The following is a 71,279-nucleotide window of genomic DNA, read 5'->3' as shown; positions in this document are numbered from 1 at the left end:
AGCCCCCAGCTTGATCAATCTTGGCAATGCGAGAGTCATATCTTTAAGCTTACATTCAATTCCCCACTGTGCATGCACCTCACTTACTACCTTTGCAATTGCTTCCATGATTCGAGGGCGTCCCCTCCGCTGCACAAGGCCAGCTGTGCAGCCGCCATCCTCTCTCCAGGCGAATCCCCGTTCCCCGGGCGCTGGTTCAATCCCAGGTTTCAGGCACCAGTTGTTGCCTTCTGATGCAAGGCAAGGCGACCTGGCTCTGAGGAAACGGCACGGCAACCCAAACTCTCCAGGGTCACTCAGGCCAAGAACACACACTAACAACAACATGGTGGACAGTTCAAAGGCCTTTATTGTCCCGTCTCGTCGGGTTTTATACTCGGGAAAGTTTTTTATCTACGTCAGGGGGTCTTACCTTACTGTAATTGGTCAGTAAGGAGTCGAAAGTTACTAATGTTAGGGGGGACTACATTCTTGGGTGATCCCTTATCACTAGGCATTAGGGGGAGAGGAATCCTGCTGCTTTCCGTGACATCGCGAGATTTTCTGAGCGCCTGACCCTATCTACAACATTGGATTGGAGATTCAAAACCAGGAATTAATTTATTTTCATGAATCAATTGCAGGCAGCCAGCTTTGTGAATATTTTCCAGGAGTTGGTCGGGGGTACCGACCAAAGGGTCTCTCCTTTCCAAGGGGTTAAGCCCCCCTGCCCAATGAGCAGTGTGCTGAGTTAGGGACCATGGGATGCGTCTGTCTGCTGTTATTAGGAACACGCCATGTCCTCAGCACCCACCGGCTTCTTGTTCTGACAAAAGAATCTGATCTCCCCCAGTGAGAGACACTTGACAAATGTGTTCTGTTTCAGATTTTTGGGGGAGAAGCCCGTACTGCTTTGCAAGTTTTGTAAATTCAGTAGCAGTGTACGGGATTTCTTTAGTGGTTTTGTGCAGGCTAAGATTTTCATTATTGATATAGTTGCATTCTGTTTTAATTAGAGGTTTCATGTTATTACAGCAGCATTTCCTGCAATTTTTCATCAGGGCTAATTCTTTTTGAAGGCAATTTTGATTAATGTGAGGAGTTTCTTTCTCTTCTGTTTCTTTTGAGGAATCAGAGTTCTGTGAATTTTTAACATGTTCCTCTCTCAGGGAAGCCCGTAATAAGTTATTTACATTTCTTTCTTCATCCAATTGCTTTTGCAAAACTTCAACTAGGTTTTGAAGGGAGTCTATGATAGCATTTTCCTCACTTTTTCACTTAAAGTGAGTTTCTATGGCTGCTGTGAGGCAGGCACCCAAGACTGAGCAGAGGACGGTTTTATTTGTGCCCAGTTTGAATTTTGATTCATGTTGCATAGAAGATATTCTATCAATAACACTTTCTAAGTTAAAGCAATTGCAGCTTGCCCATTCTTCTCCCCCTGGAGAAGGTGTGGCATTGTACTTAGCAAGCAGAGCATAAAATTCAGCTTTACCTTTTGCACTGAAGTTTTTAGTTATTTTGTGAGGGGACCAAAGCTACACCAGGGAGTTAACTTAAGTTACACAAATCACACAGCCTTTCCACTGTCCCCTGGCTTCCCTGGGTAGTTGAAGAGATAGAATCAGTCTGGGAGACCCTGTGAGGTTGCTTCAAATTTGTCTCTTCCTTCCCAGACAATACAGATACGCACTCACATGAACACACACACACAAATGTTTTCTTTGTGAGGGGACCAGAAACCTAGAACAGGGAAAAAGCCACTCAGCCTTTGCCAGGCCGCCCCTCGCTCCCTGTGTAGGTGAAGGGACAATATCTGTCTAAAAGGCACAGCTTAATTTCTTCAGGTCTGTCCCTTCCCTTTTTAGACAGTCCAGGTACACAAAATACAACAGTAAAAAGAGTAACAGTTTTAAATTCAGCTCAAATACAACAGTAACAGGTTCAGATTCAACTCAAATACAACAACAACAGTATCAATATCAATATCAGTAACAGCATCAATACCAGGATCAGGAGAAGTATCAGTGTCGGTGTCAGTGTCTGTATCAGAGTCAGCAACAGTAGTGACAGTAACAGTTTCCCCTGTTTTGCACTGAGAGATCTTTTGTGCCAATTCCGGAGACAGAGCACTCAATTTAGCACGGCATTTGCCTGCAAATCCCTCTGCCTACTGGAATCCTGTCCGTGACGCCAATTTAAGGTCAGGGTCCATCCTAGTGGACAGATGACCTGATGGTTCGTAGGAATGATCTCAGAGTGCAAAACACCAACACGGTACAAGGGGGTTTGCAGTGATAATCAAAACAAATGCAGTTTTATTGAAATAACCACAGCAAAAATGCGATAGAGGGATTAAGGGAGAGAGAAAGAGAGAGAAAGAGAGAGAAAGAGAGAGAAAGAGAGAGAAAGAGAGAGAGAGAGGGGATATAGCTACCAACGCAGAGACGAAGTCCTTTGGTGCAGTCCAGCCGAGGGTCCGCCTGCTACGCTGGGGAGATCTCGAAGGCTCTAGTTAACTCAGAGGTTTTTATTACTGAAAATTGCGAGGGGGGGGAAACAGCTACAATAGGGAACAGATGTAACAGGTAGTCCATGTTCTCAGCAGTAAATGAGCTTGATAGATGTAACAGGTAGTCTAGGTTCTTAGCAGTAAGCGAGACCCATCGTATTTTCGGTCCAGTGGTCACAATCTGCAGGCAAACATCTCACTTCGGTCAGCTTGCCTCCCCACACACCTCCCCCGGGCTGGGGGTTTCAGTCCCAGTCCTTGGAAGGAGCAGAGGGGCCTGTTAGGAGTTTCATGTCTCAGTCCTTGATGGAGAATCTTCTTACATCTCAGTCTGTCTGTCACGGTGGTTGTAAAACAGGCGAGGGTCTTCTGTGGGAGACCACCTGAAACTCAGGAGAAGTCCTGCTAGGCCGAGAGGTGGGACAGCTTCCAGAGCTGCTATTGTTGCAAACAGGGCATGGTGCCCTCTTCTTAGCACACAGCAAACACACTTGTGTAAACAGTAGCTCAACACTGAGCTTTCAGGTCTGAGGGCCCTTGGCATGTGACTTTTCTCCTTCAGAGCCAGATGTAGATGGGGGAAGGGGGTCTTCTCTTCAGTGGTCTCCCAAGGACGATCGTGAGGCAGATGAGGGAAAATTAGGACAGACTCTCACACCAGAACAGCCCCTGTAATCCAGGAGGAAGCAGTTGGTGATCTGCTGAGCCACTCAACTGCTCACAGGTGTGTGGGATCAGATGGGATCCATCCTAGGGGTATGAGGGAGCAGGTGGATGAGCTCCCCAAGCTGCTCTCCAACATTCACCATCAGTGCTGGCTCAGCAGGGAAGGCCCAGAGCACTGGAGGTGCCAGTGTGAGCCCATCCCCAAGAAGGGCTGGAAGGAGGAGCTGGGGAACTCCAGGCCTGTCAGCCTGACCTGGGTGCCCAGCAAGGTTATGGAACAGATCACCCTGAGTGCCATCACAGGGCACCCACAGGATGGCCGAGGGGTCAGAGCCAGGAAGCGTGGATTCCAATATCTGCATGAAATGGTCTGGATGAGGGGATTGTGTCCAACATCAGCAAATCTGCAGATGACACCAAACTGGGTACGAGTTTGGATCTGCTGGAGGATGGAGGTAGGAGGGCTCTGCAGAGGACCCTGGACAGGCTGGATCCAGGGCCCAAATCCAAGAAGGTGAGGTTGAACAAGACCAAGTGCCAGGTCCTGCACTTTGGCCACAACAACCGCTGCAGCAGTACAGGCTGGGGACAAGTGGCTGGAGAGCAGACAGGGAGAAAGGGACCTGCAGAGACTGATGGACAGCAGGCTGGGCATGAGCCAGCAGAGTGCCCAGGTGGGCAAGAAGGCCAATGGCTCCTGGCCTGGCTCAGGAATGGTGTGGCCAGCAGGAGCAGGGCAGGGATTCTTCCCCTGTGCTCAGCACTGCTTGGGCAGCACCTCGAGTGCTGTTTGCAGTTCTGGGCCCCCAATTTAGGAAGGACATGGAGGGGCTGGAGTGTGTCCAGAGAAGGGCAACAAGGCTGGGGAGGGGTCTGGTACACAAGTCCTGTGAGGAGTGGCTGAGAAGCTGGGGTTGTTTATCTTGGAGAAGAGGAGGCTAAGGGAGACAAAGCAGTGTCAGGGCAGAGGTTGGACTCGATCATCTCCAAGGCCTTTTCCACCCTTGCTGATTCTGGGATTCTCTGGAACCACCCTTGGAGCAGTCACAGGATGAGCCCAGGGCCTCCTCTTCAGAAGCTCCAGCAGCCCAGGTCCCTCAGCTTCTCCTGCCAGCCGCAAAGCCCATCCTGTCAGTCCAGCAGAGCCTCTGCAGCTCCTCCTCACTGCCCAGAACAGGGAGCCCCAGAGGCAGACACAGCAGCCCAGATGTGCCCCCCTGGCCTGGGGTGCCTCTGGAAAGGGAGCAGCACGAGGCACTGCAGGAGCCTGCAGACAATTCCTGCAGCACTTGTCGGATGATCCTGCTGCCCAAGGGACGTTCCCATGGTGCCAAGTCAGGAACTGCAATGGGGAGTGGGGCCAGAGAGGAAAGGGCAAACAGGGATGGGCTGTTTGCAGGGCAGGGAACAGGGGTCAGAAACAAGTAGAAATGTGTAGCAGGAAGCGTAAAGAAAGAAAAGAAATTTGTAGCAGGAAGAGTAAAGAAAGCAAAGAGTAAAGAAAGTAAAGGAAAGTGAAGCCAAGGAAATGCTCAGGGCAGTTTGGAGGTGGCTGCCAGGCAGCCCTGGCTCTGAGCAACAGAGTCTCCAGTGGGACAGGAAACTCCCAGCTGATGGGAACAAACTTTCTGGCTGAGTGCAGAGGCCCGGACAAAGCTGAGTGGTTTCCCTGGTGTCCCCAAGCCCTTGCTGGCCCCAGGGGCTGATGGCATTTGTGCTCCCTCAGGTTCATGTCCCCACACCAACAGCATGGGGGTGCTCCCCCTGTTGTGTGCAATGCAAACAGGGGCTGCTGAGCCGGTGCTGCTGTGTCTGTGCCTGCAAGGATGGGGCACCTGTGTGAGCTGGGGGAGACGCCAGGGCTGCAGAGCGGGGATGTTGTTGGCAGCTCCATGAGGACGCCCTGGTACGCTGCCCTGAGCTGTGCAGCGCACTGGGGATGGATCAGCCCCTGCTTTGCTGCTCCTTCCCATCTGCCCCAGGGCCCTTGCAGAGCCCCAGCCATGCTGTTTGCCCCCAGCCTGCCCACGGCCAGCCTGGGGCTGCTCATGGGGCTTTTCTGTGCTGAGCATTGGCCTGGCTGTGTTCTTGAGAGAGCCTGGGCAAGGAGCCTGGAGCCCCCAGGCCCTGGGCTGAGGTGTCAGCACTGCCCCAGCAGTGCCCATGGCCTGTCCCTGCTGCAGCCCCGGCACTGCAACCCCCAGGGCTGTGCCGGGCCCCGAGAGCACTCAGGCCCTGCAGCAACACCAGGGCCACCAGGGCAGCGGGGCAGGGCCACAGCAGCAGCACTGGCAACACCAAGTTGGCACAAACAGTGACATCACTTTGTAGAAAATATTTAAAATTTTAAACAAGGACAAAGAACCTCCAAATTGAAAATAACAAGAAGTATTAAAGGTTACTTTTATTACAAGTGATTTGCAAATACTGGCCAGCAGTTTAATGTTCTAGAAACCATCCAGTCCTCAGTCTCCACACTGCAGCCTTGAGCTCCCGGTTCCTCAGGCTGTATATGAGGGGGTTCAGGGCTGGAGGCACCACCGAGTACAGAACTGTCACTGCCACATCCAGGGATGCGGAGGACATGGAGGGGGGCTTCAGGTAGGCAAATGTGCCAGTGCTGAGAAACAGGGAGAGCACGGCCAGGTGAGGGAGGCAGGTGGAAAAGGCTTTGTGCCGTCCCTGCTCAGAGGGGATTCTCAGCACAGCCCTGAAGATCTGCACATAGGAGAAAACAATGAACATAAAACAACCAAATGATAAACAGGCACTAACAGCAAGCAGCCCAAATTCCCTAAGGTAGGATTTGGAGCAGGAGAGTTTGAGGATCTGAGGGATTTCACAGAAGAACTGGCCCAGGGCATTGCCATGGCACAGGGCCAGGGAAAGTGCATTGGCTGTGTGCATGAGAGCAGTGAGAAAGGCACTGGCCCAGGCAGCTGCTGCCATGTGGGCACAAGCTCTGCTGCCCAGGAGGGTCCCGTAGTGCAGGGGTTTGCAGATGGACACGTAGCGGTCGTAGCACATGACGGTCAGTAGATAAAATTCTGCTCCAATGAAGAACATAAAGAAAAAGAGCTGAGCAGCACATCCTGTGTAAGAGATGTTCCTGGTGTCCCAGAGGGAATTATGCATGGCTTTGGGGACAGTGGTGCAGATGGAGCCCAGGTCGCTGAGGGCCAGGTTGAGCAGGAAGAAGAACATGGGCGTGTGCAGGTGGTGGCTGCAGGCTACGGCGCTGATGATGAGGCCGTTGCCCAGGAGGGCAGCCAGGGAGATGCCCAGCAAGAGGCAGAAGTGCAGGAGCTGCAGCTGCCGCGTGTCTGCCAATGCCAGCAGGAGGAAGTGCCTGATGGAGCTGCTGTTGGACATTTTCTGTGTCTTGGCATGGGGATCTGTAAGAAAAGTAATCATGGAATACTTGGGTTTGGAGAGCACTTTAAATATCCCAGCACAGCCTGGGGGCACTTTCCCCCCACTGCCTGCTCAGGGCGCTGCTGCCTGGAGCTGTCCCTGCCAGCAGCTGCTTCCCTGTGCCCAGGGCTGGGCCCTGCCAGTGCTGCCAAAGCCCAGCACAGCCCTGGGCACTCAGCTCTGCCCTGCAGAGCTTCCTAGCTCTGGCACTGCCCAGTGGCAGCTCTGGCTCTCCAGGCTCTGATGGCTCTGTCAGAGCAACCCTGAGGAGGCTGAAAAAGCAAAACTGATGCAGCGTCTAGGGGGCCCTGTGCAGGTTTCTGTCACTGCCTGGCTTAGTACGATCTGAGAAAAAGCTATTTTCTTTTTTTAAAGTTTGACTGAGAGATGAATATCAATGTGCAATTTTTCATCCTGGCAACAGAAAGCATTAGATAAAAAAAGCAAGATTTTCCAATTTATGAAGCCCCAGCCTTGCTGTGCTCCCTGTATAACCTACTTGGAAATATTCTATAGTTAAATGTCATGCTGGGAGCAGTCCTGAACAATGCAGAATCCTCACCACACAAAGAAAACACTTCCAAGACTGACCAGCTTTCTCCTCCCACCCAGATCTTGTCCCCCAGCACTGGGATCAGCTGCCAGGGCTGGCTGAGAGCTGTCCCTGGCAGGCAGCAGAGTCCCTGCCCCAGCAAAGCGCCCTGGGCTGCACGACCATGCTCTGCAGGACAGCCCTGGCCACCCCTGGCTGCTCTGCACAAGAGACAATCAGAGAATGTACTCACAGGGTCTGCAGGCAATGGGATGTTCCAGGTGCAGGAGATGGCTCCAGGAGCTGCAGCTGCATTGTCCTGCAGCCAGAGGTTCCTGTGCCAAGGGCTGGCAGTGATTCTGTTCCAGGAACTTCTCAGCACCTTCCCAGCCCTGACTGATTGAAGCTCTCTGTGCCTCTGTGCTGTGCCCAGGTGGCTGCAGGCAGTGCCCCAGCCCTGCTGGGCTGGCAGAAGAGCTGCTCATTGAGAGAAATGTGCTTTTGAAGCTCCTCTTCGTTACCAGGAGCTGCCTTTGTGCCAGGAGCCCAGCCCAACTCAGCAGCACAGTCACAGCACAAGGACATTAATGAGCCCCTGGGGCTTTGTGCTCAGGCCCTGAACATCATTCCCTGAGAGGGAGCTGAAGAAACCTCTCCAGAACTCCAAGTCAGAATCCAACTCCAAAGTTTCTTGGACTTTTAATGGGTCCCACTGAGTGACACGACAGAGAAAGTGTCCCCAGGCCCCAGGCAGAGCAGAAAACTGGAGGCAATGATGACAGGTGGGGACAAAGAGAAGCCGAGTCTTGGTGCCCTGGGGCACAGTAGGGTCTGTGCCACCAAGGGCTGGGAGGAGACACCTTGTCCTGAGGCCCTGGGGCCTCCTGGCACAGCCTCAGCCAGGCTGGGCACTGTCAGCCCCTTGTCCTGCCCTCTGCATCCCCCCTAGCCGACATCCCAGTGGCCTCAAGGATCTGCTGGAAGGAGTCCCTGGGGAGCCTTGCTCAGCAATGGCCCTGGGGGCTCCTTAATGCTCCCTGTAGGGACTGCAGGTTTTTCAAAGGACTTTGGGTTTTGCTTTTGCCTTGGAGTCTCTGAGAGGTTTGTGCAATCATGGCCTCCAATTATCTGCAGTAATTATTCCCTGGAGAGGCTTTCTCAGTAACAACACTCAGTGAGGCTCATTAATACTACAGGGTACTTCAGTTATTTTAAGGTACTTGGTTTTTCCCTTTTGATACAGACTCTGTGAGAGGTTTTACAATCATGGCCCCAATTATCTGCTTTAATGAGTCCCTGGGTGGCTTTGTACTGACACTCAGTGGAGCTCGTTAATACTTTAGGATACTCAAGGTTTTTAAAGTACTTTGTATTTTCCTTTCCACACTGAATCTCTTAGAAGTTTTTGTGCCATCCTGGCCTCCAGTTCTCTTCTCCAAGGAGTCCATGAGGAGCCTGTGTAGCAGATGGACCTCAGTGGGACACATCCATGATTTGAGACACTTTGGGTTTTTTTTCTGACTTGGACTCCTGGAAAGGTTTGTGCACTCTCCTCTCAGGCCCTAAGGTTCCAGGGCTCAGCTCCAAATGCACCACGTGGCTCATTAGGATCAAACAAGTCCTGACAAACCATGGCTCTGCCTTGATTTCCCTCTGCTCTAGTTCAGTTCATCAGAAATATTTCTGTAGTGGTTTTCGTTCACCTGTTTGAGATTTCTTGGAGAATGCAGCATTTATTGTTGTGGGTCCAGTGTGGGCTAATTACCAGTGCACTCACTAGAATATACTTACTCATTTCCTCCTGTGTGATAAGATTAGGAGAACAGCAAAGCAGGCTCAAAACTTTAAGAGGATATAAGGAAAAGTTCATTAAGAGCAACTAAAAGAAAGTGTAATAAGAACAAAACTTTCAGAACACTTCTCCTCTCCCTAAAACCTTTTCTTCCTTACTGACAAAATAAAGAGACAAACCTAGAATTTTCAGTCAGTTTAACCCTACTGGAATAGTCTTTCTTGAGTTCACTTAGGGAGAGGAGTCTCTCTTTCATGCTATGGAGACTTCTCCAGAAGAAACACTTCTGTTGTGGCTCTCAATTTCCATGAATAGCAACTGCCCAGAAAAATCTGCAATTGTGACATCCCTCCCAGTTGTTCAAAGCTCTTTTACAGTTGTGTTTGTGGGCCATGTCAACTTATGGGGTATTAGTTTAAAGATGAGCTGTTTAAGAGCAAAGGTTCTCATCATCTATTTCTGAAATCATCTTCATCTCTGAGAACAGAGATCTTTTTCTTCTCCCTCAGAAAGCACAGGATCTCATCACTCTTCACTTTTTCAGTGTTTTAACTTCTCATGGGATCACAGCTACTTCAACATTTGCTTACTTTAGCACGGAGGCCTTTGCTGAACAAATCATTTCCTCGTACTTTTCAATGTGATACGGGGAAAAAGAGAGTCTGATGTATCAGTTACATCCTTCTCCATAGCTTTGCAAGAGGATTTCAGCCCCAAGATCAAGGCATCTGCTCATCCCTCCCATCTGGGACTCAACTTCCTCTTCACTGACCTCGGTGTCTTCATGTTGCTCCTCTATGTGCCTACACTTTGTCCTTTTCTCTCACTCGAGGGAGGATGGAAGCACTGAAAGAGTTCATATCTCACCTGGGGCCTGCAGATTGTTCCGTGACCCCGGCCGGGCTCAGTGCTTGCAGCCAGACCTGCTCCCTGTTCCCTCGGTTCCATGGGGCCCCACAGTGTCCCAGTGGTCCCTTGCTTCCATGAGGACCTGAGGTGTCATAATGCCTCCTTGGTGACATGAGGCCCTGAAGGGTCACAATGGTCTCCATGGTTCCATCAGGCCCCACAGAGTGATAATGGTCTCTGGGTTCCATGAAGCCCTGCTGTGTTACAATGGCCCCTTGGTTCCATGGGCTCCAGTGGTGCCACAATGATCCCCTTGGTTCCATGGGCTCCAGTGGTGCCACAATGATCCCCTTGATTCCATGGGCTCCAGTGGTGCCACAATGATCTCCTTGGTTCCATGGGCTCCAGTGGTGCCACAATGATCTCCTTGGTTCCATGGGCTCCAGTGGTGCCACAATGATCCCCTTGGTTCCATGGGCTCCAGTGGTGCCACAAGGATCCCTTTGGTTCCATGAGTTCCCCACAGTGTCCCAGGGATCTCCATGGGAAGGAAGGAACCCAACCCCAGTGTTGCAGGGGCATTTACCAGAGGCCAAGGCCAGCCAGACTGACAGATTTACCTGGGAGCAACCCTTGGATATACAGAATTTTGGAGTTAGAATCCTGTGGAGAGTTTTGCAAAGAGTGGCTCAAGGAGAGGGGACACAGCTGAATCAGTTTGGTAAAGATGTCCTAACTAGGGCAGAGGCCCTTTCACAGGCAGGGTGTCTTTGTTCACAAAGAAGATGCTGAAGTTATACAAGAACGGGATGTGGAATGCAGAAGTTGCTATTCTTGCTAACCACAAGAATGTAGCTAAAGGCTAAATTAGGTGGGGTTGACATGTAGCTAAATAGCCAACCCTGAGCTCAGCTTTTGCAATATGTATGAGGCTCATTATGTACTGTATTTAGGTTGCCAAATCAATCAATAAATTAGACCTGTTGATGACCATCTGGTGTCCTGGTCTCCTTCTTTCGACATCTGCCTCCGTGTCTTGCTGAAAAAGAAAACGGGGGAGGACACGCCACGGTCGAGGGAAGTTGGAGATGGGTCCTGATCGCAGCCGGAACGGTGCCGGAATTTTGAAGCACCCTCAAAGTTCACATCGGTGACTCGGGCCATACGTGCCTGCCGGAGCCTGGATAGCCTCAACAGCGCTGACGTATACGAATAGGTATGGATAGGCAAGCAGCATATGATCTTTTCGCCGCGTATTTAGAAAGGCGAGGAGTAAAGGGGATAGATCTAAAAAAGGAGCTACCAGGTTTGTTAGCCTACAGCTATGCTAAGGGGGTTTTCCTTAACCCATATACGGTCCATGGGCTCGCGGAATGGATAAAATTTGGAGATATACTGTGGGAAGCGGTGTTAGAAGATGATAAGACAGCAAAGAAATTGGGCAAGCCATGGTGGGTGGTGCACAATACACTGCTTCAACATGTCTCTGAGCAAGGCAGCAGAAAGGGTGACAGAAGCTCCTAAGAGGAATATAGGGTATGGTCGTGAGGACGATCCTCTTGCGCCTTCAGTAAACAAGGTGTTAATTCCAAAGGGTTCACAACAGTGTGGTATGGAGGATCTTGTTACAGGCACAGGGGGGCCATCTGCACGGAGGAGAAGGACGAGTTGGAGGACAGCAGAGAGAGCGAGCTAAGCCCGCCGCCCCCCCACAGAGAGAGTGAGCTAAGCCCGCCGCCTCCCCGCAGAGAGGGCGAGCTGATCCTGCCGCCTCCCCCACCCAAATGGCCTGCGCAGAAGTGCTAACAGCACAGAACTCTCAGAGAGTCAGATCCTATCCTGGGGCACTCAGTGACCTGTGGGAGGAGATGGCTAAACAGAGGAGAGAGGCTTGGGCTGCTCTGGCAAAAGAGGCAATGCAAGTGGGGGATGGTGAGGCAATGGAGGCCGCTTCTGCTCTTGCCTGTCCGGTTACATACACGCCACAGTAGGATGCTCAGGGGAACCACACACAGGATCTGGCAGAGTATACCCCTTTAAACTGGAAGTTGTTATCCCAGTTGCGGTCCACAGTTTGTCAGTTTGGTGTAAAAAGCAAACCTGTTAGGCAGATGCTGGATTATCTCTTTAATACGCAGATTTTGTGCCCAAATGATTTGAGGGGAATAGTACTTTTAATATTTACTCAGCATCAGCAATTGTTGTTTAATGTGCATTGGCAAGCCTTGGTTAATGAGTCGGTTGCGACACAGCGAGCTCAGGGGAATCCGCTGCGTGGAGTGATGATAGATGAGCTCATGGGCTTAGGGGCATATTTGCGCACGGAGGCACAGATGATATCAGGAGCAGATAAGCTTAGAGAAGACATGCGGTTGGTATGTGCTGCCATAGAGAGGGTTAAAGAGCCAGGAGGGCTGCCGGCGTACATGGGCATAAAACACGGTAGAGAGGAATCATTTGGGAGTTTTATTGACAAAGCAGCTGCGGCCATAGACCGGACGGGAGTCGCAGAATAAATGAAGGGGGCACTATTAAAGCAGTGCACCTTACAAAATAGCAATCTGGCCATGCAAAGGGTGCTAGCCACTCTGGGAGCAAATTGGACCATTGAGGAAGCACTAGAGCAAATGGCATTACAGCCAGCAGGCTCACAGGCATTTTTAATAGATGCCTTAAAGGAATTAGGAGTAGGGCTGCAAAAGCAAGCAGAATCCACTCAAAATCAGGTGTTAGCTGCCCTTGCTCCTCTCCGAAACAGCTCAATGGCAGTCACGCAGGGAGGCTCGAGATCACACCTCAAATGCTACTGATGCGGCAGTGGGGGACACATGCGCCGAGAATGCAGAGCGACGGGCTTGTGGTGCCAAAGCTGCCAATCCAGCTCCCACAACACCACGGCTTGTCAGCGCCGATCGCCGGCCGCGCCCAGACACAAGTTGCCGCCGCGACATCAGCGCCACCTCCTGTCTGCAGCCAGCAACAGCAGGGAGCCTCGGCTTGGACATAGCAGCAGCAGTAGATGTCACATTAATGACAAACCGGCCTGAAAGGATACCAGCTAGAGTAAACGTTCCTCTCTCACTACAAGGACAAAAATGTGGAGCAATATTACTAGGACGCTCCTCGACATCCATGCTGGGACTATTTGTATTGCCAGGGGTCATAGATGCAGACTATACAGGAGAAATACAAATCATGGCTTACACCCCTTATTCCCCGCTAAAGATAACATAAGGTCAATGCGTTGCGCAATTGGTACCGTTACCGCAGATGACATCGGGTATTCCATCGCTTACTGGACAGAAGCGTGATGGAAAGGGTTTTGACTCCACCGGCATTAGAGTCCTGACTGTAGATCTACAGGAGAGGCCAAAACAGAGAGTTGAGATCACCCATGGACATCAGAGTATAACCCTTTATGGACCATTGGATACAGGAGCAGACACCAGCATTATATCTCCAGAAGCATGGCCACAGCATTGGCCCCTGCTCCCATCAACAAACATGCTCACAGGAGTAGGAGGACTTACCTTGGCAAGCAGAACACCGCCTGTGTTAGTGCACATTGATGGGCAACAGGTATCTGTTGTGTTTTCAGTTGTTCAGTTGCCCCCTACAGTCTCTTCCCTGATTGGCAGGGACATTTTAACACAGCTGGGGGTGGCGTTGACCAATCACCACCCTTTGGGGTAATTGCCATTGCTTGGACTTTCCCCATTCCACTCACCTGGAAAACAGATACACCGGTGTTGGTTAAGCAATGGCCCTTGAAAGGGGAGAGTCTTATGCACGCCCATGAATTGGTGAAGGAACAATACACGCAAGGACATTTGCGACTCTCAACGAGTCCGTGGAACACGCTTTTTTTGTGATTAAGAAGAAGTCAGGAAAATACCGCCTGGTACATGATCTACGAGCTGTGAATGACCAGATGGAACCGATGGGGGCCTTGCAGCCTGGTCTTCCGAATCCAGCCATGATCCCACAAGATTGGCCACTTCAATTCATCGACCTAAAGGATTGTTTTTTCATTATTGGGCTGCATCCCGATGACATGAAGAGGTTCGCCTTTACCCTACCAGCAATAAATCGTGGAGAACCAGACAAAAAATTTGAGTGGACGTCATTGCCGTAGGGGATGCGCAATTCCCCCATGTTGTGCCAGCTTTATGTTGATGCTGCATTACAGCCATTGCGTCAGCAGTGGCCAGCTACCATAATATATCATTACATGGATGATATTTTGTTTGCGCGGCAACAACCATTTTCCCCTTTGCAGGCTGACAGCATCAGAGACACTCTTGCAGCATCTTCACTTGTTATTGCCACAGAGAAAATTCAGACCACGAAACCATGGAAGTATTTGGGATTGACTCTAATGGACCAAACAGTGGTACCCCAAAAATTAGAACTGCACTTGGACATGAAGACTTTACATGATGCTCAAAAGTTGCTAGGAGACTTGCAGTGGCTAAAACCCATTGTGGGAATACCAAATCACTTGTTGGAGACCCTACGACCCTTGTTAAAGGGCACTGACCCCACTACCCCTGTGTGCCTCACCAAGGAACAGCATACCGCCCTACAGCAAATCAGTAATTGTGTACAACAAGGATATGTGTCCTGTCGACAGCTAGATTGCCCTACTGACCTCACCGCTTGGAATAGTCCTTGTCACCTACTTGGCGCTCTCTCCCAATGCGAGAACAAAACGGGGGAGATACGGGTATTGGAATGGCTGTCACCACCGCTACAACATAAAAGAACAATATTCTCAAAAATCAAACAATTGGCTGTGTTGATCAAAAAAGGCCGTCTCAGAATTACTGAAGTGAACGGTTGAGAGCCTGCCACCATTAGGCTTCCCATGGAAAAAGTACCATGGGACTACCATGGACTGGTACCTGGTTAATTCAGTGGACTTACAGGAAGCATTATTGACATCGTCTGCAAAGGTGGAGACAAGCAAGTCAGTGCCCAGGGTCCTGCAATGGATGACAGAATGGGACTGGATCACTCGGCCGCTGAGAAGAGAGCGCCCCATAGAAGGAGCCAAAAATATTCAAAATTATCCTAAAGTCTCCAAAATCCGCCCTAAAATATCCTTAATCCTTCCTAAAATATTTTCAAAATATCCTTAAAATGTCCCAAATGATCCTAAAATGTCTCAAATCCATCTTAAATTATCCGAAATCCATCCTAAAATATCCCTAAAATATCCCAAAATAACCTAAAATATCCCAAATCCATCCTAAAATATCCCCAAATCCCCAAGTTTGTTCCCAAATTCAGCCCCAAAATTGGCCCCAAAATTGGCCCCAAAATCCCCAAGTTTGGCCCCAAATTTGACCCCAAAATTGGCTCTCAAATCCCCAAATTTGGCCCCAAAATCCGGTCCCAAAATCCCCAAAATTTGGCCACAAATTCTCCAGGTTTAGCCCTAAAATCAGCCCCAAAATCGGCTCTAAAATCCCAAAATAAGCCCCAAAATCGGCTCCAGAGTCCCTGAATTCAGCCCCAAATCCCCTTTTTTAGGTTTATTTCTATTTGATTTTAGGGTGTTTTTGAGGTTTTTGGGGGTTTTTTAGTTTTTTTTAGGATTTTTAGGGTTTTTTTAGGGTTTTTTTTCAGTTTCTTTTTTTTTTTTTTTTAGGATTTTTTGTGGGGTTTGGTGTTTTTTTAGTTTTTTAAGGTTTTTTTGAGGCGTTTTTGGGGTTGTTTTAAGGCCGATTTTTGGCGTTTCTTAGTGTTCTTTTCCGTTTGTTTTTAGGGGTTTTTTTAGGGTTTTTTTTTGTGGGTTTTTTTTAAGACTCTTTCAAGGTGGTTTTTAGAGTTTTTTTCCGTTGTTTTTTTAGGAGTTTTTGGGGGTTTTTCAGGGATTTTTGTGGAGTTTTTTAGGAATTTTTTAGGCATTTTTAGGGGCTTTTTCCGTTTATTTTTTAGGTTTTTTTGAGGTTTTTGGTGGTTTTTTTGGTTTCTTTTTAGGGTTTTTGTGGGTTTTTTAGGACTTTTTCAGGTGTTTTATAGGGGTTTTTTGTTTCTTTTTTAGAATTTTTTTTGAGGTTTTGGGGTCGTTTTGGGGGTTTTCTTGGCTTTTTAAAGGCCTTTTAAAGGTGTTTTTCAGGAGCTTTTAGGTTTTGTTTTCTGTTTTAGGGTGTTTTTTTGAGGTCTTTTTAGGGTTTTTTTTTGAGGGGGCTTTGGGCTCTTTGGGGTTTTCTTTATTTTTTTTTTTTTTTTTTTTTTCTGGACTGTTTTAGGGGATTTTTTGTATTTTTGGGGTTTTTTTTGAGTTTTTGGAGGAGTTTTTTGGGCATTTTTCGTGGGTTTTGGGCGTTTTTTGTTTGGTTGTATTGAGGATTTTTTGGGTATTTTGTGGGTTTTGTGAGAATGTTTTGATTTTTAAATTCTTAATTTTCTGGGAATTTTGGGGAACTTTTCAGGGTTAATTTTTAAATTTTTTTTTGTAATTTTTGGGGTTTTCAGGGGAATTTTTCTGGATTTATAATGGGAGTTGGAGCCCAAAATTTTTGTGAAATTTGTTGGATTTTTTTCAGGATTTTGGGGGAATTTTTTGAGGGATTTTTGAGAAATTTTTAGGATTTTTTGGGGGGATTTTTTGGGGGGATTGTTTTTAATTTCCCAGGAATTTCGGGGGATTTTTTGTGGCTTTTTTGGGGGATTTTTTCCAGATTTTTTTTTTTTTAGTATTTTGGGGAATTTTTTGGCGAATTTTTGAGGGGATTTTTTGGGATTTTTTTTTTTTTTTTTGGGGGGGGAGATTTTTAAAGAACTTTTGGCTTATTTTCTGGGATTCTTTTGAGGTTTTGGGGGGGATTTTAAAGGTTATTTTTTGGAATTTTGAGGGGAATTTTGGGGAATTTTTTAGGGTTTTTTTTATTTTTTGGGGATATTTTTTGGGATTTTTTCGGATTGTTTTTTGGATTTTTTAACACATTTTGGGGAATTTTTTGGGGTTAATTTTCCCATTTTTGGGGGATATTTGATATTAATTTTTTGGGACTTTTTAGGAGATTTTGGGGTATTTTTTTTCCTTTTTTTGGGGGGGGGTTTTTAGACTTTCTGGGCTATTTTTTGAGATTTTTTTGGTTATATTTCCCAATTTTTTAAGGGGATTAAAAAAAAAAATCTGGGGAATTTTTAGGATATTTTGGGGTATTTTTTTTCGATTTTTTTGGGTTTTTTTAGATTTTTCTGGGTTTTTTTTTTGATATTTTTTTCGTTATATTTTCCGATTTTTTGGGGTTATAATTTCGCTTTTTTGAGGGATATTTTATTTTAATTTTTTGGGGATTTTTTAGGATATTTTGGGGTATTTTTGCAATATTTTTTAATACTTTTCTGGGTTATTTTTGGGGGGATTTTTTGGGTTATATTTTCCAAATTTTTAGGGGACTTCAAAACATTTTTGGGGTCCTTTTGGGATATTCTGGGGTATTTTTCTCGATTTTTTGGGGGTTTTTTTGAGATTTTTCTGGGTTATTTTTTGGGGATTTTTTAGGTTATATTTTCCGATTTTTTGGGGGGTTATAGTTTCGTATTTTTGGGGGATATTTTTTAAAATTTTGGGGATTTTTTCGCATATTTTGGGGTATTCTGGCCATTGTTTTGATCTTTTTTTTACTTTTTTTTGAGATTTTTTGGGTTATTTTTTGGGTTATATTTTCCAATTTTTTGGGGCATATTTTTTAAACTTTGTGACCCCGAAATCCCCAAATCTCTCAGATTTGGGACCCCCCCAAAACTCCCCTGGGACCCCCCAAAATTCCCAAATTTGAGACCCAAAAATCCCAAAATTCCCCCAATTTGGGACCCCTCCCCCACCCCGTTACCCCAAAATTGGGCCCCCAAATCCTCCCCAGGACCCCCCAAAATCGCCAAATATTGGACTCCCCAAAACCCCCCCAGGACCCCCCAAAATCCCCCAAATTTGGGACCCTGCAAAACCCAAAAATCCCCCAAATTTGGGCCCCGAAATCCCAAAATCTCCAAAATTCGGGATCCCAAAACCCAAAAATCCCATAAAATTGGGACCCCCGAAACCTCCTCGGGACCCTTAAAATCCCCCAAATTTGGGATCCCAAAACCTCTCCTTGAACCCCAAATTTGGGAGTCCAAAACCCCAAAATCCCCAAAATTTGGGACACCAAAATCCCCTAAAATTGGGAACTCCCAAACCTCCCCGGGACCCCCAAAATCCTCAAATTTGGGACCCCTCAAAAACCTCAAAATCCGCAAATTTGGGAGCCCCCAAAAACCCAAAATCCACCAAAATTGGGACCCCCAAAACCCCCCCGGGACCCCCCAAAACCCCTCAAATTTGAGACCCCAAAATCCCCAAAAACCCCCAAATTTGAAACCCCAAAACCCTCCTGGGACCCCCAAATCCCCCAAATTTGGGAGCCCTGAAAACCCCAAAATCCCCAAAAATTGGGACCCCTCCAAAACCGCCCTGGGACTCCCCAAAATCCCCAAATTTGGGACCCTAAAACTCAAAAATTCCCCCAAATTTTGGACCCCCCAAAACCCCAAAATCCCCCAAATTTCGGACCCCAAAATTCCCCAAAATTGGGACCCCAAAACCCCAAATCCCCCCAAATCTTGGACCCCAAATCCCCTCTCTGAACCCCAAATTTGGGACCCCAAAATCCCCCATATTTGGAATCCCCCAAAAATCCAAAATGCCCCAAATTTGGGATCCCCCAAATCCTCCCCGGGTTCCCCCAAAATCCCCAAATTTGGGCCCCCAAAAACTCCAAAAATCCCCAAAATTGGGACCCCCCCAAAACCCTCCTGGGACCCCCAAATTCCTCCAAATTTGGGACCCTGAAACCCCAAAAATCCCCCAAATTTGGCACCCAAAATTTCCCCACATTTGGATCCCCCCAAATCCCCAGAACTTGGGACCCCAAAACCCCTAAATCCCAAATTTTGGATCGCCCCAAAAAGCAAAAGTCCCCAAATTTGGGACCACAAAACACCCCCAGGACCCCCCAAAATCCCCCCTTGAACCCCAAATAAGGGCACCCCAAAATCCCCAAAAATGCCCCAAATTTGGGAATCCCAAAGCCCCCAAAATCCCCAAATTTGGGACTCCAAATCCCCCACAGGAACCCCAAAAATCCTCAAATTTGGGAGCCCCAAATCCCCTGGGGACCCCCCATAATTGCCCAAATTTGGGACCCCAAAATCCCCTAAAATTGGGAACTCCCAAATTTCCCCAAAACCCCCCAAATCCCCCAAATTTGTGGCTTTAAATCCCCCCAGAACCCTCAAAAATGCCCCAAAATTAGAAATTCCCCAAACTCTCCTGGGACCCCCCAAATTCCCCAAAATTGGGACCCTAAAACCTCTCCTTCAACCCCAAATTTGGGACCCCAAAACCCCCAAATTTAGGGCCCAAATCCTCCCCGGGACCCCCTAAAGATTCCCCAAATTTGGGACCCCCAAAACTCAAAAATTCTCCCAAATTTGGGAACCCCCAAAACCCTAAAATTCCCCAAATTTCAGACCCCCAAATCCCCTAAATTTGGGACCCCAAAATCCCATTTGGGCCCCCCTAAAATCCCCGAATTTGGGACCACCAAAACCACCCCGGGACCCCCCAAAATCCCCCAAATTTTGGACCTCAAAACCCCCAAAATTTCACCAATTTGGGAACCCCCAAAACCCCAAAATCCCCTAAATTTCGGGCCCCAAAAACTCAAAAATTCCCCCAAAATTTAGGACCCCAAAATCCCCTGAAATTGGGAATTCCAAGCCCCCCCGGGACCCCAAAAATCCCCCAGATTTGGGACTTCCTAAACGCCCCCAAAATCCCCCCAAAATCGAGACCCCCCCCACCCCAAAATCCCCCAAATTTGAACCCCCAAAATCCCCAAATTTGAGACCACAAAACCCCAAAATCCCCCAAATTCAGGACCCGCTGGGAACCCCAAAAACCCCAAAATCTGAGAGCCCAAATCCCCCTTTGGGACACCCCAAAACCCCCAAATTTGGAACCCCCCAAAACCACCCTGAACCCCAAATTTGGCATCCCCCGGACCCCCCAAAATCGCCCCAAAATTGGGACCCCAAAACCCCAAATACCCCCAAAATCCCCCGGCAAAATCTGCCCTGGAACCCCAAATATGGGACCCCAAAATCCTCCTGGGACCCCCAAAATTCCCCAAAATTGGAAACCCCCAAGCCTCCCCGGGACCCTCCAAAATTCCCCAATTTGGGACTCCCCAAAAACCCAAAATCGCCCAAATTTAAGGTGCCAAAATCCAAAAATTCCCCCAAATTTGGCATCTCCCAAAACCCCAAAATTCCCCAAAATCGGGACCCCAAAATCCCCCCTTGAACCCCAAATTTGGGACCCCAAACCCCCCCGGGACCCCCAATGGTTCCTTCCAGCCCCACCCCAATGATGTCAACCCTATGGCCCCGCCCCCTTCACAGCCTGAGAGCAACTGGAACCAGTTTGGACCAGTTTGGACTAATTTGATCCCAGTTTAAACCAGTTTAGACCAGTGTGGTCCAGTTTGATCCTGGTTTAATCCCAGTTTGGTCCAGTTTGGTCCTGGTTTAGTTCCAGTTTGGACCAGTTTGGTCCCAGTTCCTCCCAGTTCCCCTCCCATTTTTCCCAATTTTCCCAATTTTCCCATTTTCCCCCAAATTAAAAAAATTCCCCAAATTTCCCTCTCAAATTCCCCAAAAATCCCCAAATTTCCCCCATTTCTCCCCCAAATTTCCTAAACTTCATAAATTTTCCCCCTTTCCCTCCAAATTTCCCCCATTCTTCCCCAAAATTCCCCCATTTCTCCCCCAAATTCCCCCAAAATTCCACCCAAAAGTTCCAAATTTTTCCGTTTTCCCCAAAATTTCCCCAAAATTCCCAAATTTTTCCCATTTCCCTCCAAATTCTCCCAATTTTCCCTCAATTTCTGCCCAAAATTCATCCAAAATTCCCAAATTTTCCCAAATTCCTCCCAATTTTCCCATTTCCCTCCAAATTCTCCCAAAATTCTCCAATTTTTTGCCCAAAATTCCCCCAATTTTCCCATTTCCCCCAAAATCCATCAATTTTCCCACTTTACTCCAAATTGCCCCAAATTCCTCAAAATTCCCCCAAATTTCTTCAAATTTCTCAAATTCCTCAAATTCCTCCTTTTCAAAAAAAAATTCCCCCAAATTCCCCCCAATTTTTTCCATTTTCCCAATTTTGCCCCTAAAAATCCCAAAAATTTCCCCCAAAATCCCCCAAATTTCCCCCCAAATTTCCCCCACAAATTCCCCATTTTCTTCCCAAAATTCCCCTAAATTTCCCCAAAATTCCCATTTCCTCCCCAAATTTCCTCAAGATTTCCCATTTTCTCCCTGATTCCCTTCAAATTCCTCCAAAATCTCCCAAATTCCCTGAAAATTTTCCCCAATTTCCCCTATTTTGCCCTAAATTCTCCCAAATTTCCCTCAAATTTTCCTCCCCAAAAATCCCCAATTTTATCTCCCCAAAATCCCCCAAATTTCCCATTTTCCTACAAAATTCCCCATTTTCTCACCAAATTTCCCTCAAAATTTCCCTAATTTTCCCATTTTCTCCCAAATTCCCAATTTTTCCTCAATTTTCATCCAAAATTCCCCAATTTCCCCAGGTTTTGCCCCATTCCAGCTCCCTGATCCGAATTTCACCCTGAAATTTACCCCAAAATGTCCCAAAAAGTCCCAAATTCACCCCAAAATCCAACCCAAAAATGGCCCAACTTTACCCCAAAATCCACCCCAAAATCCCAAAATTACCCCCAAAGTTACCACAAAATATCCCAAATTGACCCTGAAATTACCCCAAAAAGTCCCAAATTCCCCCCAAAATTATCTCCAAAAAATCCCAACATTCACCCCAAGATTTACCCCAAAATTCCCAAGTTCACCTCCCGATGCTGACCCTGCTGTGAGTGACCAAAAACCCCAAAATTCACCCCAAAATATCCCCAAAGCCCTCAAAATTTCCCCAAAAATTCACCCCAAGATTCACCCCAAAAATCCCAAATTTACCCTGAAATTCACCCCAAAATTACCCCCCAAAAATCCGAATTTCACCGCAAAATTTACCCCAAAATTATCTCCAAAAATCCCAAATTCACCCAAAAATTCACCCCAAAATATCCCGAATTCACCCCAAAATTCACCCCAAAAATCCCAAATTCACCCCAAATTCACCTCCCAGCGCTGACCGTGCTGAGAGTGACCCAAAAACCCCCAAATTCACCCCAAAACCCCCCAAATTTATCCCAAAATGTCCTAAATTCATCCCCATAAAACCCCAAAATTTACCCAAAAATTCACCCCAAAAATGTCATAAAGCATCCCAAAATTCACCCCAAAATATCTGAAAATTCACCCCAAAATTTACCCCAAAATTTCCCAAATTCACCCCAAACTCCCCCCCGATGCTGAACCCAAAAATGTCCCCAAATGACCCCAAACTCCCAAGATTTACCCCAAAAAGTCCCAGAAATTCCCCAAAACCCCAAATTGAACTCCTGGCACTGACCCTGCTGTGCGTGAACCCAAAAACTCCCAAAATTCCCCCAAAAATCCCAAATGTCCCAAAATGACCCAAACTCACCCGAATTCCTGCAATGACCCCGAAATGCCCCCAAGTTTCCCCAAAATTGACCCCAAAATGTCCCCAATGGACCCCAAAATATCCCAAAATTGCTCCTCAAATGTCCTCAATTGTCCCCAAATGCCCCCAAATCCCCAAAACTGTCCCCAAAATGACCCAAATTTGTCCCAAAATTGCCTCAAATTGACCCTGAATTGTCCCCAAATGCCCCAAAATGCCCCCAAAGTTGACCCCAAATTTTCCCCATTATTGTCCCCAAATTGTCCCAAAATTTCCCCAATTTGTCCCGAAATTTTGCCCCAAGTTTTCCTCAATTTTCCCCCAGAATTGTCCCTAAAATGTCCCTATTTTCCCCAAAATTTTACCCCAAAAATGACACCAAATGTCCCCAAAATGTCCCAAATGTCCCAAATTTGCCCCAAAAATGCCCAAATTGACCCCAACAGTCCCAGAATTGGCCCCAAATTTTCCCCAAATGGCCCCAAAATGCCCCAAATTTGTCCCCAGAATTGACCCCAAAATGTCCGAAAATTGTCCCCAAATGTCCCCAAATATTCTGAAAATTGACCCCAAACTGTCCCCAAAATAACCAAGAATTGTCCCCAAAATTGTCGCCAAATTTGCCAAAAATTCAACTCCAAAATTGTCCCTAAAATGTCCCCAAATATCCTGAAAATGTCCCCAAATTGTCCCCAAAATTGTCCCTAAAATTTGGCGGCCATTTTGAGACATTTGGGGACATTTGGGGACATTGGGGGGACATTGGGGGACATTGGGGGACATTGGGGGACATTGGGGGGACATTGGGGACATTGGGGACATTGGGGGACATTGGGGACATTGGGGACACTTTGGTGACACTCTGGTGACACTTTGGGGACATTGGGGGGGTTGGTGCCACTTTGTGGCCCCTCGGTGTCACCCTGGTGCCACTCTTTGTGCCTTTGGTGCCACCTGGGTGACATTTGGTGCCATTTGATGTCACTTTAGTGCCACGTGGTGCCACTCTAATGCCACTCGGTGCCATTTGGTGCCACTTTGGTGCCACTCAGGTGACACCTGGCACCACTCGGTGCCACTCTGGTGCCATTTGGTGCCACCTGGTGCCACTTCATGTCCCTTTAGTGCCACCTTAGTGCCATTTGGTGCCATTTGGTGCCATCTGGTGCTACTTTGGTGCCACTTGGTGCCACTCTGGTGCCATTTGGTGCCACCTGATGTCCCTTTAGTGGCACTTTGTGCCATTCAGTGCCACCTGGTGCCACCTGGATGCCATCTGATGTCCCTTTGATGCCGCTGGTGCCACTTTGATGCCATTTTTTGTCACTTTGGTGCCACTTTGGTGCCACCTGATGCCATCTGGTGCCATTTTTTGTCACTTCGATGCCATTTGGTGCCACTCTGGTGCCATTTTTGTCACTTTGGTGCCACTTTTTGTCCCTTTAGTGCCACTTTGGTGCCACTCGGTGCCACTCTGGTGCCACGGAGGGACACCTGGCACCCCTGGCACCCCCCGGCTCCCCTTTGGTGCCATTTGGTGCCATTTGGTGCCATTTGTCCCCATTTTGGGACAGTGCCCTGCGCGGGCTCAGACCCTGGGGCCGCTACCGCCCCTCCCCCCCCAGGGCCCCTCCCCCAGATGGGCGTGGCCCTGTCGAGGCCCCGCCCCCCGCGGCTCCAGTGCGCAGGCGTGGGGACTGGGACGGACTGGGACAAACTAGGATGGACTGGGAGGGACTGGGAGGTGAAAATCTGGTGGTTTTGGGTCAAAAATTGGGGATTTGAGGGGGAAAAATGGGGATTTTAGAGGGGAAAATGGGACTGGGAGAGGACTGGGTTATACTGGGACAAACTGGTTTGAACTGGGATGGACTGGGAGGGACTGGGAGGGACTAAAGGGAAAAAATCCGGGGATGTTGGGGTTAAAAATGGGGAATTTAGGGGGAAAATGGGACTGGGAGGGGATTGGGTTATACTGGGATGGACTGGGGGGACTGGGAGGGACTAAAGGGAAAAAATCCGGGGATTTATGGGGTAAAAATGGGGATTTAAGGGTTAATAATGGAGATTTAAGGGTTAAAAATCAGGGTGATAAAGGGGAAAACGGGACTGGGTTATACTGGGAGGGACTGGGACAAACTGGGAGGGACTGGGGGGAAAAATCCGGGGATTTTGGGGAAAAAAACGGGAATTTAAGGGTTAAAAGTGGGAATTTAAGGGTTAAAAATGGCGAGGTTTTTTTTAGGGTTAATAACGTGGATTTAGGGGTTTAAAATGGGACTGGTTTGGACTGGGAGTTACTGGGAGGGGACTGGGTTATACTGGTTTGTACTGGGGGGGGGAAATCCTGGGATTGAAGGGTTAAATTGGGGATTGAAGGGTTAAAATGGGGATTTTTAGGGGGAAAAATGGGACTGGGAGGGGACTGGTTTATACTGGTTTGTACTGGGGGGGGAGTGGGAGGGACTGGGAGGAGAAAATCTGGGCATTTTAGGGTTAAAAATTGGGGATTTTAGGGTTAATAATGGAGATTTAAGGGTTAATAATCGGGGCCTTAGAGGGGAAAACGGGACTGGGTTATACTGGGAGGGACTGGGAGGGAAAAAATCCGGGGATTTTGGGGTTAAAATTTGGGCATTTTAGGGTTAAAAATTGGGGATTTTCGCGGGAAAAATGGGGATTTAAGGGTTAAAAATTGGGGGTTTAGAGGGGAAAATGGGCCTGGGAGGGGACTGGGTTATACTGGGACAAACTGGGATGGACTGGGAGGGACTGGGAGGGACTGGGAGGGACTGGGGGGAAAAATCCGGGGATTTTTGGAAAAAAAAACCCGGGAATTTAAGGGTTAAGAGTGGGGATTTTAGGGTTAAAATGGGGATTTTGGGGTAATAATTGGGGCCTTAGAGGGGAAAACGGGACTGGGTTATACTGGTTTATACTGGGAGGGACTGGGACAAACTGGGATGGGGTGGGAGGGACTGGGGGGAAAAATCCGGGGATTTTTGGGAAAAAAACCCGGGAATTTAAGGGTTAAAAGTGGGAATTTAAGGGTTAAAAATGGCGAGGTTTTTTTTAGGGTTAATAACGTGGATTTAGGGGTTTAAAATGGGACTGGTTTGGACTGGGAGTTACTGGGAGGGGACTGGGTTATACTGGTTTGTACTGGGGGGGGGGAATCCTGGGATTGAAGGGTTAAATTGGGGATTGAAGGGTTAAAATGGGGATTTTAGGGGGAAAAATGGGACTGGGAGGGGACTGGTTTATACTGGTTTGTACTGGGGGGGAGTGGGAGGGACTGGGGGAGAAAATCCGGGCATTTTAGGGTTAAAAATTGGGGATTTTAGGGTTAATAATGGAGATTTAAGGGTTAATAATCGGGGCCTTAGAGGGGAAAACGGGACTGGGTTATACTGGGAGGGACTGGGAGGGAAAAAATCCGGGGATTTTGGGGTTAAAATTTGGGCATTTTAGGGTTAAAAATTGGGGTTTCAGAGGGGAAAATGGGACTGGGTTATACTGGCAGGGACTGGGACAAACTGGGAGGGACTAAAGGGAAAAAAATCAGGGGATTTAAGGGTTAAAAATTGGGCATTTTAGGGTTAAAAATGGGGATTTTCGAGGGAAAAATTGGGATTTAAGGGTTAAAAATTGGGGGCTTAGAGGGGGAAATGGGAGTGGTTTGTACTGGTTTGTACTGGTTTGTACTGGTTTGTACTGGGAGGAAAAATCCGGGGATTTTAGGGTTAAAAATGGGGATTTTAGAGGGGAAAATGGGACTGGGAGGGGCTGGGAGTGTCCCCAAATTTTCTGATTTTTCCCCCATTTTGTGTCCCACGAGCTGCGGCCGTTCCGGACTCTCAAAAATCCCAAATTTTCCCAAATTTCCCCAAATTTCCCCAAATTTTCCCATTTTTGTCTCCATTTTGTGTCCCAAGACCTGCGGCCATTCCAGACTCTCAAAAATCCCAAATTTTCCCCAAATTTCCCCAAATTGCCCCAAATTTCCCCATTTTAACTAAATTTTCAATTTCCCCCCCCCATTTTTAACCAAATTTTCTGGTTTTTTCCCCTATTTTGTGTCCCCAGAGCTGCGGCCGTTCCAGACTCTAAAGAATCCCAAATTTTTCTCAAATTTTCCCCAAATTTTCCCTTTTTTACCCAAATTTTTGGATGAAAAACTCCAAATTTTCCCATTTTCCCCCCATTTTGTGTCCCCAGAGCTGTGCCCGTTCCAGCCTCCCTAAAATCCCAAATTTCCCATTTTTAACCAAATTTTCCCATTTTTGTCCCCATTTTCTGTCCCAGGAGCTGCGGCCATTCCAGTCTCTCAAAAATCCCAAACTTCCCCAAATTTTCCCATTTTTGTCCCCATTTTTTGTCCCCAGAGCTGTGGCCGTTCCAGGCTCTCAAAAATCCCAAATTTTCCCATTTTTTCCCATTTTTAACCAAATTTCCCCATTTTTAACCAAATTTTCCCATTTTGGACCAAATTTCCTGCTTTCCCCCCCATTTTAAACCAAATTTTCCAATTTTAGTCCCCATTTTGTGTCCCCGGAGCTGCGGGGAAATTGGGAAAAATGGGGAAAGAATTGAAAAAAATGGGAAAAAAAGAGAAAATCGGGAAAAAATGGAAAAAATGAGGGAAAACAAAGGGAAAATGAGGGGGAGGTTCTGGCTCAGAGCGTGGTCAACGGGGAGAGAAATTGGGGGGGGGGGGAATGGAGAAATTGGGAAAACTGGAAAAATTTAAAAATTGGGGGAAAACAGGGAAAGAAATGAGAAAAAATGGAAAAAAATGGGAAAAAAATGGGGAAAATGGGGAAAAACAAAGGGAAAATGAGGGGGAGGTTCCAGGCTCAGAGCGTGGTCAATGGGGAGAGAAATTGGGGGGAAAAATGGGAAAATTGGGGAAAATGGGAAAAATTTAAAAATTGGGAGAAAAAACCGGCAAAAAACAAAAAAAAAATGTGGGGAAAAAAGGAAAAAAATGGGGTAAAACAAAGGAAAAACGGGGAAAAACTAGGAAAAAACAGGGGAAAATGGGGGGAAAATGTGAGGAAAAAATGTGGGAAATATGTGGGAAAAAAATAGGAAAAAACCAGGGAAAATGGGGAAAAAATAGGGAAAATGGGGGGAAATGGGGAAAAAACAGGGGAAAATGGGTGGAAAAAATGTGGGAAAAATAGGGAAAAAATAGGGAAAAAAACCAGGGAAAAATGTGGGAAAAATAGGGGGGAAATGGGGGAAAATAGGAAAAAACCAGGGAAAAATGGAGGGAAATGGGGAAAAAAAAGGAAAAAACCAGGAAAAAATGGGGGAAAATGGGAGGAAAAAACAGGAAAAAAGGCGGGAAAAGTGGGGGAAAATAGGAAAAAATGTGGGAAAAATGGGGGGAAATGGGGAAAAAATAGGAAAAAAGAGAGAAAAATGGGTGGAAAATGGGAGGAAAAACCAGGAAAATGGGGGAAAAATGGGGGGAATGGGGAGAAAAAACAGGGAAAAAAACAGGGAAAAATGGGTGGAAAAAATGTGGGGAAAATGGGGGAAAAATAGGAAAAAATCCAGGGGAAAATGGGGGGGAAATGGGGAAAAAACCAGGAAAAAATGTGGGAAATATGGGGGGAAAATGGGGAAAAATAGGAAAAAAAACAGGGAAAATGGGGGAAAATGGGAAAAAAAAAAAAAAGGAAAAAAACAGGTAAAAATGGGGGGAAATGGGAGGAATAAACAGGAAAAAAAATGCGGGAAAAGTGGGGGAAAAATAGGAAAAAATGTGGAAAAAAATTTAAAAAATATGGGAAAAATGGGGGGGAAATGGGGAAAAATTAGGAAAAAACCCAGAGAAAAGTGGGGAAAAAATAGGAAAAAAACGGAGGGAAATGGGGAAAAAATGTGGGGGAAAATGGGGAAAAATAGGAAAAAAATGTGGGGAAAAGGGGGGGAAATGGGGAAAAATAGGAAAAAATGTGGGGAAAATGGGAAAAAATAGGAAAAAACAGGGAAAAATGGGGAAAAATGGGAGGAAAAAACAGGAAAAATGTGGGAAAAATGGGGAAAAATAGGAGAAACCCAGGGAAAAATGGGGAAAATGGAGGGAAATTGGGAAAAATGGTGAAGAAATGGAAAGAACTGCAGAAAAATGGGGAAATTGGGGGGAAAACAGGGAAAAATGGGGGAAACCAGGGAAAATCGGGGGTAAAATGGAAAAATTGGGGTAACGGGAAAAAATAGGGGAATTGAGAAAAAAAATAGGGGGAAAATGGGGAAAAAGGGAGGGGAAAGGAGGGAAAAATCGGAAAAATTTGAGAAAATGGAAAAACAGTGAAAAAATGGGGAAAAATGGGTGGGAAGTGGTGAAAATATTGGGGAAATGGTGGAAAATGGGTTTAAAATGGTGAAAATTTGGTTTAAAATGGTGAAAATTGGGGTGGAAATGGGGAAAATTGGGTGGAAATGGTGAAAATGGGTTAAAATGGTGAAAAATGGGTGGAAATGGTGAAAATGGGGGGGAAATGGTGAAAATTGTGTTAAAAATGGTGAAAATTGGGGTGGGAAATGGTGGAAAATGGGTTTAAAATGGGGAAAAATGGGGTGGAAATGGTGGAAAATAGGTTAAAAATGGTGAAAATTTGGGGCAAATGGTGAAAACTGGGTTATAATGGTGAAAATTGGTTAAAATGGTGAAAATGGGTTAAAAATGGTGAAAACATTGGGGGAAATGGTGAAAAATGGGGTGGGAAATGGTTAAAATGGTGAAATTTGGGTTAAAAATGGTGAAAATGGGTGAAAATGGGTTAAAATGGTAAAAAATGGGTTAAAAATGGTGAAAATGGGTGAAAATGGGTTAAAATGGTAAAAAATGGGTTAAAATGGTGAAAATTGGGTTAAAATGGTGAAAATTTGGTTAAAATGGTGAAAATTCGTGTGGGAAATGGTGAAAATTGGGCTAAAAAAGGTGAAATTTGGGTGGAAATGGTGACAATGGGTGAGGGACAACAAGATGGAGCCCGAGGACACCGAGGGTGACAATGCCAGCCCAGGAACGGCCTTGGGGACACCGAGGGTGACAATGCCAGCCCAGGAGTGGCCTTGGGGACACCAGGATGGGCTGAGGGACACCAAAGTGGCCTCGGGGAGAACAATGGCCCCGAGGCCTCCTCAGATGTCCCCAAGGTCCCCAAGGTCTCCAATGTCCCCAGATGTCCCCAAGGTCCCATCACCCCAGCATCTCCAATGTCCCCAAGGTCCCCAATGTCCCCAAGGTGCCATCACCCCAATATCTCCAGGGTCCCCAATGTCCAAACATCTCCAATGTCCCCAGTGTCCCATCACCCCAACATCTCCAGGGTCCCCAATGTCCAAACATCTCCAATGTCCCCCAGGTTTTCCAATGTCCCCAAGGTCCCCATCACCCCAACATCTCCAATGTCCCCACTGTCGCATCACCCCAACATCTCCAAGGTCCCCAATGTCCCCAACGGCCCCAACACCCTCCATATTCGCAAGGTCCCCAAGGTCTCCAAGGTCCCAAACATCTCCAGTGTCCCCAAGGTCCCCATCATCCCAATGTCCCCAGGGTCCTCAAGGTCCCCATTGCTCCAACATCCCCGATGTCCCCAGTGTCCTCCATACTCCCAAGGTCCTCAAGGTCCCCAACATCTCCAATGTCCCCGAGGTGCCATCACCCCAGCATCTCCAATGTCCCCAAGGTCTCCAATGTCCTCAGTATCCCCAAGGTCCCATCACCCCAACATCTCCAGTGTCCCCAACGTTCTCCAATGTCCCCAAGGTCCCCAAGGCCCCATCACCCCAGTGCACCTGATGTCCCCAGTGCCCCCAGTGTCCCCAAGGTCCCAAAGGTCTCCAACATCTCCAATGTCCCCAAGGTCCCCAAGGTCCCCATTGCCCCAACATCTCCAATGTCCCCAGTGTTTTCCAATGTCTGCAATGTCCCATCACCCCAACATCTCCAGTGTGCCCAAGGTCCCCATCATCCCAATGTCCCCAAGGTCTCCAATGTCCCCATCACCCCAACATCTCCAATGTCCCCAAGGTCTCAAAGGTCCCCAACATCTCCAATGTGCCCAACAACCTCCATATTCCCAAAGTCCCCAACGTCCTCAAGATTCCCAAGGTCTCCAACATCTCCAACATCTCCAAGGTCCCCAGTGTCCCCAAGCTCCCCAAGGTCCCCAAGATCCCCATCACCCCAACATCTCCAACATCTCCAAGGTCCCCAAGGTCTCCAAGGTCTCCTCACTCGTGTCCCCTCTCCCCCAGGCTTGTCCCTGGTGTCCTGCCCCCCCCGTCCTGGCGGGTGACGCGCTGCTCCTGGTGGTGGCCCAGCTGCCCCGGGTGTTCCTGTGGGGGGCCGGCGGCTTTGTGCCGCACACGGACATCCCGCACATGGACATCCCGCACGGGGACATCCCGCACGGGGACATCCCGCACATGGACATCCTGCACAGGGACATGTGGTTATGGGGGTCCATCAGGGTTATGGGGTCATGTGGTTATGGGGGTCCATCAAGATCATGGGAGTAACCAGGGTCATGGTGTTATGGGGTTCCATCAGGGCCATGTGGTTATGGGGGTCCATCAGGGTCATGGGGTTATGGAGGTCGATCAAGGCTATGGGGTCATGGGGGTCAATCAGGGTCATGAGGGTCCATCAAGGTCATGGTGGGTCAGCAGGATCATGGGGTTATGGAGTTCCATCAGGGTCATGGGGTTATGGAGGTCCATCAAGGCCATGTGGTTATGGGGGTCCATCAGGGTGATGTGGTTATGGGGGTCCATCAAGGCCATGTGGTTATGGAGGTCCATCACGGTCATGTGGTTATGGGGTTCTGTTGTGGGAAGGAGACCAGGACACCAGGTGGTTCATCACAGGTCCAGTTTATTGAAGAAAGCATCAAGCACTTATGCAGCAAATATTAAGCTCATGAATATTCTGTAAGCCAAGCAATCTATTGGTTAAACTATACCATGAACTCTTCCTCATTCCTTAGGGGTTACATCTCTCTTTTCTCATGTCTCTTTCACTATTTGTTATCCTACTACAGCCAGGCCCAAGGACACGCTATCTCACAGGTGCAGGACTTGGAATTAACCACGGCTTTGTACTTTTCCAATCTCCAGCCTCCTAAATTTCCCAACACTTCCCCTGTTTTTATTTTTTATGAAAAGCAAAATTCTATGGGCTAACTGTGTCACACTCTTTGCAGCACAAAAATAGGCAATTCTAACAACTAAACAGTATTTCAAACAGTATTCTCAGCTGGCAAGGTTTCTCTCTTACAAGGGATCTAAGCCAGGGAAACAAACCAAAAAGGCTGTCACTATTTATAGGATATGCTATATAACAGATACATAAAGGATTCTATGTGCTACAAGGCTCAAACCAAACTCAGGTGTGCTAATACAACTTACAAAAATAAGCTAAAGGAGTAACGTGTGCGCAGGTTTCACCCGTGTCAACTGTCTGGTCAGTTTGCTTTCTATTCTCAAACAGCAGATATACTTCAAACAGGAATGGCTCTACTTACAAATGCTTCTGATTGTCCTTTTTTAACTAGAGTTTCTCTGATGTTCACAACAACACTTCGCACACAAGTCATAAAAATAAACGCCTATCATAAAAGTATAGATCTATCTAACATCACTTAAACTTAATAGTACCTAGACATAAAATGCTTAAACTTAAAATATTTTAACTTAATAGAACTTAACATTACTTAAACTTATCTTTACTTAAACTTAACAGATTTTTAAATCAACAGAACTTACATGTAAAATCACTTAAATCTAACAAAACTTCAACAAAACTTAACTGACTTTAAATTCTACATAACTTAAACCTAATATAATTTAAACAGAATCTAGGTTTATTTAAAATTAATAACACTTAAACTTAACAGGAGATAAATTTAACAAAACTCAACCTTAACAGTATTTAACATTTAATGGCACTTAATAGATAATTTAACTTAAACTAAGCAACGGATAATACTTACTATAGAAATAAAATATCGCATTTACTATAACTTACTTACAGGCCTGATTCTAAAATACTAAACTAAAACAAGTTTCTTCACGTATTTGCTGCAGCATTTTTATACTTAAATGCACTCAAACATAAAATGTTTTTTTTAAAGGTATACCTGTGGAAAAATTCTTTTAAATTCAGTGCTTGCTTTTACTTTTATCACATCTAAACAAAGTTTAAAAAATACAAAAAACACACTCATTACATCTTACTTCTACAACCACTTTAACACATTTTTAACGTTTTTAAATTTTTTCAAAATATAATTTCAGAGTTTAATGTTCTACTGACTGAGTTAGTTGGGCTTCTGATATTTAAAGTCTCTTTTACAGTCTCTGCTAGGAAAAATAAAAAATCCTTTTGACATAGGTGAAAAATGTCTTGACCGTAATGGTCCTTGGTGTCCTTTGTTTATTATCACTGGCTTCTTACTTGCAGTAGGAATCTTTCTTTTGTTGTGACAAGATTCTTGTTGTGACAAGAGTCACATTTATTATGCTGTTAGGTCTCACACTGAAGCTTTTGCCGGCTGCGGGGCGGAGGGAGAGCGCTCCCGCTGGAAGAAGCGCTCCGGTCCCGCGGCGCTTGTGTCGGAGGGGGCGACCCCCCCCGCGGCTGCCGCCACTGCGGCCGCTACAGCGCAGCATTTCAGGCGGCCGCTCGCCGCGGCTGCTCCCCATGGCGGAGCGCCCATGCCGAGTTCGGAGCAGCACAGCCTCGCAGGCGTCCCGAGCCGCAGCTGCTGCTGTGCACTCAGAGACATGCTGAAGTGTATTGTACATCACCCGCCATGGCTTGCTCGGTTTCTTTGCTGACTTATCATCTTCTAACACTGCTTCCCACAGTATATCCCCAGATTTTCTCCATTCTGAAAGTTCATGTGGGTTAAGGAAAGTTTCTTCAGCGTATCCGTAGGCTAATAACAATTCTATCCCCTTTATCCCTCACCATTCTACATACGCGGCGGATAACTTATATGCTGCTTGCCTTTTCATACCTCTTTCGTGAGCGCTCTTGAAGCTTTCCAGGCTCCAGCAGCACGTATGGCTCAGGTCACCGATGTGAACCCCGAGCATGCTTCAAAATTCTGGCACCTATGATTTAAAATATATTATGTTGTTGTCATTTACAAAATACACCCTGTGGGAAGAGGGATGGAAATGTTTATTATGCTAATAGCAATGAGTATGCTAATAATGAGGCAAAGGCGGAATTGACAATCAACCATCTAGCTGGAGAAGGACAACACAGCCTACCAGATGATCAAGCAGCAGGTATCCTCAGAGAAGTATTGGATGATATCAAAGAGATGGCTTTGCAAGCTTTAATCCAGGTATTGGATGGTAGCACCCCCAATTTGGACTAGCTTGGGTGGCTGCAGCTAAAGCTTTAGGACAATTACACCATCTTGGGTGCCTGTTAAGTAAGCAAACCAATGCTACCTCCCTCACACTGAGGGGCCTGCTCTCAGACATAGAGTCCATCAGACATGCCACCTTGCAAAACAGCGATAGAGTTTTAACTCTGGGCACAGGGGCATGGCTGTGTAGACTCTGAGGGCATGTTTTGCATGAACCTCTCCAGCCACAGAGAGTCAATCCACAAGAGCATTCAAGTACTGAATGAAGAGTTCAAGAAGCTTCAAGTGGAAAACAAAGACTGGTTCAATAAACTCTTCCAATCCAAGGGATAAAAGGCTTGGATGATATCTATCTAAAACAGGACATTTAATTTTCCTAGTTGTTGTTGTATTGTTAATTGTCTCATGTTTGTTTAGATGCTTTTAGAAAGTCTTACAAAATTCTTTCAGTTTTGTCTTTGTTGTAAAACAGAAAGAGGGAAGATACCCAACAAAGGCTCCTCAGGGACTCCTTGGAGGAGAGAACTGGAGGTCCGGAAGGCACAAAAACCTCTCAGACACTCAATTTTGGAAGGAAATTCCTTAAAAGTTCCTAAAAGTATTCTTAAATCCATAAAGTACCTTAAAAACCTTGAGTATCTCAAGGCATTAATGAGCCCCACTGAGTGTCAGTACAAAGCTCCCCAGGGACTCATTAAAGCAGATAACTGGGGCCATGATTCAAAAACCTCTGGCACAGTGTGTATCAAAAGGGAAACACCAAGTACCTTAAAATAACTGAAGTACCCTGTAGTATTAATGAGCCCCACTGAGTGTTGTTACTGAGAAAGCCTCTCCAGGGAATAATTACTGCAGATAATTGGAGGCCATGATTGCACAAACCTCTCAGAGACTCCAAGGCAAAAGCCAAACCCAAAGTCCTTTCAAAAACCTGCAGTCCCTGCAGGGAGCATTAAGGAGCCCCCAGGGCCATTGCTGAGCAAGGCTCCCCAGGGACTCCTTCCAGCAGATCCTTGAGTCCACTGGGATGTGGGCTAGGGGGGGATGCTGAGGACAGGACAAGGGGCTGACAGTGCCCAGCCTGGCTGGGGCTGTGCCAGGAGGCCCCAGTGCCTCAGCACAAGGTGTCTCCTCACAGCCCTTGGTGGCACAGACCCTGCTTTGCCTCAGGGCACCAAGACTTGGCTTCTCTTTGTCCCCAACTGTCATCACTGCCTCCAGTTCTCTGCTCTGCCTGGGGCCTGGGGACATTTTCTCATTTGTGCTCTTCAGTGGGACCCATTAAAAGTCCAAGAAACTTTGGAGTTGGATTCTGACTTGGGAGTTCTGGAGAGGTTTATTCAGCTCCCTCTCAGGGACTGATGGTCAGGGCCTCAGCACGAAGCTCCAGAGGCCCATTAAAGTCCTTGTGCTGTGTCTGTGCTGCTGAGCTGGGCTGGGCTCCTGGCACAAAGGCAGCTCCTGGTAATGAAGAAGAGCTTCAAAAGCACATTTCTCTTGATGAGCAGCTCTTCTGCCAGCCCAGATGGGCTAGGGCACTGCCTGCAGCCACCCTGGGCATAGCACAGAGCCACGGAGAGCTTCAATCAGTCAGGGCTGGGAAGGTGCTGAGAAGTGCCTGGGGCACAATCACTGCAAGCCCTTGGCACAGGAACCTCTGGCTGCAGGACAATGCAGCTGCAGCTCCTGGAATGATCTCCTAAAGCTGGAACATCGAGCTGGAACATCCCAATGCCTGCAGACCCTGTGAGTACATTCTCTGATTGTCTCTTGTGCAGAGCAGCCAGGGGTGCCCAGGTCCTGCAGAGCAGGGTCCTGCAGCCCAGGGCGCTGTGCTGGGGCAGGGACTCTGCTGCCTGCCAGGGACAGCTCTCAGCCAGCCCTGGCAGCTGCTCCCAGCGCTGGGGGACAATATCTGGGTGGGAGGCGACAGCTGGTCAGGCTTGGAAGTGTTCTCCTTGTGTGGGGTGATGATGCTGCATTGTTCAGGACTGCTCCCAGCATGGCATTTAACTGCATGACATTTCCAAGTAGATTATACAGGGAGCAGAGCAAGGCAGGGGTTGCATAAAGGGGAAAACCTGCTTTTTGAATCTAATGCTCTGGGTTGCCTGGGTGAGAAACAGCCCACAGATATTCATCTCTCTGTTAAGGCTGAGAAAAATAAACAAAAAAATTCTCTTAGATGTGAATAAACTGGGCTGTTACAAAGATCAGCAGAGGCCCCCTCACAGGCAGCATCAGTGTTCCTTTTCCAGCCTCCTCAGGGTTGATATTACTTTGCCATCAGAGCCTGCAGAGCCAGACCTGCCCCTTGGCAATGCCAGAGCTGGGAGGGGTCTGCAGGGCAGAGCTGAGCCCCCAGGGCTGGGCTGGGCTCTGGCAGCACTGGCAGGGCCCAGCCCTGGGCACAGGGAAGCAGCTGCTGGAAGGGACAGCTCCAGGCAGCAGAGTGCTGGGCAGGCAGAGGGGGGAAAGTTCCCCCAGGCTATGCTAGGATATTTTAAGTCCTCTCCAAACCCAAGTATTCCATGATTACTTTTCTTACAGATCCCCATGCCAAGGCACAGCAAATGTCCAACAGCAGCTGCATCAGGCATTTCCTCCTGCTGGCATTTGCAGACACGCGGCAGCTGCAGCTCCTGCACTTCTGCCTCTTGCTGGGCATCTCCCTGGCTGCCCTCCTGGGCATCGGCCTCATCATCAGCGCCGTAGCCTGCGGCCACCACCTGCACATGCCCATGTTCTTCTTCCTGCTCAACCTGGCCCTAACCGACCTGGGCTCCATCTTCACCACTGTCCCCAAAGCCATGCACAATTCCCTCTGGGACACCAGGAACATCTCCTACACTGGATGTGCTACACAGCTCTTTTTCTTTCTGTTCTTCATTGGAGCAGAGTATTTCCTCCTGACCATCATGTGCTACGACCGCTACGTGTCCATCTGCAAACCCCTGCACTATGGGACCCTCCTGGGCAGCAGAGCTTGTGCCCACATGGCAGCAGCTGCCTGGGCCAGTGGCTTTCTCTATTCACTGCTGCACACGGCCAATACATTTTCCCTGCCCCTGTGCCATGGCAATGCCCTGGGCCAGTTCTTCTGTGAAATCCCACAGATCCTCAAGCTCTCCTGCTCACACTCAAACCTCAGGGAACTGGGACTTCTTGCTGTTGGTGTCTGTTTAAGTTTTGGCTGTTTTGTGTTCATGGTTTTCTCCTATGTGCAGATCTTCATGGCCGTGCTGAGGATCCCATCTGAGCAGGGACAGCACAAAGCCTTTTCCACCTGCCTCCCTCACCTGGCTGTGGTCTCCCTGTTCATCAGCACAGCCACATTTGCCTAACTGAAGCCCCCCTCCATCTCCTCCCCATCCCTGGATGTGGCCCTCTCAGTTCTGTACTCAGTGGTGCCTCCAGTCCTGAACCCTCTCATCTACAGCCTGAGGAACAAGGAGCTCAAGGCTGCAGTGTGGAGACTGATGACTGGATGGTTTCAGGAACATTAAACTGCTGGCTAATTTATGCAAAGTGCTTGTAATAAAACTAATCTTTGATACTTCTTGTTGGTTTCCTTCTGGAGGTTCTGTTTCTTTCTTTTAATTTTTTCATATTGTCTACAAAGAAATGCCAATTTTTATACCATTTCTCATTTTGTTTCTCTATTCCTTCACTGTAACCAAAACTGTGTCAATGAGGGGCTGCACTCTCTGTGGCTTTAAAGGAACTAAAGGATCTCCCAGCAGGGTTTTCTGCAGAAATGCCCTTTTGTTGCCTTCTCTGGAGCTGCAGCAGCAATGTCTGTGTGCAGAGCTGGGGGCAGATCAGTGCTGGTCCAGCAGCTGTGCCCAGCAGCAGCAGCACTTGGTGTTGCCAGTGCTGTTGCCGTGGCCCTTCCCCACTGCCCTGGTGGCCCTGGTGTTGCTGCAGGGCCTGAGTGCTCTCGGGGCCAGGCACAGCCCTGGGGGTGGCAGTGCCGGGGCTGCAGCAGGGACAGGCCATGGGCACTGCTGGGGCAGCGCGGACGCCTCAGCCCAGGGCCTGGGGGCTCCAGGCTCCTTGCCCAGGCTCTCTCAAGAACATGGCCAGGCAATGCTCAGCACAGAAAACCCCCGTGAGCAGCCCCAGTCTGGCCATGGGCAGGCTGGGGGCAAACAGCATGACTGGGATTATGCAAGGGCCCTGGGGCATATGGGAAGGAGCAGCAGAGCAGGGGCTGATCCATCCCCAGTGCGCTGGACAGCCCAGGGCAGTGTCCCAGAGTGTCCTGATGGAGCTGCCAACAACATCCCCCCTCTGCAGCCCTGGCCTCTCCCCCAGCTCACACAGGTGCCCCATCCTTGCAGGCACAGACACAGCAGCACTGGCTCAGCAGCCCCTGTTTGCATTGCACAGAGCAGGGGGAGCACCCCCATGCTGTTGCTGTGGGGACATGAACCTGAGAGAGCACAAATGCCATCAGCCCCTGGGGCCAGCAAGGGCTGGGGGACACCAGGGAAACCACTCAGCTTTGTCCTGGCCTCTACACTCACCCAGAAAGTTTGTTCCCATCAGCTGGGAGTTTCCTGTCCCACTGCAGACGCTGTTTCTCAGAGCCGGGGCTGCCTGGCCGCCAGCCCCAAACTGCCCTGAGCATTTCCTTGGCTTCACCTTTGCTTTCTTTACTCTTCCTGATACAAATTTCTTCCTACTGCCATCCCTGTTTTCCCTTTCCTCTCTGGCCCCACTCCCCATTGCAGTTCCTGACTTGGCACCATGGGAACGTCCCTTGGGCAGCAGGATCATCCTACAAGTGCTGCAGGAATTGTCTGCAGGCTCCTGCAGTGCCTGGTGCTGCTCCCATGCCAGAGGCACCCCAGGCCAGGGGGGCACATCAGAGCTGCTGTGTCTGGCTCTGGGGCTCCCTGTTCTGGGCAATGAGGAGGAGCTGCAGAGGCTCTGCTGGACTGACAGGATGGGCTTTGTGGCTGGCAGGAGAAGCTGAGGGACCTGGGCTCCTGGAGCTTCTCAAGAGGAGGCCCAGGGCTCATCCTGAACTGCTCCAAGGGTGGTTTCAGAGAATCCCAGAGTCAGCAAGGTTGGAAAAGACCTTGGAGGTCATCATGTCCAACCTGTGCCCCGACACTGCCTTGTCGCCCCTGGGCCTCCTCTTTTCCAGGATAAAGAACCCCAGCTCCCTCAGCCACTCCTCAAAGCTCTTGTGTTCCACATCCGTCATCAGCCTTGTTGCCCTTCTCTGGACATGCTCCAGCCCCTCCATGTCCTTCCTAAATTGGGGGCCAGAACTGGACACAGCATTTAAGGAGCTGCCCAAGCAGTGCTGAGCACAGGGGAAGAATCCCTGCCCTGCTCCTGCTGGCCACACCATTCCTGATCCATAGGAGTTACAGGCATGGGATGATGGAAATGGTGGGGAGGAGGTGTGGAAAAGATCTGTATGACTGTCAACCATGAAGGGTCTTGATTTTCATATATGTTCAGGATGCATTAGAAGGTTCTGGGAGTTAATACCAACTGGACATTGCTGATATCAATCCATAAATAGTAAAAGAAAACAGGACAAAACAGTTCTGTTTTTGTTTTTGTTTTTTTTTTTTTTTTCAATATAGCAGTTTCACTTTTAATACACTTGTGAATTAACAACAGAAATATTGAAAACTTTGATTTTTCTGTGGGGCTTGTATTGTTCTAGTGTTTTGAGCAAATGTTTATGAGCTTTTCTCACTGAATTCCTGAAATGACGTGCTGAAGAAAGAAGAAGCCTCTGGAGGAGTAAAATCCAAGTGGCTGAGGATCCATCCCCATCAGAGCAGCAATGAACAGAAATGGGCACAGCTTTGTGGCTGCCCCAGCTCTGGCATGGGCCCTGGGCCTGGAGCAGGAGCAGCTCTTGAGGGCCCCAAGGCCACGGCTCTTTTGCTGCCCCGGGCAGATGGGATGGCAGCAGGGGCTGCAGAGCTCTCAGCACCTCAGCCCGAGGGGAGCAGGGCAGCCAGGGAGCCTCCTTTGGCCTTGGCCCAGCACCTTCCCCCATGGCTGGGGCTGAGTCCTGTGGCAGCTGCAGCTGCTGCTGTGCCCTTGCTAGGGGCTGAGGCCATGGGGCAGTGCCCAGAGCAGCCTGGCCTGAGCACAGCTGTGGGGCCAGAGCTGGCTGGGCTGGGCTGGGCTGGGGAGAGGCCCTTGGTGCTGCCCAGAGCTCAGGGCAGCTGGCAGACCTTGCAGGGAGTTGGGCTGGGCTCAGAGAGCCTGGCCCAGAAACCATCAGTGTCCATCTCAGCCTGGCTGAGCGTGCAGGGGCAGGACTCAGGCCAGGCCTTGTGGGGCAGGGCCAGCACCTGTGCAAGGCATTGCAAGCAGGCAAGTGGCCCAGAGAGGAGGCTGCTCTGTGCCCTTGGTGGCATGGACAGAGCAGGGAGGGGGCCCAGGACATTTGTCAGTGCCAGCCTCTGTGCCCAGCCCTTGGCAGCCCTGGTTGCTGAGCTCAGCTTTGGCCTGGGCTGAGTTTGGCTGTGGCCCAGCTTCATCCTCCTGCGGGGGTCAGGGCCTGTTCCCAGCCATGGCCAGCCCTGGCTGCCTCTCTGCTGGCCCAGAGGCTGGCAGAGCCCGGGGCAGGGCTGTCTGTGCAGCCCCACAGGTGCCACGGGCTCTGCAGGAGCTGGCAGAGGCTGCCCAGCAGGGAGGCCATGGGACACAGAGCCCCAAGGCTGCTGTGGGCACCACGGCACAGGGCCCGTTCCCAGCTGCAATGCTCCTGGCCTGGGCTGGGCCTGCACAGGGGCTGGGCCACCATGGCTGGGCCAGCACAGGGCCACAAAGGGGCCACGCAGCCGCTGCCGAGGCTGACAGCAAGGCCAGGCACACACAAGCAATTGCTGAGCGTGGCCTGCGCTGGCCAGGCCTGACTGTGCCAAAAGCAGAGCTCAGCTGCCCTTGGGGGCTGCAGCAACAGTCCAGAGCCCAAAGAGCCTCCATGGCTGTGCTGGAGACCAAGACTGCAGGAGGGAAATGCAGGGCTGCTGTGGGATGGGGAGGGCATTGAATTCCAGCACACACCTCAGCTCTCTGATGATCCCAGCACCATGCTGGGCCCTGTTCCAGACTGGAGTAGAGAAGATGTTGATGGGACAGGAGCCCTGCAGGGACCTGCAGCTTGCAAGGTGCTCTGCTGTCCCTCAGTTGCTCTCGGAGAGATCCAGTCCCAGCTGGGCACCTCAGGGCATAAGTGGCACTGCCTGTTCGTGGGCCCATAGCTGATACCTGCCTGGAAAGGGGCACAGGTTTTAAGACTAGTTGGTTTCATAATATACATGCACATTTTTATTATCTGGGTCATTTGAGTATTTTAAGGAATGGCAAAGTTTTCCCACCAGGAACAGGAATTTCCTGGATCTACTGGATCCTTTTAGTGATGAGAGGAGAAGAAATACTGATCTTCCCCTGACCTTTGCCATCAACATTCAGTCTAATATTTCATGTGCCTCTTCCTTCAGATGTTTCCAGGCCTCCTGGGTCTGTGGTCATGTCAAAGGACATCTCTTCATTCGACCAGCTGGATCTATTTCCCTTCCATTTCTCCCAGATCTCCTCATCCATATGCTTTCTGGTCGTTCAAGTGCCTCTCAACTGACTGGCTTCATGCTTTGAACTGCCGGATTATCCTCAATATTTCTAAAATAGAAATATATAGCACATTACTCAACACCGCAATTATATTTATATCTATCCTAGAATTAGGTTTTCTTTTGTCTCTGTCTAAAACTCTTCCTGTATGGAGGTCCTTGGGGGATGGTGGACATGTCAGATGCTGCTGGGATATCACAGAGAGCTGAGGGAAGATCTGTGATGGTTATTAAACTGTTCAAATGATCAGGTTCTGTTTGTTGGCAAGAAACCTTTCTGTGCCTGTGAGTGTCTCCAGTCCCTGAGCCCAAAGGACACAAACCCGATGAGTTGTGGCTCCCACTGCAGGGGCTGCACTTGGACCTTGGCTCTGCACAGGAGAGCTCTTCATCCCCTTTCTCTCTTTCCCTCCCTCTGGGAATGGAGGGAGCTCCTGACTTCAGTGTGTGACTCATGTGTGCAAAGAGCAAATCTGGGCAGAATTGGGGCAGGGAGGGTTTGGGGGGACTTTGGGATCTGCGCTGGACACAGAAAGTGTTTTCCATTGCTCTCAGGCTGTCTGCTGTAGAAAGTGGATTTATTATCCAGCAGAGGAATGACTTTTGCATTTGATGGAGCTGTGCCTTCCCTTTTCTTTGCTGACTGACAATAAATGAACAGCCCTCTGTGTCTCAGGCAGCTCCTTCTCCAAGGAAAGCAGGTGGGAGTTGGAGCCAAGGAGCTGAAAGCTGCAGGTGCAACCTGGGCTGGAGGGAGCTCAGATTTGCACAAGGCTGCTCTGAGTGCCAGGGCTTGGATGGGGGAAATGGTGGGGTGGGGGTAGGGACAGAGTCTGATTGATTGTCAGCCATGAAGGGTCTTGATTTTCATATCTATTCAAACTGCATGAGGAGGTACTTGGATTCTGTGTCAGCTGGATATTGCACATATCAATAAATTGACAGGGAAAAAAACCCTAAATTTGACCTAAGAAATCTTTTCTCACTCTCTTTTTAAAAAAGAATATATTCAGCTTGAATACACTGCTGGAATTTGTCTAATTAACCACAAAAGATTTGAAAATTACAATCAAATTGTTCCCAGAGGCTTGGCTTGTTCAGGTGTTCTGAATGTTAATGAGCCCCGGACCACTGAATTGCTGCACTGAAGAGCTGAAGGCTGAACAAGCCCCTGGAGCAGTGAAATTCAGCAGCAGCCTCCAAGTTGCTGAGGATGTCAGCAGCCCCCACTGAGGCCATCCCTGCCCAGAGACCGTGGGGGAATGGGCAGACAAGGAGAGCGTCCCTGGGGCTGGGGCAGCACAACTCAGAGGCACCAGGGGCTCCAGCTGGGAAATGGAGTGTGGAATGTGGCTGGGAAAGCCCTGCCTGGGCTGTGCCAAGCAGGACACACAAGCCCTGACTCCCATTCCCCAAACACCTCTCTTGAAGAGAGATTTAAAAGGAATTACAATTGCATGTGTCCTCTGAGTTGGACTCCCTGGAAAATAACAAGAGGTTCTCAGACACTCAGAACAACCAAACAGCCTTTACTGGCAACTTTATAAAATCAGAGAAATTTTGGCAAAATGTTTATTACAATATTGTATTGGTTTTGGTTTGTTAATTTAAAATTTTTCTAATCTTGAAATTTCTTAATTAATGTATTGATGAGTATTGTGGGTTTTAGTGTCGATTAATTATTTCTGTATTTATTTTATTGTGAGATAGTATTACAAGAAAGGGAAAGTAGGCTTAAAATTTTAAAAGGGTATAAAGAAAATTTTATTAAAAATAAATTTAAAAAGAAGAAAGTAGCAAGAATTAAAATAAACTCTTTAGTACACTATTTTTTCTTTCAACTTTTTCTGACAATGTGAAGTAACTAAATTTAAAATTTCTAGATAGTTAACTATTTCCAGAATAATCTTTTTTTTTAGTTTACTTTGGGAGAGAAGTTTTTTGTGTTAAACTTAAGGAGTTTTATTACAGGAGGAAAAACTAGGTTTTTGGTGGTTCTTAATTTTGTCATGAATACAGTTGTCTAGGGAACTTGGGTATTGTGAAGTTCCTTTTATTGCTACAAGCCATTTTACTGCTTGTTGATCGGCCTTGCTGACTTATGAGGTATTGTTTAAAGATGAGTTGTTTGAAGGTAAAAGGTTTTATTATTTACTTTTAAAATTATTTTTATCTTCCCGAATAGAGTTCTTCTCTTGAGGATATTGGATTATGTTTTTTTTCTTTTACTTTTTAAACTTTTAATGAAATTACAGTAATTTTAACATTTGTTTATTTTACTATGTAGGTTTTTGTTTGATATTAATTTGAATATTATTTTTTATAATTTTATATGCTATAAAAAAGAGGGGTTTTTCATAGTTTGTAGGAGGATTTAAGATTTAACAAGAAGGTATTTTTTCTTCTTTTTTTTAAATTTGGGATTGCATTTCTTTTTTACTGACTTTGATGAGTGTTTTTTAATATGTTTGCATTTTGTTTTTTCTTTTACTCAATGGAGGATTGATGTATTGAAAGGATTAACACCTGACCTGCCAGTAACTTGTGGTGGGAGTTGGTTTTGGGTTGTGTTAGGATTGGTTTTATGGTAGGTTTTGGGGTTTTTTGTGTTTAATTTTGGTTGTAGGGTTATTTTTTATGAGTTATAGGTTGTAGGGGTTTTTGGTTTGAGTTGTGTTGGGAGTGGGGGGACAACGACTTGATGATAAGATTTTAATAGCTGTGGCTGGCTTTGTTCTGGTTAGGGGTTTGTAGCCTCTCTTGTTTTCCTGTTTCGAAGTATTTTGGGTTTGGTTTGGTTAGAATGGGGCCGATGGCGAGGGGCAGCCTGGGGAGGGGGGAAGGGGCTCAGCCCATGGCAGGGTTGCTTGGCTTGGTTTGGTTTAGTTTGGTTTGGTTTGGTTTGGTTTAGTTTGGTTTGGTTTGGTTTGGTTTGGTTTGGTTTGGTTTGGTTTGGTTTGGTTTGGTTTGGTTTGGTTTGGTTTGGTTTGGTTTGGTTTGGTTGAGATGGGGGCCAGGGCCAGGGCCCACTGCTTCTTTGTTGACTGGAAAAGAAAGAGGAGGTTCCAGGGCTTTTTCATCTTTAACATATGTGTTTCACAGAGGCGTGTTCAGTATCTTAGTGGTTTAACAGATTGTCAGTTACACTAAAAGTTTTGTGTTACTTTTTAAAATCCTTCTCATGTCAAACTATGACAGACATTCAGTCAACAAAAAACACTTCTCAAAGTCTTGACTTGGCCCATTCAACCTCACAAACTCTAAGTCTGTTCAATTTTAAGTTAATCAAAATTTGCAGGAGCACAGAAACTGAAGAAAAAGACATAGAAAGCAAGAAAGACAAAAAAGATACAGAGAAGCACACACTACCAGATCCTACCAAACTACCAACTCCTGCATTCCAGCAGTATTCAGATGGAAATTCCAAGAGGAGGCAGAGTCAAGATGTGTGCTTGCCTTGTGGTCAGCCTTAAATACCCCTTGGTCTTCCTGGGCCCTTCCCCCAGGTGGAACTTGGGCTCATTTGGTCCCTCAGGAGCTGGGCTGGGGCTGCAGAGGTGGCTGTGGAGCATTGCCTGTGCTGTGCCGGGGACTGGCAGACACTGCTGGGCTGGGATAGAGGCTCTGGGGGGATTGGGGTTCCAGGGCAGGGCAGTGCTGGGGTACCCGGGCCGAGCAAGGCTGGACCTCCCCCTTCTTCCCCCACACAAAATATTTTGAGCCAACCATCTCCTCCAGTTTGTCACAATAGGCAATGTTGGAGGTGGAACCCAAATTTGGCTATGGGCACCTGGAGAAGCAGAACAGTTTGTTTCCATATGAAGGAAAGCACAAAGCCTTCACCAGAGTTTTGGGGACAGATGAGAGGTGACCCCTGTGAAACCACTGCCAGACAGACTTGTCCTGGCAATATTGCTATGGGAACAATGCCTGGATATAAGGAAATTTGGTGGTGAAATCCCAATTCTGTCCATGGGTGCCTGGAGGACAAGGACAGATCTTTTCCATAGGAAGGAAAGCACAGAGCCCCAGTGTTTCAGCAGCAGAGGAGAAGAGACCCTCAACATGCCATGGTCAGCTGGACCAGTAAGGGTGCCCAGGAGGCCCAACCAGCCAGACCTGTTCCATGTTCCCTTAGTTTTATGGTGCCCTATAGTGTCATAATGACACCTTGGTTCCACGAGGCCTTGCAGTGTCACAGTGTCACTGTTGTGCCCCAGGCCCCACAGTGTCTTACAGCTCCTCTGTTACATGAGGCCTGCAATGTCACAACGGACCTTTGGACCCTGCAGGTTTGCAGTGTTACAATGATCTCCTTTGGCTCCACAGTGTCACAATGCACTCACTGATTCCATGAGGCCCTGCAGTGTCACAATGCTTTGCTTACTCCATGGGGCCTCACAGTGTCACAATAAACTCTGTGATTCCATGAGGTCCCTCAGTGTTAAATTGGTCTCCATGATTCCACGGTGCCCCACAGTGTCACAAAGGCCCCTTGGTTCCATGAGGCTGTGAAGTGTCTTAACAGTCTCGCCATGGTTCCATGAGGCCTTGCAATGTCACAATGACCTTTGGCTCCAGGGGGTCTCACAGTGTCACAATGGTCCCTTGGTTCTATGACACCCCAAATGTCACAATGGTCTCCACGGTCCTCTGCAGCTCATCACAAACACTGTCTGCTCCAGGCACTGCTGCTGCCCAACCAGCTCCTGCTTTCTGTAGGAGCAGCCCTGGGAACTGTTTTTGTTCCCTCAGTGGCACAACATCCCTCTTCTCACACTGCCAAAGAAAGCTGTTGGTGCCAAGTGCGGCCGGGATGAACTATTGCTGGGACTGAAGCTCCTCTCTTGGGGCCCTGCAAACAGCGCTCCAAAAGGAGCCCTTGGAGCTCTCCTGGGCCAGCGACTCCCTCTGAGTGGGGCCTCTCCCAGCCGGGAACTCTCCCGTTTGCTGCACTCGGGGATCCTGAACAACGACGGAGCCTGGGCCGAGCCCCCCACTCCTCCAGACTCAACCCTTCACCCACTGGGGAGATGCCAAAGGATCCACAGTGAGCATTCCCTGGTCTCAGGGGAATTTCTCACAGGTGCCTTGCACTGACTCTTTGTGTCTGTGTGCACACAGGAGTGCCTGTGCTGGGGAAATGTGGCAGAAATGCTGCTCTCTGAGGGGTTTGAGAGCCTTGGATAGCTGAGTCAGTCAGGCCTGTAAGTGAGGTTAAGTCACAAGGTTTAAGCTAAGTTAAATGCTGCTAAGAGTTCTTCTTTTGCTAAGTTTTTATGTTGAATATAAGTTAAGTTGAATATAGTTAAGTGTTATTCCTCTGTTAAATTGCTAAGTCATAGGTTATAAGTTAGGTTAAATACTGTTAAGCTCTGTTCTTTTCTAAGTTGTGAAGTTGAAGGTATCAGTTAAGGTTAAGGTATCAGTTAAGTCCTATTTAGTTTGAGCTCTGTTAACCTTTTGGGCTGTATTCCTTTTATCCTTGCCCTCACTGTCGTTTTCTCACACACACACACAGGGACAGTTCTCGGTTCATTTCTGGTTTGGTTGCCTGGATTTGGTTTTGTTGTTGCTTTGTTTCCTTGGAGTGTCTGAAGTGTCCAGTCAGGAGCAGAGTGAGTCTTGGCAAGGAACTTTGTACTGCTGTCCCTTAATATTCAATCTGGTTTTTGCTGCTCCCTTGCTGGGGATTTTTCAGCACTCTCAAGGCCTCGTTGGTAGCAGTGTGAAGGAGCCCTGGCCCAGGCTCTGGCCCTGGGGAACACGGGGACGCTGCCGGGGCGTCCCTGACCCCTGTGCCACCCCCAGGGCCCCGGCCCTGCGTCTCTGTGTCAGGCTCTGGGGTCGATCTCGTGGAACATCCTCTGGGGGAGGCTGCAGCGCCGGGGCTGGGGAACCTGGGGGGACAGGGGACCTCGCTGTGCACGAGCAGCGTTGGACTGCTCTGGGGGGAACTGTGAGGGGGGCTGGGGCAGAGTGACCTCCCCAGTGACCTCACACAGCCCCCTGTGATGTCACACAGCCCCTGTGATGTCACACAGCCTCCTGTGATGTCACACTGCCCCCTTTGAGGTCACACTGCCCCCTGTGAGGTCACACAGCCCATGTGATGGCACACAGCCATCTCTGTGATGTCACACAGCCCCTGTGATATCACACAGCCCATGTGATGTCACAGAGCCATTGCTGTGATGTCACACAGCCCCCTGTGATATCACAAAACCAACTTTATGTCACCTTGTGATGTCATACAGCAGTGCTGTGATGTCACACAAGAGTGATGTCACAAAGTTACCCTGTGATGTCACAATCTGTTCTGTGATGTCACAGCCTGCTCTATGATGTTACACAGCCAACACGTGATGTCACAACCACTCTCTGATGCCACAGAGCTACAATCCATGATGGCAGACTCTGCTCTATAGCCTCACACCCTACTCTGCGATGTCACAGCCAGCTCTGTGATGTCACCACCCACTCAGTGATGTCACAAAACCCTCAAGAACTCAGTTCTATTGAAACACTGAAGTTTCTTGTATTTTGAAGAGATCCCTGTCAGGGACATGAGAGAGAAAGTGTCCCCAGGCTCCAGGCAGAGCAGAGAACTGGAGGCAGTGATGACAGGTGGGGACAAAGAGAAGCCAAGTCTTGGTGCCCTGGGGCACAGCAGGGTCTGTGCCACCAAGGGCTGTGAGGAGACACCTTGTGCTGAGGCACTGGGGCCTCCTGGCACAGCCCCAGCCAGGCTGGGCACTGTCAGCCCCTTGTCCTGCCCTCAGCATCCCCCCCTAGCCCACATCCCAGTGGCCTCAAGGATCTGCTGGAAGGAGTCCCTGGGGAGCCTTGCTCAGCAATGGCCCTGGGGGCTCCTGAATGCTCCCTGCAGGTACTGCAGGTTTTTGAAAGGACTTTGGGTTTGGCTTTTGCCTTGGAGTCTCTGGGAGGTTTGTGCAATCATGGCCTCCAATTATCTGCAGTAATTATTCCCTGGAGAGGCTTTCTCAGTAACAACCCTCAGTGGGGCTCATTAATGCTTCAAGGTACTTCAGTTCTTTTAAGGTACTTGGTGTTTCCCTTTGGATACAGACTCTGGGAGAGGTTTGTGCAATCATGGCCCCAATTATCTGCGTTAATGTGTCCCTGGAGAGCTTTGTACTGAGGCTCAATGGGACTCATTAATGCCTTGAGATACTCAAGGTTTTTAAGGTGCTTTGGATTTTCCTTTCCACACTGAGTGTCTGAAAGGTTTCTGTGCCATCCTGGCCACCAATTCTCTCCTCCAAGGAGTCCATGAGTAGCCTGTGTTGGAGAGGGACCTCACTGGGAGCCATGAATGCCTGGAGACACTTTGGGTGTTTCCTCTGCCTTTTCCTCCTGGAAAGGTTTGTGTATTCTCCTCTCAGGCCCTGAGGTTCAAGGGCTCAGTTCCAAATGCCCCACGGGGCTCATTAGGATCACGCAAGTCCTGACAAACCATGGCTCTGCCTTGAATTCCTTCTGCTCTCATGCAGTTCATCAGTAAGGTTTCTTGAGTGGTTTTGGTTCACCAGTTTGAGATTTCTTGGCCAAAGCATCAATTAGTGTGGCGTGGTTGGGTAATTACGAGTGCACTCACTGGAATAGATTTACTCATTTCCTGCTGTGAGATAGGATTAAGAGAAAGGCAAAGTAGGCTCAAAGCTTTAAAAGGGTATAAAGAAAAGTTTGTCAATAGTAACTAAGACTAATAAGAATTCAGAACACTTCTCCTCTCCCTACAACTTTTTATTTCTTACTGACAATGTAAAGAGAAAAAACCTAGAATTTTCTGCCAGTTTACCACCTCTACAATAGTCTTTCTTCAGTTCACTTAGGGAGAGGAGTCTCTCTTTAATGCTATGGAGACTTCTCCAGAAGAAACACTTCTCTTGTGGCTCTCAATTTCCATGAATAGCAGCTGCCTGGGAAATCTGTGATTGTGACGTCCCTCCCAGTTTTTCACAGCTCTTTTACAGTTGTGTTTATGGGCCATGTCAACTTATGGGGTCTTAGTTTAAAGATGAGCCATTTAAGAGCAAAGGTTCTCCTCATCTATTCTGAAATCATCTTTATCTCTGAGAACAGAGATCTTCTTCTCACCATGAAGGCACAGGTTCTCATCACTCTTCCCTTTTTCAATGTTGTAATTTCTCATGTGATCACAGCTACTTCAACTACTTCAATATTTGCTTACTTTAGCATGGAGGCCTTTGCTGAACAAGTCATCTGCCCATGATTTTCAATGAGTTATAGGGGAAAAGGGAGTCTGATGTATCAATTACACCCTTCTCCGCAGCTTTACAAGAGGATTTCAGCCCCAAGATCAAGGCATCTCCTCATCCCTCACATCAGGGACTCAACTTCCTCTTTGCTGATCTCGGTGTCTTCATGTTGCTCCTCTATGTGCCTGCACTTTGTCCTTTTCTCTCACTCGAGGTAGGATGGAAGCACTGAAAGAGTTCATATCTCACCGGGGGCCTGCAGATGGTTCTGTGACCCCGGCCAGGCTCAGTGCTTGCGGCCGGAGCTGTTTTATGATGGAGGCTTCTGCAGTGGCTGTGCTGAGGCTGTGTCAGGATGGGCCGCGCTGTGGGGAAGGCCAGGATCTCAGCAGCCAGGCCAGAACACAGCAGCAGAACAGCTGGGAACTGATGGCTTCTCCTCTCCTTGCCCAGGGCTTGAGGGTGAACCTTAACGGTGGCAGAATCTTGGCCAAGCCGGCCCGGCCCGGGGCTGCTCCTGGGGCCCGGTGGATCCTGGCTCAGCTCGGGCTGGCGGTGGGGCAGGGCTCAGCAGTGCCCAGATGTTCACAACTGCAGCCATGGCCCAGCCAGGCCTTGGCCCCTCGGCCTCCCCTGCCCTGCCCGGCAGCCAATGGGGCCTGGCGAGGTCCCTGGGAAGGGGCCTGGCTCCACGGCAGGACCCTCCCGGCCCAGCCTGGCTGAGACGGGGGCCGGGTAAGCCTTCTTACCTCTTTGCCAATCAGAAGGGAAAGAGACCCTCCCAGGCTTTCTCATCTTTAACATGTGTCTTCACAGAGGTGTGTACAGTTTCCTTAGTGGTTTAACAGAGTGTCAATTCTCAAAGCTTGTCACAGACATTTTTTCATAGAAATCCTTTCTTTGGGATTTGTTCAACTTCTGGGAAGCTGAGGCCCCAGAAGAAGAATGTAAACAATTGTTATCGGCTGGTGTGGAATGTAACAGGTGCAGTGGTGATTGGGCGTCTGTGAGTGTTTGGATTTGCTGACCACTTACAGGAGAGTTTGTCCTTGCTTTCTGCTGGACACAGAACTTTGTGATTTTTTCTTTTCTATTCTATTCTTATGTTAGTAGCTTCTGCAACTTCTCTCCTTATTCCTTTTAGTATAGTTATAATGTATTATATATCATATATCAATACATCCAGTCTTCTAATCATGAAACAAGATTCTCGTCCTTCTCTCACCCTGGAGACCTCATCAGGTCACTGTAATATTTGGTGACCCCTCGTGTCAGAGCAAAAATTAATTTAATAAGACCAGAGGAGCAAATTGCTGCACTGGGTAAAATCCTGTATGTGTAGCATGTGATGGTTGCTTTGAAGTGACCACAGAAGTGGATTCAAGCCAGGAGCTGAAGAACTGAAGATCCTGATTTGGACAGAGTTCACAGCCAAGGCTGACCACAAGTGAACCTTCTTCTGGAAAACCTTCAGAAAAGATGGTAGACAAGAGCAGCATAACCGTGGAGCTGGCCAGAGCAAGCTGGACTCTTTCAAAAGGTACTGTTGGCTTTTCTATCCCTGAGGGTTCAGCCGTGAGAAAATTGTGGCTGTTTATATGGGGGACACACCCCTTGGAGAACGTGGTTCGTTTCTCTCCTTCAGAGGAGATCCTTATTGCCCTCTGCCAAAAATGGTATGGAGAAGATGGAATTTTTTTGTCAGCAACAGATCTCTATGAGTTCTTTTGATGGGCAAAGCTTTTTGGGTTCTTTACTGATATCTTATACGGCTTGGATGTTTTCATGTGGGAATGCATGGACTCCATTTTCCGATTCGTTTGGAGTCAGGGGTGCGTTTTCCCTCCTGTCTACCCAGCATTTAGAAAGCTCTTCACAGTTTTGAAATGGAGAGCAGCTGTTTTTCCATGGATTTCTAACTGCTATGGGCAGGCCCCATTTCCCCCGTCCCCAGTGGGAGAAGACCCGGTGGGGGATGAGTTGGGGCTTCCCAGCCCCCCCTGCTTCGCAGCAGGGGGGGTTGAAACTTCGCCGCACAAAGAAGTTTTTTTTACTCTTTCTCTGGAGCGTGTGCAGATGAAACTTTCCCTTTGCCCCCCCTTCTCCTTCGCTGGGGGGATGGGAGGAGGCGGCGCCGCCATAGCCAGCCTCTCGGACCCTGCCCCGTTCAGAGATGGGGGTGGTACCGGTCCCTGAGGCCTCCCCGCCCCTGCCAGCGCCACATTCGCCTCCAAGACCCGCCTCGCAGGCACAGCCACCACTCCAGGCGATCCCGTCTCTGCCTCTCCAAGCGGTCCTGCCCGCGGCTTCACCGGCTTCCCCGCCTGCGTCTGAGAATGCAGAAACCGCAGTTCCTGTGCCTGCTGAGTTGCTAGGCGATGACAATGCGTCTCCAGCTTCCGGCTCAGCGGAGGAGTTGTTCTGTCCAGCCCCTTCGGCCCCCCCACCGCTTCCACCAGCCGCCCCGCCGCCTCAAGCCGAGACGGTCCCTGTTCCAGATGGTACTGGAGACGGCGCCGAACACGCAGGACCCTCGGAGCAGTCTGTGGCTGCTCCTACACCCAGCGTGACCCCCCCTCCGAGTGTTTCGGGTTGTCCTGGGACTGCCCCTGCAGTGGCCCTGGTGGCTGGTCTCCCCTTCCGTGGAGTGGGGGGTGCGCGACAGCTGGGGGCAGGGGCAGTGCGTCTGCCTGCTTTCAAGATCAGCATTCTCAGCGGGTTGGGGGGTGGTTTTTTGGGGATTGTCCGATAGAGGCTTCCATCTCTGCCGCCTCTCTTGCGCCCTAGTGGCGGGGGGCAGGTGCATCCTGAGAGTTCTGCCTTTGGTCCCCAGCCCAGTGGGGATGATGCCATGGGGCGGATGGAAGATACACCTGATGCATTTGCATTGCAGGGGAAGAGGGCACAGATGGAGGAGACCATAGCTGGTTTGCTGTGGGAAACAAACATCTCCAGACCCCAGATGGGATTTTTGGGGAAGGCTTCTGTTCCCTCACTGCTGGCATGCCTCAGTGGTTTTGGGGAAAGGAGGCGTGTCACCACCCGTGCTGCCATTGTACTGGCAGCAGAGTGCAGGCCTGTGGTAATGCAGAGCCTGCCTTGTGGGTTTGGCCTGGCCTGTTGGGCTCAGGAAGTTTCTGGGCTAGGGCCATCAGTTGGCCTCCTGATGTTTCTGGGAGTTTTGGTTTCTCCTACCTGTCCTGGCCCCCCTTTGTGGACCACTTTTGGGGTTCCTGGTACATCACGGGCCAGGGCCCCCAGGGCCCTTTCCTTCTCTGGCACTGCTCTGCTCAGCTGCTGCTCTTTTCCTTTTCGATAAAAAAAAAAAAAAATTAAATTAAATAAAAAGGATTGAAAATAGCGGGCACCAGCTCTGAAGCACTGAAGCATTGAAGGGCCAGAAAAGGACATTTCAAAAGTTGTTCAAATTATTTGAAATTGTTTGAAGTTGTTGTATGACTGTCAATGGTTTTTTGATAACTATTGATGGGACTTTTTTTCAGCAAGTCTGTTTCAGGACCAAAAGGTCTCACAGATATGTCCAAGAGAAACAACTTCAGCTCATGGACTGTTCCTGAAACTCAGCTGCTTGGACTTGAATTCTCTTTGCATTATTTTTTGCATTTTCTTAGATTGTAGGATTGTTTCAGTGATTTGTTAGAATTTTATATTTTACAGGTGAAGAAATTTCCTGTTCATTTCACATCAGCATTTTTCTTTTTAATTTATACAATTTAGAAAGGTGAGATGTCGCAGACATTTTTTCATAGTAATCCTTTTTTTGGGATTTGTTCATCTTCTGGGAAGCTGAGGCCCCAGAAGAAGAATGTAAACAATTGTTATCGGCTGGTGTGGAATGTAACAGGTGCAGCGGTGATTGGGCGTCTGTGAGTGTTTGGATTTGCTGACCACTTACAGGAGAGTTTGTCCTTGCTTTCTGCTGGACACAGAACTTTGTGATTTTTTCTTTTCTATTCTATTCTTAGGTTAGCAGCTTCTGCAACTTCTCTCCTTATTCCTTTTAGTATAGTTATAATGTATTATATATCATATATCAATAAATCCAGCTTTCTGATCATGAAATAAGATTCTCGTCCTTCTCTCACCCTGGAGACCTCATCAGGACGCTGTAATAAAAGCTAATTACTGATTGCATTTGTTGTCAGACATGGAGGAAACTGCTAGCAGCTTCTCTTAGAACATCACTTCCATGGTGCGTAACCACCACAACAGCACAGAGCACAGAACTCCTTTGTCCATACATAATGGTCATGTGCTCGAGGCCTCAAAACTCCACCTTGGGACATCTCTGGGCCCTCTCCAAGGTGTTTTCAAATCAAAACATTCAGCTCATATTCTTAAGAAAATCACCAGAGGACAGGCCCAGCCTGACCTGTCTGTCCTGGATACTTTTGCCTGGGAGCAATCCTTGGATATACAGAATTTGGGAGGCCAAAGTCTAATTTTGGCCATGGCCCCTGGACACGAAATCTGGTTCTTCTCCATAGGAGGGAATGAACAGAGGCCTACTGTTTCAGGGGCAGATGAGAGATGACCACTGGAGGCCAAGGCCAGCTAGAGCTGGAAGGGTTTTTTCTGAGAGATACCTGTGCATATAGGAATTATTTAGAAAGTGTACCAATTTTGGCACTGGGCATCTGAAAAGAGGGACAGTTCTTTCCCATAGCAAGGAAAGCACAGAGCCCCAGGCTCCAGGAGCTGATGAGAGGCAGTCCTTGACATTCCAACATCAGCCAGACCTATCAAGTGGCCCTGGGAGGCCAAACCAGCCAGACCTGTTCCTTGTTCCCTGGGTTCCATGGAGTCCCACAGTGTCCCAATGGTCCCTTGCTTCCATGGGACCCTGAGGTCTCATAATGCCCCCTTGGTGACACCAGGCTCTGAAGGGTCACAGTGGTCTCCATGGTTCCATCACACCCCACAGAGCCATCATGGTCTCTGGGTTCCATGGAGCCCCTGCTTTGTCACCATGGCCCCTTGATCGCATGGGCTCCAGTAGTGCCACAATGATTCCCTTGGTCCATGAGGTTCCATGGTGTCACCATGGTGTCCTTGGACCCTCTGGAACTCTCAGTGTGTTCCCAGACACCCCCAGCATGGTTACAGACACTCCCAGTATATCCCAGTTGCCCTCAGCATACTCACGGTCATTCCAAGTCATATCCACTTGGCCCAGTAAGGTTCCACTTTCCACCAGTATGATCTCAGTCACTCCCAGTGAAGGGAGGAGACCGGGACAGACTGAGACAGGCTGGGATGGACTGGGACACCGGGATACACCAGGATAAACTGGGATACACTGGGATACACCGGGTCACACTGGGATATGCCGGGTCATACTGGGATACACCAGGATACACCCTGCCCAGCACTAGGACCCACTGGGAGCAGGATCAGAGCACACTGGGACTCAGCAAGGCCAGAACTGGGGCAACAGGGATCATAGTGGGACCCACTGGGATATACTGGGAGTGACTGCAACCATACTGGGGATGACTGGGAACACACTGAGAGCGACTGGAGTAACTGAGTCTACACTGGGGGCAACTGGGATTGACTGGGACTATGCTGGGGAAGACTGGGATCACAGTGGATTCATACTGGGGTCATACTGGGAGTGACTGGGTCTGTGCTAGGGTGTTGTGGTTTTGGTTTGCTAATATAAGGTTTCTTTCATTTTGAGATTTTTTGGTTAATGTACTAAAGAATGTGATGGGTTTGGTGTTCTTTAATTACTAATACACTTATTTTTTTGTTGTGAGATAGGATTAGGAGAAAGGTAAAGCAGGCTCAAAACTTTAAAAGTGTATAAAGAAAAATTTTATTAAAAGTAACTAAAAGAAACAAAAAGGTAGTAAGAATCAAAGCAAACTTTTCAGAATACTTCTCACAACTTTTTCTTTCTCACTGACAATGTAAAGAAACTAAACTTAAGATTTCTAGTCAGTTTGCTACCTCTAAAATATTTTTTAGTTCACTTAGGGAGAGAAGTTCCTCTTATTAAAGTTATGGAGACTTTTCTACAAAAGGAAAAAACAGTTTTCTCATGGTTCTCAATTTTGTTATGAATAGCAACTGCCAGGGGAACCTTGCTATCCTGAAATCTTTCTTATTTCTACAAGCCTTCCAACAGCTTGGTGATGGGCTATGTTGATTTATGGGGTATTGTTTTAAAGATGAGTCGTTCAAAGGCAAAAGTTCTCATTATCTATCTCTAAAATCATCTTCATTTCTGGGAACAGAGATCTTTTTTAGAAGCACAAGACTACTCTCTCTGTACAAACTTCTCATGGAATTACAGTTAATTCAACATCTGCTTCCTTTAACATAGAAGCCTTTACCTAATATCAATTCAAACACTTTCATCTCCCTATAGTTTTATGTGTTATAAGGAAATAGTCTTTTCTTTATAGCTTACAAGAGGATTTCAACTCTAAAACCAAAGCAACTTCTCACCCCTCCCATCTGGGACTTAACTTCTTCTTTATTAACTTGAATGTCTTCATGTTGTTTATACATATACTTGCATTTTGTTCTTTTCTCTCACTCAAAAGAAGATCAAAGTACTGAAAAAGTTAACATCACGCCTGAAGCCTACCCACCAATAACTACTAACAGAAAGCTGTGGCTCAGTTGTGTTCAGATCAGCTTTATAGTTAGTGTTTAGTTTTCTACACCAGCCACAGAAGTCTCTGGTCTCAGCCATGCTCAGAAGAAGAAGCAGCAGCCTGACAGCGAGATCTTCACAGCCACAGCCAGCCCTGCTCTGGCTAAAGCTCCGCAGCCTCCCCTGTCTCCTTGCCCGGCAGCTGCTGAAGCCCAGCCTGGCCAAACCAGAGCCCATGGAGAGAGAAGCCAGCAAGCAGCCCAGGAAATAGAAAAGAACTCCAACCTGCAGCAAGATTGCCAGCCCAGCCCAGCCCAGCCCAGCCCAGCCCAGCCCAGCCCAGCCCAGCCCAGCCCAGCCCAGACACAGAGCTGAGGCTGAAACCCAAACCCAGCACCTGCCTGCCGACCAAGAAAGAGAAAAAAATTTCTGAAGTTTTTAATCTTTAACATGTGTGTTTTACAAAAGCATGTCTAGCTTTTCAGCAGTTCAACAGACTGTCAGATACACAAAAAACTTTGCATCACTTCCCTAAATTTCCTCCCATTCCAAAACATAACACAGGGCCACTGGGAGAAACTGGGATCAGACTGGGAGGAAATGGGAGCAATTAGGACTAAGCTGGGAGCAATTGGGAGCAGCTAGGACCAAGCTGGGAGCAACTGGGATCATCATGGCATCAGAGTAGGATCATACTGGGAGGGACTGGGTCTGTGCTAGAAGCAACTGGGATCACACTGGGAGGAAATGGTGACATGCTGGGGACAAATGGGATCATACTGGGAGCAACTGGCATCACACTGAGGGTGACTGAGGTCATTCTGGGATCACACTTGAACTGACTGGGAGCAGGCTGAGGGCAACTGGGACCATGTTGGGGCAAGTGGGATATACAGGAAGTGACAGGAACCGTGCTGGAGGTGACTCGGAGTGGTTGTGAGTAACTGGAATAATGCTGGAAAATACTGGGAGCAACTGAGAATGAGTGGAAGCACATTGGGGTCAACTGGGATATACTGGGAGAGACCAGGAGTGACTGGCATCACAGAGGAAGTTACAGGAATAATACTGGGAGTATCTGGGAGTGACTGGAATCATAGTGGGTTACCTGGAGTGACTGGGACCATACTGAGATCACAGTGGGAAGGACTGGAACCAAACTGGGAGTGCCTGGAACTATAGTAAGGGTGGATGGGAACACCTGGGACAATGCTGGGATCACACTGGGATCATGCTGGGAGTGACTGGGATGATACTGGGAACATCCAGAGTGTAACTGGAAGTGACTGGGACCATTCTGGGGGTCACTGGGAGCCACAGGGCCCATGCTAGGAGTGACCTGGGCACCCCTGGGGGGAACCGGGGCAAATGGGCCAGCTGGGGCTCAGGGTTGTTCTCCCCCAGGGCTGCTCCGGGTCCTGCTGCCACCTCCTACCCCAAAGAGCTGAGAGACAGGGAACAGGGACAGGGAGAGGGGACAGGGACAGGGACAGCTCAGGGACAGGGACAGGGCACAGCCAGGGAACATGGCCTGGCCGAGGGACACTGAGCTCCAGCACTTTGAGCTGTTGCCCTTGGGCTCCCAGCACAGGCCCAGGGACAGAATCCCCTCCAGGAACTTTTTTTTGCTTTCAGCTTTGCTCTGGAACATTCCCCAGGAGCCCCTGCAGTGGCTGCAGCCCAGCTGGGTGCCCGGGGCCACCAAAGCCGCTCCGGCAGTGCCCTCCTGCCCCGGGCAGGGACAGAACAGTCAAGGAAAGGCTCATGCTGGGCTCAGGGCAGGGGCAGGGACAGGGCAGTCCCCTGGTGCTGCCACGGGCACAGCAGAGCCGGCCTGGGCAAAGGATTGGGATTGATGTCCCATGGAATCCCAGCAGGGATTACTTCTCATTGCACTGCTGGCATTGCATTGGTCATCCATTCAAATAATTTCCCTATGGAATTCCCATGGCAGTGGGTTAGGGGGGGATCCATCCATGGAATTCTCACCTGACTAGGATGAGAGTTGACATCTGGACATGGAAATTCCATGGCAATTCCTACATTCCCAAGTCTCCCATTCCTGAATCCCACACTCCCACAGGAACTCCCCTCCTCCCCCAACATCCACCTTTGTGTTCCGGAGCCTCCCGACCATGTCTGATGTATTTTGGGAGCTCTTCCACACAGGTGTGTCCCAGGTAATGCTTCATCTGCTCCACCATGATCCCTTTGGATTCCCAGCACCTATGGCTGATCCAGGTGGCACCATCGGATCCTGCAAAGCTCCCGGGTCCCAACTGGAAGGAGATGAAATCCCAGTTCTCGTAGCTGCACCCGTGGGATCCATGGACATTCTGTGGGACAGGAGGGCACAGCTGGAAACAACCTGCAGCATGTGGAGCCCTGGGAACGAGGAGAGAACAGACCCAGGGAGTCGTGTCCCAGCCCCACAGATCCCCCCCATCCCCAGAGATCCCATCCCAATCCCACGGATCACCCCCATCCCCAGAGATCCCATCCCAGCCCCTCAGAGTCCTCCATTCCCACAGATCCCAGTTGAGACCAGGCTCCCCCCAGTCCCCCCCCCACTCTGGTTGTACCGGCCCCATCTCCAGGACACTGTCGGCCATGGGCCGGGTCCTGTCCTTGAGCCGGGGCTGGATATCCCAATATCCCAGCCCTGGATATCCCAATATCCCAGATCTGGCTATCCCAATGTTCCAGCTCTGGCTATCTCAATATCCCAGCCCTGGCTATCCCAATATCCCAGCTCAGCTCCCGACCCCATCCCCACTGTCTGTGGCTCCATCTGGCCCCGCTCGCTGCCCCAGCACTCCCCGGGGGTCCTGTCCACATGCCCCACAATTCAGGACTGGGGGCCCCCAGGCAGGGCTCCAACAGCACCACTTCCAGGCACTGCAGGGAGTGCAGAAGTGGGGGGACACGGAGATTTGGGGGAGCTGGGGCTGGGGGAGAGCCGCAGCTTCCCCAAGCAGGAGCCCAGAGAGAGAAGAGCCCCAGAAGGGCAAAGTGAGGACCTCGAGAGGGGGGACCCCTGGGATTGCCGGGACCCGGCAATGGGGGGTGCTGGGGCTGGAGGGGCAGGATGGTCAGAAAAGAGGTTCGGGGGTGCCGGTGCCGGCAATGGCTGCTCCCAGCATGAGCTCAGTTGCTCCCAGTATGAACCCAGTCCCTCACTGTCATTCTCTATTATGATGCAATTTGCTCCTAGCATGGTCCCAGCTGCTCCCAGTTCCTCCCAGTTTCATCCAGTGTGTTCCCAGTTCTCCCAGTTCTCCCCTAGCATAGTCCTAGTCACTCCCAGTATGATCCCATTCTCTCCCAGCAGGGCCCCACTCTCTCCCACTTGCCCTCAGTGTGTTCCCAGTGTTCCCAGTTCCCCCAACACATTCCCTGTCACTCCCAGGCTCATCCCAGTCACCACTCATATGGTCTCAGACACTCCCAGTACATCCCAGTTGCCCTGAACATTCTGGCAATCATTGCCAGGCACTCCCAGTTATCTCAGCGTGGTTCACTTGCCCCCAGTATTCTCCTGGGTTCTCCCAGTTGCTCTACATATGTCCCCAGTTTTCTCCCAGCATGGGCCTGGTAGCCCTCAGTAACCTCCACTCAGGGTCCAATTACACCCCCTCTAATCCCAGTATGATTGTAGCCAATCCCAGTATGATTGTAGCCACTCCCAGTATGATCCCAGTCACTTGCAGTCTAATCCGAGTTGCTCCCAGTCACTCCCAGTGTGATGCCAGTGCCTCCAGTGTGATCCCAGTCGCTCCCAGCATGATCCCAGTATGATGTCAGTACAAGCCCAGCACAGTCCCAGCATCATCCCAGTATGATGTCAGTACAAAGCCAGCACAGCCCCAGTCACTCCCAGTAGGATCCCAGTCCAGCCCAGTCCCTGGCAGTGCTGTCACTGCTGGGATGCCCCAGCCCTGTGTGCGTTCCCCCCTGGCGGATGTGCCGAGAGGAGCCCCAAGGGCTGGCAGTGCCCAGGCAGGGTCCCCAGCACGGCCCAGTTTGGATGTGCAGCCCCCAGTTTGCCCAGTTTGCCTCTCCTTTGGCCCGGGCCGGGTTCCTCCCACATGCAGTGGCTGGGAGCAACCGAGAGCCCCGCGCTGCCCATCCGGACCTGTCCCAGCTCCATCCCCGCTCCTGCCGCGGGCTGCGAGGGCTGCGGGAACGGGGCACTGAGGGTGTGGCTGCTGCTGAGGGAGGAGGAGGGAGGGAAGGGCAGAGATGAAGGGGGAGGAGGAGGAGGTGGGGTTAGAAGGGAGGAGGAGGAGGAGAAGGGATGGAAGGGGAGGGACGGCAGAGGAGAAGGAGGTGGGATAAGACAGAGGAGGAGGAGGAGGAGGGGGAATTGAAGCGGAGGAGTGGGAGGAGAAAGAGGCGTGAAGGAGGCGGGGTTCGGGGGGAGGAGGAGAGGGAGGAGGGATGGAGGAGGAGAAGGAGGTGGAGATCAGACTGAGGAGGAGCGGGAGGAAGAGGAGGAGGAGGGACAAAGGCGGATCAAGGCTGAGCTGCGGTATCTGCGTTTCGAGCCCTGCCTGAATTCGCAGCTCCCACCTGTGAGATCATCGCCTCCGCCCCCCCCCCCCCCCCCCATCGCGCAGGTGAGCAGGGAGGGGGAGTTTGGCCCAGATATCCCGGGGGGTCCCTGGGTTTGGTTTTTGGGGGGATGTTTGGAGAATGAAGCAGTCCAAGGCTGAGCGGAAAAGGCCCCTTGGGGGGACATGGGGAGGTGCCGGTGGCGGCTGCCAGCAGAGGCAGCCTGGAGGAGCAGAGCCCTGTGTCCCCCAAGAGCCCAAAGTGGGGAGCCCAGAGAGGGGGGAGCGCTGCCATTGGCGGGAGCCTCAGGAGCCTGGAGAGGGGCAGGGGGGACTCCTTGTAGCCGCTGCAGCCCAGAGCAGAGAATGAGGGGAGAAGGGAGCCCGGGAGCCCAAACACCCCGGCATCCCGAAATGGGGAGACCAAAGAGGGGGGAGCTTTTGGCATTGCTGGGACTGCCAGCAGCCTGGGCAGGGCGGGCACCGAGCACAAGGGGGACCCCCAATCCAAGTGTGACCCCAGCAGCTGGGACAGGGGGGAACGCCCCTGAACACCAGAGGGAACGGACCAGGCATGGCAAACTCCTACGAGGCTTTTTCAGGCCTGAATCTTTGTGGTTTTGGAAGATATTCTGGAGCCCAGGTGGCTGGTGAGTTGTAGAGATGGACTCGGGCTGAGGGACCTTGAAACTAAACGTGTGTTGGGGAAGAAGTAACAGGGAAGCCTTATAAATATGCTTGTCTGGCAAATGATTTTAAGAATATAGAAAATAAAAGCAAGATAAAGTGAAAACAAGGTTTGAAGTACCTTAGTTACTGAACTACTGGAAAACAGTGGTGTGGCCCGATATAGGGTAATCCCCTTTTGATGAAACGATTCCCTCTTCTTGCAGACAGGTCCAAGGGTCAGAGCAGACCCTACTAGCTCAGCAGAAGGGGTCCAAAGAGTACATTTTAGGGTTTAAAATGTAACACAGTATGGTAATGTAATGATTTTTATAGGCTGTATATAAATGCTCTAGGATTTGTATCTTGTACTACATTGGTTAGTGAGAAATAGAATATTAAACCCAGAAGAAGATTTATTGTATTGTAATGGGAAACTTACTCTCTTACGCTCTTCCCCTCTTACTCTCTTACCTTCTCAGCCTCTCTACCCCTCTCTTCTCTCGGGCCTGCTCCGAGCCGTGGCTGGCAGCTCCAAGCAGGGCCCTGCACCCAGGCCTTTTGCAATAAACCGCAAGTTCCATGACCTGGCTTCAGAGATCTCTCGTCTCTGTCCGTCCCAACCATCCTATCCCCCGACGCTCCTACAAATGTGCTCATCCCTTGTTTTCCCCAGTCCAGGATTTCCCATTGCCAACCCCTGGGAGGCTGCGAGGAAGAGGAAGATGCCCCGGGACACTGATGCAGGTGAGGAGGAAGTCAGTGCCCCTTTCCCCTCTGTGCTGCTCCATCTCCCAGCCCAGCATGGCCCCGGTTGCAGCTCAGCCCTGGGGGGATCTCCTTGCTCTTGCCTGTGGCACAGAGGCAAATCCCATCCTGTCCTTGTCCTTCCTCCCCCAGAGCAGGAGCTGAGCATGGAGAGCAAGGAGGACAAATGCCCACGGCAGAACCTGGTGGAAGAGGCCGTTTTGAGCAGTTCCACAGCGCAGGAAGCCAATGGGGAGGAAAAGCCCTGGAGATGCCGCACGAGGAGGGGCTGCAAACACAGCTGGCAGGGATCTGAGGGGGAAAGAGCCAGCCTGGGCTGGGAAGGCAGCCGGAGATCGGGCCACAGCTCGGAGCTAGTGCTCCATGAGCAGATCCATGATTGGGGGAAGCCCCACACGTGCGTGGAGTGTGGAAAGAGCTTCACACTGAGCTCCACCCTGATCCTGCACCAGAGGATCCACACTGGGGAGAGGCCATACGAGTGTGGAGAATGTGGCAAGAGCTTCAGCTGGAGCTCCAGCCTGATCAAGCACCAGAGGACCCACACTGGGGAAAGGCCCTACGAGTGTTCCAAGTGTGAGAAGGGGTTTCCAACCAGCTCCCATTTCCTCCGCCACTATCAGAGTCACACAGAGGAGAGGCCCTTTCACTGCCCTGAGTGTGGGAAGGGATTCAAGGAGAACTCCACCCTCGACACCCACCAGCGCATCCACACTGGGGAGAGGCTCTACGAGTGTGATAAATGCAGGAAGAGGTTTCTGACCAACTCCAGTCTCCTCCAGCACTATTGGATTCACACAAAGGACAGGCCCTTCCAATGCCCCGATTGCGGGAAGGGATTCAGGCACAGCTCCACTCTCATCAGACACCGTTGCATCCACACTGGGGAGACGCCCTACAAGTGTCCCCAGTATGGGAAGAGCTTCTCCAGCAGCTCTAGCTTGACCCAACACCAACGGAGGCACCACTAAGGGAAGCCCTGCGAGTGCCTCGAGTGCAGTCAGAGCTTTGTGCTCTGCTCCAGCTCCATCCCCCACTGGAGGAGGCACTTTGGGCACAGCCCTGGTCACTCACATTCCCTGTGATCTGTTTTGGGAGCACACCTGGCTGCTTCTCCTTTTGGTTTGGCTTAAATTTTTTTCTCTTCTCCATGTCTTTGCACTCCAAAGCCAAGAGGGATCAATCTGTCACCTCAAAACCACTCAAATCCCAATGAAAACAACTGCATTTTAACCCAACAGGGCTCAATCTCACCTCAAATTGCTGATTCCCGCCTCACAAAAACTCAATCCTGTGCCAGACTCACTCCATTCCACAGCCACCAGGGTGAGTTGGGGTTGGGAGGTGATTGGTAGAAGTGGGATCCCAATTTGGAGCAGTGGGATGGGGATTGTGTGGGGTGGCTGGGTGGGATGTATTTGACAGCAAATAAAACTTTCAGAGTTACTGATTTCTGTCCCATTCATTTTCAGTCACTTCTGTGTGCAGAGTGCTGCCTTCTCAGCTGTTTCAATTCCTATAAAAATCTCATTCTTTAAATCCTCTAACCCAGACAATTCAAAAACCAATATCCAAATAAAACCACGCACACGAAATTAGAATTTTGAAAAAAAAAATTAATTTTTTAGAGTACTTAAGGATGTTAATAAAGTTTAATTGTTTGGTTCAAATGTGTGAGAAATTATAGTGGCGTTTGGTTTTGTGTTTAATATATTTGTAATAGGAATTTTTTTTACTAAGGTGTGTTAGATTCTATGATAGTTTTTTAGATATTTTTTATCTAAAGTATATTGGTTACTGAGTTAAAACTTACAAAAGGTATTTCTTTGTATATAATTTCTTTATTTATATTTTTGGTAATGTTATATTAATAGATTACTGTTGTTTTGACTTGAGTCATTATCGGAGTATTGTAAGGAAGAGTTGAAATTATATTTCATTTTATATTTCATTTTTATTCTGATGTATTTAATTTTAATTATAATTTCTTGATTTCTAATTTATTATAATTTGCTGAGAGAATAGGAAGGAAGTTCAAGGGCAGGAACATTTTTTCCTGGCTGGGAACTGGAATTCCAGACCCTGGGAGTGTGTGCTGGACCACACACACTGCAATCAAATATGGACTGGGATCAGATATGGACTAGGATCAAATATGGACTGGGATCCTATGGGTCAGGACGGCACAGAATGGGACCATAGGGATCAGGACCACACAACTTGGGATAAACTGGACTGGGATCAAATATGGGCTGGGACCATATGGAATGGGACCACAGAGATCAGGATGAGACAGACTGGGATACACTGGGTTGAGATTATACGGACTGGGCCATATGGACTGGGATTGCACAGACTGGAATGACACGGACTGGGAAAAAGCTTTGGCTACCATAGGCTACCTTTGGCTGCCATGCACGTCGGAAGGCAGCCACATCAAGTTGGCCATATCCTGTTTGGGGGTCCCATCCCCCTCTTCCCTCCGCTCTCCCGCCCCTTCCCCATCGTTCCCCCAGTCCCCAATCCCCTCCCCCGTGCTTGGTTTTGCGGGTTCCAGGAGCCTCCTGCTCCCTTTGGGGGTCCCGACCCCCCTTTGGGTTAATTTGGGGCCCTGCCCCCTTCTCACCGCGCCCTCCCCTCCCCCCGCGGCCGGGGGGGCTCCGAGCACCCCCAGTGCCACCAGTGCGGCCCCGGCTGCCCCCGCACGCCCCATCCCCATCGCCGGGGTCACCTCCCCCCGCCCCAAATTCCGCTCCTGGCAACTGATGAGTCATCAGCGACAAACGCTCTGATTGGCTGGAAATGGCCCCTGGAGCAGCGGGACAGGCACCTTTGCAGCCTGAGCTGCCCTTGTTCCTCTCTGTCCGTGCCCGGAACACAGCAGGCAGGAGAAGGGCAGCAGGGCCCTGCGTGTCCCCGGGCTCAGGTTTTGCGCCGCTCCAGCTCCACGGAGACGCGGGTCAAGTGAAAAACACAAACAGTTTAGTAAGGGAAAGCGAAGGTAAGGGGTGAGCTGGGAGGCAGAAAAGGGGATGGGCAGGGCCTGAGGGCTGCAGGGAGGGAGGTGCCAACAGGGAGAGAGATGGCAGGAGCTGCTGGAGCTTCGCACAGGCTCAGCTGTGAGCAGCCAGAGCCGTGTGTGGAGCTCCAGCTGGTCACTTCTGCTCTGCAGGTGCTCCCATCTTCAATGGGCACTGGAAATCGCCGATGGACGCTGGTACATCTGACCCAGCAGATGAACAAAGTCGTGCACATCTTCTTTCAAAGGTATCTAAAGCAGTTTGCTCATGCATGATGGATTCTCATCTTCCTTCAGGGCTTGAGGAGCTGGAAGAGTGGAACAGAGCCAAGGTCAGAGACCAGATTGAGGGAATCCAAGGAAAGCCTCCTGCCAGGGCCATCCCAGCCAGCTCTTGCCATGGCCAGGAGGGAGCAGCAGACAAGGGCTTCGGCCGGAAGATGCTGGCCACGGATCTCCCCCGTGTCCCCGAAAGTTCTCCGGGCTGTGCCCTGGCCGCCCCTGGTCCGCACAGGCAGCAGAGCCCTGCGCAGCCCGGGCACGGATTGTAGCTGCGGAGCCGGGATGTGCAGCTGCCCCCGGCGGTGCTCGCTGCCACGTGGCTGCCCTGACTCACCCTCAGTGAGGACCCGGAGCTCCTCCTGCTGCCCCATCACGAGCACTCCGGCCACCCCTGGCAAGACAGAGCATGTGGCGGCGCCAGGCGGCACAGCTGCCCGACACGGGCTCTGCCAGCCCTGCAGCCGCACGCCCTCCTGGCGGGCAGGGCTGCTGCCGGGCCCTGCCGCGCGCTGCCGCCCCATCCAGAGGCACGGCTGCGGGAGGGCGGCGGCAGCAATGCCCAGGGTGGGCGGGGCTGCAGCGGCCCGGGCGCGGCTCCCGCTGTAGCCGGGGCAGCAGCCGGGCCGGGGGCAGGGAGGGGCGCGGGGCTGCCGGCTCACCCATGGACCTGACGGCCGCCTCTCGTAGGGGCCTCTGTGGGCTCTGCAGGTGCGGCAGGGCCCAGCGCAGGTGCTCGGCCGCTCGGCTCTCGTCCTGCAGCACTGCGGGGAGCGCCGGCAGGGAAGGCTCGGCGCGGGCTCTGCCCCTGGGCAGAGTACTATACAGTAAACAGTACTATAATGTCAGAAATGAGAAGCATGACTAGGTCATTATTCAAGCAGCAATCAATTTACTTTTACTTTTTCTATACCTTAAACTCTAAAATGCTAAACTTTCCTCCACTTAGTTTAAGGTGTCTCTGTTTTATACTATGAATCTGTATTCTCGCTTCTGGCACCTAAGTTTGGAAGCCCTTTCCAAGATCTCCGATCAAATCCTGTGTTTAATTCTAAGCCTTGGCTTACAGGCCCAAAGATCTGAGATTTCACTGCATTTGGGTTTCCAACAACACTGATGCTGTTAGTTCCAGAGTGCCCAGGATCCCTCTTGCAAGTCAGCTCTGGCAGGAACAAGGCAGCTGCCGGGGGGCTGCTTGTGGCCTCTGACAGCCAATTGCTCAGGGCTTGCCAGCACCCCAGCCCCTCAGGGGCTGCCCCAGCCCGGCCAAGCTGCCCGGCAGCAGCGCCGCAGCCCCACAGCAGCTCCAGAGCAGCCCCATCCAGAGGCACCTGGGAGCCCTCAGCAAGGCAGCCAGCACCACACGGGCAGGAGGATACAGAGGGTGGTTCCTGCCTGGCACAGGGCTTGTGGCCATCTCCACGCACCGCTCTGGCAGGGATCCCCACAGCCCCGGCCCCTGCCCACCCGCTCTGTCACCAGCACAAAGGCTTCAGCAGAACCACCAAAGGCCAAGGGGCTTCTGGCCATTTTCCCTTGACCACTGCACGCCTGGGCAGCTGCCTGAGCCAAGGTACCTTTCTCCCCCTCTTCCCCTATGCCCTGCAGACCCTGGGTAGCAAAAGAAAGCTCCTGGGAGTCTGTGTATTATAACACACTCTATATTCATATACTAAAGAAAAAAAAAAAACAAAAAACAAAAAGAAGAAAAGAACAATCTTGAAGAAATGGAAAATTCCCGCTGGCTCAGGTGGCCCCAGCAGACAGAGCCTCTGGCATCAGCTCTCTGCAGAGCTGCAGCAGCGCAGCCAGCCGAGCCCTGACAGATGAGGCCGTGTCCTCCATGTCCTGCGGAGCTGATCTTGCAGCCTCTGGAAGAGGGAATCTGGCTCACTCTGCAGTGCCTGGAGGCCATACAGTGTTTCTAGTGCCACGTCCGACACGGCACTGCTGATGTCCTTGGTCAGAAGTTCAAGGGCTGCAAGAGAGGGGGACAGAGCCACGGTCAGATCCTGGATCTGCGGGGAGCCAAGGAGAGCCCCCTGCCAGGGCCATCCCAGCCGGCTCTAGCCATGGCCAGGAGGGAGCAGGGACCAAGGGCACCGGCCCGAAGCTGCTGGCCACGGATCCCCAAGGTGGCCCTGAAATCTCTGTGTGCTCTGCCCACGCCGCCCCATGTCTGCACAAGGAGCAGAGCCCTCTGCAGCCGGGGCAGGGCTTGCAGCTCCCCCGGCAGCCCCTGCTGTCAGCCCGCTGCCCTCACTCACCACTGCAGATCAGCCGCAGCTCTTGCTGCTGCCCCCTCAGGCGCCGCCCGGCCATGCCTGTGAACACAGAGCCTGTCACGGCCCCAGCGGCACAGCTCCCTGCCAGCGGCGCTGCCGGCGCTGTGGCCACACGGGCTGCTGGCCCGGCAGGGCTCAGCCCGGCCCTTGCCGCACGCTGCCGGCCCAGGGCACGGCTGCCAGAGGGCGGCAGCAGCAATGCCCGGGCCAGGCGGGGCTCCACGCCGCCCCAGGGCACGGCTGGCGCTGCCGGGGCAGCAGGCGGGGCTGGGGCCGAGCTGCGCCGGGCCGGGGAGGGGAGGGGCAGCCCGGGCTCGTGGCTCACCCCTGAACCTGACGGCCGCCTCTCGCAGGGGCTCCTGTGGGCTCTCGAGGTAGCGCATGGCCCGGCGCAGGTGCTCGGCCGCTCGGCTCCTGTCCTCTGCCAGCTGCAGAGAGCGGCAGAAAGGAAGGGTTGGCGCGGGCTCAGCTCCTGGGCCCGGCGCTGCCTGCGCCCAGCCCCGGCCTCCCCTGCCCGCACAGCCCTGAGGCGCGGCCAGCAGCCGCTGGCCGAGGGCTTCCGAGGGCAGGGGACGGATGGCAGGCTGCTGCCCGGGGAGCCGCGGTGCCGCCCCGCAGCCCCGCCGGGCCGGGGCTCCATGGGCACCCGGCTCGGGCCCACGGGAGCCTGGAGAAGAGCCCGCGCGGCCTCCGCGTGCAGCACCGGGCCGGGACACAGCTGCCAGCCCCGCACACTGAGCACCGCGCTCGGGGGGCTTCTCCGGGCTGAGGCTGGGGCTTGCAGGCCATCCTTACCAGACACTCGCTGAACTTCCACAGATTCTGCCTCTTCACAGCAGCAATGGCAGCGCAGGGGGCGCCGGCCCAGCCCAGCCGGGGCTCCCGGCCAGGAGCAGCAGCAGCGCCGGCCCCTTCCCGCCTGCTCCTGCCTCGGCTCCCAAGCGCTTTTTCCAGCTCAATTCTGGAGCAGAGCAGCCAGCACCCACACACAGCCCTGACTGCTCAGGGCCCGCCTGTGCTGCCCTGAGCCAGCCCTCAGAGGAAGAAAGGATCGGGTTCCAGCACAGTTTTCAGCGCTCTTTTACTCACCCTGAGCTGACAGCAGGAGGCTACTGCTGCCTCTGCCTTGGCAATTGGAGATCACGGCTGCTCTTGGCCCTCTTGTGCTTGCCCCCTGAATTTTATCAGTACAACGGCACTTCCCTCTTTCAATCACTGCTGCCCACTGTGCTTTTGTGATGGTGAACTCAGTGTTTTTGTCACAGGCATCATGATTAGCAGAGACTGAAATGCTCACAAGTCCTTGAGTATTAAGTCGAGAGGAATGAAAGCCTCACAGATCACATTTGCAGCACTCAAACACCACCTTGCTGCTGGTGTTGTTGAAATAGAATCAACCTACATAGACCATCACAGAAATTGCCTCTGGAGTGGCAAATCAAATGAAAAAATCCACCAGGAGAACGAAAAAACAGAACTTGACTGCCTTCATTTCTTCCTTGGAGCAGCAGAAAATGGAGATGCCCAGAGGTATTTTGCACTGCTGCTGATCCCACTTGGAGCCCAGCCCTCTGCAGAGTCCCAGCGGGAACCCGAGCCCAGCCCAGGGAGCTCCCAGAGTGTCCTGGAGATTCTCTCTGCATTTGATCAGGCTTGCATTCCCCAGCAAGTCCCCAACAAAACCTCCTGTTCTCTTGGGCTAGAACAGGCACAATGAAAAACTCAGCAATGGCACAACTGCCCAGCCCACAAGGAAAAGTAAGAACAAGTTGCCAAGGAATCCAAACATTTGTCTTGCTTTGCTGCAGAAGTCATGCTTCACTCACAGTGTGGAAAGCCAAGAGAAGCTGCAGTTGGGGGCACATCTTGTGACAGAAGCTGCACCTCGTTCTCCAGGAAAGGCTCTTGAAAAGGGCAGACAGGACTGTGGAGAAGATTCCTGGGGAAGTGAAACAGCTTTCCAGAGGTGAAATGAAAATGGAAAGGAACAATCTGAGATGTTTTCCTCTATTTATTCCTATGCTCCCCCTTTCCATGTTGCACTGCTTCTCCATGCCATGAACTCCAAATGCATCTCACCTCTCAGATTGGTGACTTAGCGAGTTTTAGACACTGCAAAATACCATGAGCTACACCCAGTTTGCCTTGCCCTGGTTTTGTTGGAAAGCAATGCTGGAGCCATCAGTGCAGTGCTTGGGTCCGGCACGAATCCTGCAGGCAGGGAATGTGCCCCGGCAGTGTCTGAGCCTCAGCAGGGACAGTGCACAGCAGCGAGCGGGGGATTTGCTGTGCCCTGTGCAGGAGTCAGGACTCTGGATCTGGGCTCAGCACGGCGAAGTTCCCGTGTTTGAACAGACTCAGGGGCTGCCCCGAGGGCAGCGAACGGGAGAGTTCCTGGCTGGGAGAGGCCCCAGCAAAGGAGGGGATCTTGTCCCTCCTCGAGGCCCTTTAAGGGTCTCCAGGCCCCTTTGAAGTGGAGGTTTTATCTTTTGAGGGTTTTTTTGGGGGGATCCCACCATTTCAAGGGTGTTTTTTCCTTCCCATTTTAGGGTGTTTGTGGGGCTGCAGCCACACAAGCCCCTTTCAAGGGGAGATCATGACAGCTTTAATTGGCATTTTTATGGGGCCCCCACTCCAAGCCCCTGTAGGGGATGTTTTGCCTCCCAGGGTGGATTTTTGGGGTTCTCTCTACCATCGCCGCTTTAAGGGCCCCCACTATGGTCGGGTCCCACTATAAGTCTCCTAGAAAGGGCAACACTGCTCCCATTGATTCCGACAGGGGAGCCTGGGAGGGGGAGTTGGAGATCCTGGGAATGTTGGGGGTCCCAAGGGGGTTGGGGGTCCCGGGAGGGTTTGAGAGTCCCTGGGTGATGGCAATGGGGACTCAGTGCTGGGTATAAACTGTTGTGAGGGGTTCCTGGGGAGGTTTTGTGTATACCGGGGATTTTGGGGGGTCATGGTGGATTTTTGGGGGTTCCCAAGGAGGGGTTTTTGGGCGTCCAAAGGGGGGATTAGGCGATGCCAGGGGGAACCCAAGGCTGTTTTGGGGTACCTGCCAGTGACAGAGATGGGGATCCCGTGCCAGGTATGAACCTTCTCAGGGGGATCTGGAGGGATGTTGGGGGACCTCCTGTGGGAATTTTGATGTCCTGGGAGGGTTTGGGGGGATCTGTATGGGGTTTTGTGGTGTTGGGGAGCTTTTGGAGAGCCCAGGGATGATTTTGGGTTGTTCCAGGGGATTTGGGGGTCCCAGGAGGTTTTGGGGGTACCTAGGCAATGCTGGTGACAGAGCTGGGACCCCGTGCTGGGAATGAGCCCCCTCACTGAGCACAGGCAGTGTCAGCGTGTTCAGGGGGATCCTGGGGGCCCGGGGGGTCATTCCAACCCCCAGGGGACCCCAAATGCAAAGGGACCCCCGAACTCCCCTCAGTGCTGGATCTGC

At 50.1% G+C, this 71,279-nt stretch overlaps 1 pseudogene; it reads left to right on the top strand.

Moving 5' to 3' along the window:
- Positions 1-36,734: 36,734 nt before the first annotated feature.
- On the top strand, positions 36,735-52,209 carry LOC134434475 (olfactory receptor 14J1-like; annotated as a pseudogene).
- The last annotated feature ends 19,070 nt before the right edge of the window (positions 52,210-71,279 follow it).

The sequence above is a fragment of the Melospiza melodia genome, unplaced genomic scaffold, assembly GCF_035770615.1.
Source record: "Melospiza melodia melodia isolate bMelMel2 unplaced genomic scaffold, bMelMel2.pri scaffold_37, whole genome shotgun sequence".
Classification (NCBI taxonomy): Eukaryota; Metazoa; Chordata; class Aves; order Passeriformes; family Passerellidae; genus Melospiza; species Melospiza melodia.
Note: the sequence above shows the minus strand (reverse complement) of the source record. Positions and strands in the feature narration are given on the sequence as shown.